General features: G+C 37.3%; 1 protein-coding gene across 1 annotated transcript; it reads left to right on the top strand.

The window, feature by feature from the left end:
• Window positions 1-32940: 32940 nt before the first annotated feature.
• On the top strand, window positions 32941-70653 carry TPM1 (tropomyosin 1). The gene is made up of 10 exons (XM_053717303.1): window positions 32941-33174; window positions 34996-35121; window positions 51037-51170; window positions 51983-52100; window positions 52257-52327; window positions 53642-53717; window positions 54837-54899; window positions 54994-55063; window positions 55788-55866; window positions 70406-70653. Exons 1-10 carry the CDS (start codon window positions 33061-33063, stop codon window positions 70407-70409), a joined length of 855 nt encoding a protein of 284 aa, XP_053573278.1. The 5' UTR covers window positions 32941-33060; the 3' UTR covers window positions 70410-70653.
• Window positions 70654-72089: the final 1436 nt, after the last annotated feature.

Raw genomic sequence — 72089 nt, 5'->3', positions numbered from 1 at the left:
AAAAGCGTCAGTACTCGACGGTACCGCAAAATATTTATCCAACCTACACATTTTCTCTGGTATTGCAACTGTGTTACAATCATTCAGAGCCGCTAACACCTCCCCTAGTAATACACGGAGGTTTTCCAGCTTAAATTTAAAATTTGAAATGTCTGAATCCAGTTTGTTTGGATCAGAACCGTCACCCGCAGAATGAAGCTCTCCGTCCTCATGTTCTGCAAATTGTGACACAGTGTCTGACATGGCCCTAATATTATCAGCGCACTCTGTTCTCACCCCAGAGTGATCACGCTTACCATGCAGGCGCTATTAGAATCACTGATGCTCTCTCCTGTTTGATTCTGGCAATCAATCGAGGAAGCATCGGGAAAGGTGGAAACACATAAGCCATCCCGAAGGTCCAAGGTGCTGTCAAAGCATCTATCAGAACCGCTCCCGGATCCCTGGATCTGGACCCGTAACGAGGAAGCTTGGCGTTCTGTCGAGACGCCATGAGATCTATCTCTGGTTTGCCCCAACGTCGAAGTATTTGGGCAAAGACCTCCGGATGAAGCTCCCACTCCCCCGGATGAAAAGTCTGACGACTTAGGAAATCCGCCTCCCAGTTCTCCACTCCCGGGATGTGGATTGCTGACAGGTGGCAAGAGTGAGACTCTGCCCAGCGAATTATCTTTGATACTTCCATCATTGCTAAGGAGCTTCTTGTCCCTCCCTGATGGTTGATGTAAGCTACAGTCGTGATGTTGTCCGACTGAAACCTGATGAACCCCCGAGTTGTTAACTGGGGCCAAGCCAGAAGGGCATTGAGAACTGCTCTCAATTCCAGAATGTTTATTGGCAGGAGACTCTCCTCCTGATTCCATTGTCCCTGAGCCTTCAGAGAATTCCAAACAGCGCCCCAACCTAGTAGGCTGGCGTCTGTTGTTACAATTGTCCAGTCTGGTCTGCTGAATGGCATCCCCCTGGACAGATGTGGCAGAGAAAGCCACCATAGAAGAGAATTTCTGGTCTCTTGATCCAGATTCAGAGTAGGGGACAAGTCTGAGTAATCCCCATTCCACTGACTTAGCATGCACAATTGCAGCGGTCTGAGATGTAAGCGGGCAAAGGGTACTATGTCCATTGCCGCTACCATTAAGCCGATCACCTCCATGCATTGAGCAACTGACGGGTGTTGAATGGAATGGAGGACACGGCATGCATTCTGCAGCTTTGATAACCTGTCTTCTGTCAGGTAAATCCTCATTTCTACCGAATCTATAAGAGTCCCCAAGAAGGGAACTCTTGTGAGTGGAAAGAGAGAACTCTTCTTTTCGTTCACCTTCCATCCATGCGACCTTAGAAATGCCAGTACTAACTCTGTATGAGACTTGGCAGTTTGAAAGCTTGAAGCTTGTATCAGAATGTCGTCTAGGTACGGAGCTACCGAAATTCCTCGCGGTCTTAGTACCGCCAGAAGAGCACCCAGAACCTTTGTGAAGATTCTTGGAGCCGTAGCCAATCCGAATGGAAGAGCTACAAACTGGTAATGCCTGTCTAGAAAGGCAAACCTTAGATACCGGTAATGATCTTTGTGAATCGGTATGTGAAGGTAAGCATCCTTTAAATCCACTGTGGTCATGTACTGACCCTTTTGGATCATGGGTAAAATTGTCCGAATAGTTTCCATTTTGAACGATGGAACTCTTAGGAATTTGTTTAGGATCTTTAAATCCAAGATTGGCCTGAAAGTTCCCTCTTTTTTGGGAACCACAAACAGATTTGAGTAAAACCCTTGTCCTTGTTCCGACCGCGGAACCGGATGGATCACTCCCATTAATAAAAGATCTTGTACGCAGCGTAGAAACGCCTCTTTCTTTATTTGGTTTGTTGACAACCTTGACAGATGAAATCTCACTCTTGGGGGAGAGGATTTGAAGTCCAGAAGGTATCCCTGAGATATGATCTCTAACGCCCAGGGATCCTGGACATCTCTTGCCCAAGCCTGGGCGAAGAGAGAAAGTCTGCCCCCCACTAGATCCGTTCCCGGATCGGGGGCCCTCAATTCATGCTGTCTTAGGGGCAGCAGCAGGTTTCCTGGCCTGCTTGCCCTTGTTCCAGGACTGGTTAGGTCTCCAGCCTTGTCTGTAGCGAGCAACAGCTCCTTCCTGTTTTGGTGCAGAGGAAGTTGATGCTGCTCCTGCTTTGAAATTACGAAAGGAACGAAAATTAGACTGTCTAGCCTTAGTTTGGCTCTGTCTTGAGGCAGGGCATGGCCTTTACCTCCTGTAATGTCAGCGATAATTTCTTTCAACCCGGGCCCGAATAAGGTCTGCCCTTTGAAAGGTATATTAAGCAATTTAGATTTAGAAGTAACGTCAGCTGACCAGGATTTTAGCCACAGTGCTCTGCGCGCCTGAATGGCGAATCCGGAATTCTTAGCCATAAGTTTAGTTAAATGTACTACGGCATCCGAAATAAATGAGTTAGCTAACTTAAGGGCTTTAAGCTTGTGTGTAATCTCATCTAATGGAGCTGATTCAAGTGTCTCTTCCAGAGACTCAAACCAAAATGCTGCTGCAGCCGTGACAGGCGCAATGCATGCAAGAGGTTGCAATATAAAACCTTGTTGAACAAACATTTTCTTAAGGTAACCCTCTAACTTTTTATCCATTGGATCTGAAAAGGCACAGCTATCCTCCACCGGGATAGTGGTACGCTTAGCTAAAGTAGAAACTGCTCCCTCCACCTTAGGGACCGTTTGCCATAAGTCCCGTGTGGTGGCGTCTATTGGAAACATCTTTCTAAATATAGGAGGGGGTGAGAACGGCACACCGGGTCTATCCCACTCCTTAGTAACAATTTCATTAAGTCTCTTAGGTATAGGAAAAGCGTCAGTACTCGACGGTACCGCAAAATATTTATCCAACCTACACATTTTCTCTGGTATTGCAACTGTGTTACAATCATTCAGAGCCGCTAACACCTCCCCTAGTAATACACGGAGGTTTTCCAGCTTAAATTTAAAATTTGAAATGTCTGAATCCAGTTTGTTTGGATCAGAACCGTCACCCACAGAATGAAGCTCTCCGTCCTCATGTTCTGCAAATTGTGACACAGTGTCTGACATGGCCCTAATATTATCAGCGCACTCTGTTCTCACCCCAGAGTGATCACGCTTACCTCTTAGTTCTGGTAATTTAACCAAAACTTCAGTCATAACAGTAGCCATATCCTGTAATGTGATTTGTAATGGCCGCCCAGATGTACTCTGCGCTACAATATCACGCACCTCCCGAGCGGGAGATGCAGGTACTGACACGTGAGGCGAGTTAGTCGGCATAACTCTCCCCTTGTTGTTTGGTGAAATATGTTCAATTTGTAGAGATTGACTTTTATTTAAAGTAGCATCAATGCAGTTAGTACATAAATTTCTATTGGGCTCCACTTTGGCTTTAGCACATATAGCACAGATATCTTCCTCTGAATCAGACATGTTTAACACACTAGCAAATAAACTAGCAACTTGGAAATACTTTTCAAGTTATTTACTATAATATGAAAACGTACTGTGCCTATAAGAAGCACAGAAAAAGTTATGACAGTTGAAAATTAATAAACTGAGAAGTTATAGCATCAAATCTTTGTAAAAACACAATTTTAGCAAAGGATTGCTCCCATTAGCAAAGGATAACTAACCCTGATAGCAGAAAAAAAAATACAGAAATAAACGTTTTTTATCACAGTCAACTACAATCTCACAGCTCTGCTGTGAGTGATTACCTCCCTCAAAATAAGTTTTGAAGACCCCTGAGTTCTGTAGAGATGAACCGGATCATGCAGGGAAGACAATAAACTTCTGACTGAATTTTTTGATGCGTAGCAAAAGCGCCAAAAAAAGGCCCCTCCCCCTCACACACAACAGTGAGAGAGATCAGTAAACTGTCTTAAATTAAATAAAACGACTGCCAAGTGGAAAAAAAATAGTGCCCAAAACATTTTTTCACCCAGTACCTCAGAAAATTAAACGATTTTACATGCCAGCAAAAAAACGTTTAACATTAAATAAATTAAGTGTTATTAAAAAGCCTGTTGCTAGTCCCTGCAAATTAGGCTAAAGTCTTATGCATACAGTATAATTCCAGTGAAGTGCCATTCCCCAGAATACTGAAGTGTAAAATATACATACATGACAGCCTGATACCAGTTGCTGCTACTGCATTTAAGGCTGAGTTTACATTATATCGGTATGGCAGAATTTTCTCATCAATTCCATTGTCAGAAAATAATAAGCTGCTACATACCTCTTTGCAGATTAATCTGCCCGCTGTCCCCTGGTCTGAAGTTTACCTCTCCTCAGATGGCCGAGAAACAGCAATATGATCTTAACTACGCCGGTTAAAATCATAGAAAAAAACTCAGGTAGATTCTTCTTCAAATTCTACCAGAGAAGGAATAACACACTCCGGTGCTATTATAAAATAACAAACTTTTGATTGAAGGTATGAAACTAAGTATAATCACCACAGTCCTCTCACACATCCTATCTATTCGTTGGGTGCAAGAGAATGACTGGAGGTGACATAGAGGGGAGGAGCTATATAGCAGCTCTGCTGGGTGAATCCTCTTGCACTTCCTGTTGGGGAGGAGTTAATATCCCAGAAGTAATGATGACCCGTGGACTGACCACACTTAACAGGAGAAAGACACCCCTGGTTTCTCCCATTCCTGTGAGATAATCTCCCTAGCACGGTCTGGCACAGCAAAAACCTCTGAAGTGGAAGGTTCATCAAAGAAACTATTAAGTTTACTAGATTTCTTAGGAGTGACAACGACAGGGGTATTGAAGTCATCTAAAGTAGCTAAAACCTCCTTTAACAACGCACAAAGGTGTTCAAGTTTAAATCTGAAGGATAACACCTCAGTCTCAGAAGAAGGAATTATACTGTCCGAATCTAAGATTTCACCCTCAGAAAGTCCAGATGTATCTTCCTCATCAGACTTATGAGAAGGGGCAACTTGGGAAGCAGAACTGAGGACAGGCACCTTACTTTCTGAATTTCTAGATTTTCTCTTGCGTTTTCCCTGTAATCTGGGAATGGCAGCTAATGTCGCAGATACCGCTGAAGATATCTGGGCAGCCATTTCTGCCTTTAAATAAACTCCACTAGGAGTTATAGAGGAACCGAAGGGCACTGCATGTGATGCCATTGAGGCTTGGGACGTAGCAGGAGAAAGCTGAGGTATTATTTTACCAGCATTATCCTGAGAGACATTAAGCTAAAAAATGTTACCTTTATTTTGCACGGTTTTCTTGACACATGAAGAACAAAATTGCATAGGAGTTTTGTGCATCTAAACATAATAAGCATGAATTCATGAGAGCAGGCTCTTGCTCCATATCAGACATGTTGTGAAACAGTAAATTAACTTGTACAGAAAAGTTTCAAAGGTTTTAATATTCAATTAAAATAAGCTAAGGAAAAAATACACTTTTAATTTTATCCCAAATTAGGATCTATCCCCAGCTAAAATTATGTGAGAAAAGTTAAGAAAAAACATTTAATAAACATCAAATAAACTTCTAAAATACTCCTCAGGCAACCGCACACCTCAATTACTGAGGTGCCTTACCGCTACCAATTAAGACCAGATCACCCAGAAATGGAGACAAACAACTTTGTCCACAGAAACGTTGAAGTAAAGCCGGTCATGTCACCGCAACTGCCGAGCTGAAATTACTGCTGCGACACAGATAGGCACTCTTTCCTGGTACACTGAGTAATAGAAATAACGAGTTTTTCAAACCTGACAGTTTAACATGTTGCATCATTTTTTTTTAAAGCAAAGGAGAAATGAATAAGCTGCGGAAATAGAAAATTCAGCCTTACTTTCTTTTTTTTTTTTTTTTTTGGTTTTATAAAGCTCTATTGTAAGAAAACAACATATATGTTACATGTCACTGTATCGCAGATGGTCATTAATACATAAGAATCATATGGAACTGAGTCAGGCAGACAATAATGACTAGGTCATCATTACTTTAAGTCTATACAGAAAAATGTCTTCTTAGTCCATGTTGCTGGGTCACATGTTCTGCTGAAACAGGTAGCAACATTCCAATAAAAATACATAACCAACAAAAAGTAAATAAACTAAGCAAATTAAACTTCTTACATAACATTGAAGTTTTTTTTCAAGACCTATCGGAATGATACATTACATGTAAGGCTCATCTCTGTTCAGTGCATGACATACATTGGATAATACTACAAGCCTTAAAGGGACAGTCAAGTCCAAAAAAAACTTTCATGATTTAAATAGGGTATGCAATTTTAAACAACTTCCCAATTTACTATTATCACCAATTTTGCTTTCTTCTCTTGGTATTCTTAGTTGAAAGCTAAAACTAGGCGGTTCATATGCTAATTTCTTAGACCTTGAAGACTGCCTCTAATCTGAATACATTTTGACTACTAGAGGGCATTAGTTCACATGTTTCATATTGATAACATTGAGCTCATGCACGTAAAGTGACCTAGGAGTGAGCACTGATTGGCTAAACTGCATGCATGTCTGTCAAAAGAACTGAAATAAGGGGGCAGTCAGCAGAAGCTTAGATACAAGATAATTACAGAGGTAAAACGTGTATTATTATAACTGTGTTGGTTATGCAAAACTGGGGAATGGGTAAGAAAGGGATTATCTTTCTTTTTAAACAACAAAAATTCTGGTGTGGACTGTCCCTTTAAATAATATTGTGGTTGAGGGGGTGAGGGACGCCTTAGGAAAATCAGTAGTAAACTCTTTAGTGGGTTACGTATTCATCCTTAATTTCAGTTCAAACTTGTATTGTTTTATCAAGTAAATATGTGTCAGAAAATAAAGCCTAATAAAAACAATTTACCCTTTCTTTTGAAAAAGAGTTTAAATATTAATCTCACACATGCTACAGTGCCTGCTTTATGATCCAGTGTAACCCATACAACAGGATAATCTATGTCCCAATAAAAAAGCAGTGTTTTTAATTTGTTAAGTGCATGGTCTCCCCAACTGGAAGAAAAAGCACTTACCTGCTCCGCTGTCCGGCATGTAGACAGTTACAAGGTATGAGAGGACACAGTTCCTCACAGAGACCTTTGAAAAAGAAAGAACAGAGTAGCCAACTATGGCTTTCTAAACAAGGGCAGCAATTGTTAGGAAAATGCAGTAAGTACCTCTTTATAAGTTCCTAACTGCCTTAAAGCCACCACTACCCGATTGCAAGGAATGACGTGGCATACGGCTATACCCCAAAACTTGCTTGTAGATTAAATCAAAAATTTTCTTCAGACACCTAAACTTCACCTCCTCCATGCACCAAAGGCAAAGAGAATGACTGGGGGTTGTGGGTAAGGGAGTGATACTTAGCAGTTTAACTGTGGTGCTCTTCGCCTCCTCCTGCTGGCCAGGAGTGATATTCCCAACAGTAATTACTCAAGCAGAGGTATACCCCAGCGCCACCTGAACCTTATATGCCTGAGGCAGTGATACCTAGCTATCACCTAGTTAAAGACAAATGTAAAGATTCTGGATCAAGCAAGAGAACAAGGGATATTGAGCAACAAAGAATATGACTACATCAATATAAAGCATCCCATTACACCGGTAATATACCATTTACAGAAGATCCATAAATTATTACAGAAACCACCAGGAAGACTGATTATTTCGGGTATCGGTTCTTTGAGCAGCAATCTTTCGGAATACATTGATCATAACCTTCAGAGATATGTAAAACAGCTACCTTCATATCTCAAGGATTCGACCCAGGTACTAAACCTCTTGGATGAGACCCCATGGGAAGATGGTTATATCTTAGCAACATGTAACGTGATGTCGCTATATACATGCATCCCCCATGAGGATGGGCTGGAAGCGGTCAGATTCTTTCTTGATAAAGACCTAGAAGTTCCTGATGACCAGAAAGAATTCATTTTAGATGGAATTCAGTATATATTGACTCTCAATTATTTCCACGACGAAGGAAATTATTACCAACAGATCTGCGGCACAGCAATGGGGACCAGGTTCACGCCTAGCTATGCGAATCTGTATATGGGCAAGTGGGAAAACATCTTCTGGGAGTCTTGCCCAGCAGGCGCGGACCTGGTCCTATATCGCCGTTATATAGATGATATCATTATCGTCTGGAAAGGTACCCAGGAAGATCTGGACTATACCATTGATGTCATGAATAGAAGCACAGACAACTTAAAATTCACCTATACATGGAGCACTACTGAACTTATTTTTCAAGATCTAAAAATTGAAGTTAGAGATGGCAAGATTGAGACATCTACACATTTTAAAGATGTAGATAACAACAATTACATACACAGTATGAGTTGTCACCACAAAAGCTGGAAAAACAACATCCCTAAGGGACAGCTATTAAGGATCAAGAAAAACTGTTCCACAGAAGAAAAATGGGAAGAGCAGGCTAAAATCATCAAAACCAAGTTCCTGGAGAGGGGATATGATGAAAATATGTTGGACCAGAAGATCCAAGAAGTTGACAATACCAAAAGAAAGGAACTTCTGAAGTACAGAGAAAAAGTGCACCCGACAGAAGATGATTGTTTCAATGTGGTCATGATCACAGAATACAGTGAAAATAAGGGTATCATTGAGAAAATATTTCAGAAACATTGGTCACTTCTGAAAGATGACCTAATAGGTGATAGACTGCCATCAAAACCAAAGTTTGTGTATCGAAAAACTAAGAACTTACGAAGCAAACTGGCTCCGAGCAGAGAGAAGAAGAAAAAGCAAGGCATCAAGGACACATTTGGAAAAGAAGTGAAAGGCTTCTTCCCCTGCCTGTCATGTAAAGCGTGTAAATGCAGCATAAAATCCACCACATTCTGCAGTTTTAACACCAAAGAAGAATATAAAGTGAATGAGCTGATCAGATGTCAAGACAGTGGAGTGATCTATATGTTACAGTGTTCGTGTGGCCTTCAATATGTGGGCCAGACGTCAAGAATCCTGAAAGATAGGATACGCGAACACCTATTACTGATTGAAAAGTTGAATATGGATACAGCCCTGTACAGACATTTTTCGATTAAACATAAGGGTAATATAAGAGAGCTAACCTTTATGGGCATCCAGAAGATCAGAAAGGATTGGAGAGGCGGCAATTATACAAAGAAACTACTTACTGCCGAATCTAAGTGGATTGTCAACCTAGATTGTCTCCACCCAAAGGGATTGAATAATAAGGAAGATCTATCCCATCTATACAATTTGATCTGATCATAATCATTCATAATTGTGAATCTCTCTCCTCCAAGTACTAGTCTTTATATGAAAGAAATTAAATGTTCCCACTATGCTGGACTTAATCAGAGGCCCAGTTGTATGTTTCCACCTAAAGATGGCCAGGCATTAATATGAAATACCATCATAAAGTTTGGATTGAATATGGGATTAAGATCCCATAAACTCTATAGAGTATTAGAGTGGAGTCCAGCCTTCTGCCTTAAGGTCTGTGAGCTATCACTCACCACCCCACTCCCCCTCTCCTTTTTAGGTTTTTTAGGGTTACTAATAGATCTTACAGCCCTATAGATCACAAGATCACATTCCAGCCAAAGAATATTAAGCCACCTTTAGCTATTCACTCCTCCTTTACATTCCAGCCAAAGAATATTAGGTATGACAATATATAGATTGTTTATATGAATTGATAGTAGGATACTATCTTTTAGTCTTGTTCCATGTTTATTTTAGTTAGATCCATCTCTAACATACAGTTCCTCATGGCAAGAGGAATCAAGCAATATACCACTCTCTAGTCCAAATTAGCTTAAAGCCAATTAATACTCTTGTATAGAGGTACCTCATTCTGAAGCTAATATAAGCATTATTTCATTACAAATATGCTTGGAAGTCCACTATCGACAAATCATTTTAGAACACATACTGTGCCTCCCTTTTCAACACCACATCCCATTATGTTGCACTATCAATTTATCTCTATAAACAATTAAATATTCCCAGTGGTCTGTTTTTTATATATACCATCTCATCTTCTAAGTCTCCAGTTTGTAAACTTTTTCTTGGGACTTTCGAGGCATTCATATTTGAATGCATCCAATCTTGGATTCTTAGAGCCAGGAGCAGCTCATAGTTATAGATACAGTATTATTATTTGTAACGATTTTGTACACTCGAAATTAACCCTGTGCAGATACAATTTGCAGGCACTACGATGTATCTTTGTCTTTTAGACAACACAATCATGCACCATCTGATAGAATTGTACAGGTTTATAAGTCAATTGTTATTTCAATGGAGGACCAGATCCGAATTGGTTGATCAGTTCAACCAATTCGGATCAGTATTCTTACCGTATACATGTTAAGCTCCAATAAGTCAATCAGGAGCATTGGTAAAGGTTTCATTCTATTACAATAAGCAGAGTGACGTCTGCAATCTATGTAAATAAGAAAACCCCTCTTCACGAGCATTTTAAAATAACTGTTCAATTCTCCCTTGACCGCAAGTGGATTAATATCTGCATCTCAAGTGAATAAGAATAACCCCGCTTATAGTGACGAGATTCTCCTCTTAAGACTAAAATCTCCTTTTACGATCAAAATACAAAATTATTAACATCCGCAATCTTAATACACTACCCCTAACTTCATGAGAGGCCAATATTGGGAATACTGGCAGCACTATTATTATTTTACAACACTGAGCTTGTTAAAATGCAATAAGCCAATTATGAGTATTGTTAATAGTATCATTCTAATTCAACAGGCAGATGAATGTCTGCATTCTATATAATAAGAACGCCTCTCTTCACGAGGATCTTGAATTAATTTGTTAACTCCCCATAAAGATCTAAAAAACCCTCCAGGGAGGCCTATTGTATCTGGGGTTAATTCACATACTAGCAATCTTTCTGCATATATAGATACATTCTTGCAAACATATGTTAAAAATACTAAATCGTACTTAAAAGACATGATTAGTATATTGAATGATTTAGAAAACATTAAATGGAATAAAGATTGGTTACTAGTAACTGGAGACGTAACATCTCTTTATACCATAATAGACAAGGAATTGGGTATTACTTCAGTACAAAATATCTTAAAAGAAGATACTACCCTTGACCCTAAACAATTATAGTTTATTCTAGATGGGATTAGGATTATACTTGAAACCAATTATTTTTGGTTTAATAGAGAATACTATCTTCAGATAAGTGGAACGGCGATGGGCACCAGATTTGCGCCCAGTTATGCCAATCTTTATATGGCTAATTGGGAAAATCTTCACATCTTCAACTCCCCCTGGGCGCAATATCTGGTGTCCTATCGTCGTTACATAGACGATCTGTTCCTGATTTGGTCAGGAACCGAGTGTCAATTAAATGAATTCAAAGAGTATCTGAAAAATAATGAGTTTAATATAGCATTAACATGGACTCATAGCAGGACTAGAGTAGAGTTTCTTGATTTAGAAATTTACATAGAGAATAATATGTTAAAAACGAAAAACTTTTTCAAAAGTATTGATGTAAACAACTACATTAGTCTAAACAGTTGTCATCAAAGACACTGGCTAAAGAATATACCAAAGGGACAATTTGTTCGTCTCAGACGTAACTGCAGGGATGAAGCTGTTTTCCAAACTCAAGCTAAAATATTAAAAGATAGATTCATAGAAAAAACTATTCTAATACCTTCCTTGAAGAAAAAATAGAGGAAGTTGCGAAACTAGATAGGAAGAATTTATTGCAGTACAAACATAAAAGTAATGGTATACCAATAATGGATAAGGATAAATCGGGAAGTAGACTAATTTTACAACACAGTACTCAAAGTAACGAAGTTAGAGAGATTATACAAAAGCACTGGGGTATTTTATTTAGAGACCCAAGTTTAACAGAGTTTATAGGAGATAGACCCAACATAATGTTTAGAAAGGTACCAAACTTAAAACTACAACTCTCACACAGGATAAAAAAGATAGAAGATATAAGTTCAAACAAAAATTGGTTACCCTCTCCCCAAGAGGGATTTAGAAGGTGCCAGTTCTGTAATGCCTGCAAGAGAATGAGAAAGGGACCTAGAGTATGTAATAAATTTTATTCTGCTGATGGTAGTAAAAACTATGATATTAATCAATTCATCACATGTAATAGCAAGAACGTAATATACTTGTTACGCTGTACGTGCAATTTAATTTATATAGGTCACACTTCTAGGCTTCTCAAAACCAGATTAAATATAGAAAAGGGTTTTCAAAAACATTCATTATCGGCACACTTTGATAAAAAACATAATAGAAGAATAGAGGACCTTGAATTCTTATGTATTAGGAAGGTAGAATATGGTTGGAGAGGAGGAGATGTACAGAACCAGTTGGGTCGCCTAGAGATGAAATGGATCCATATTATGGACAGTTTCATACCGAACGGCCTTAACAAGGATTTTGAGTTACATCATTTCTTATAAGCCAACTCACCCTCCAACAAATCCTCTTATGAACTAATAACACCCTCATTCATCTTAGGACATAAACGTAATAATATTAAATTGTAAAGAATTAGTAACAACTAGAAGAATATTTGGGTCTGAGATTATAATCTTTATCTATGCTCAATAATGCTATTAAATAGCATTATCTGTGTGTAGAAGATTATTTATATATATACTATGAATCTTAGTCTCTGATACTATCACTAAGAAGGCAGGACCCTATTTATACTAATCAATATGAATACAGATAAACCTGATTTAGATAAGATATTAGAATATTAGAAAGGAATGTGAATGTTCTTTACCGATTTGGTATATAATAATTGTAAATGCTATTTACCGATATGGTACATATTAGATCCGTTAGAAAAAACTATTTTAATAAATTGTGTTTAGGATGCTTATAAGTGAGTATTGTTTGTAAACTAAGATTGTCCTTAACTGATGCATATATATCGTCTAAAGTTTTCTCTTGAAACATTTTCATTTTCAGAAAGCCTGTTTTTTACCTTAAATAAAATTCTATGCCCACTTCCAAAATGGAGGACTTGATACCGGATATCCGGTTTAACGAACTTGAAGGATTCAAATAAGGTTTTTGGACATGCGCACACCATTCCTTGATAAAGCTCATTAGCGAAACGTACGTCGGATACATCGTTCCTTGGCGTCCTTCCAAGTATCTGCACACCAATAAGGAGAGCAACATATACTGGACTCTTAAGGGGGAGGTTGTGTGGTTCAGTTTCTGCACTCCTTACCACGGTCTCTGGTATTGCCAATCCTGTTGTATTTGGTGTTTTCAACAGCTCTTGTGACGCTTTTTATATTTGTATTTTAATAAATCCTTTTATTCAAACATCCTGTTCAAGTAACTGTTTACCAAACAGTATAAAAGTGGGTGTGCGCATTCACCTGAGCTTGGTTATAGCTCCATCCCATGTGAGTAATCATTTGCATACACACATTGTGCACTGAAACAAGGTTACAGAGTTATGCTATGTGGCATTTCTTTTCTTTCATATGAGGATCAAAAAGAAAAATAGAAGATTGAAGAATTTTAAGAAGAATCCATATATCCTTATATGAACTTTACACAATTGTCTAAGTTTTATCACATAATTGTGTCACTTTTTATCACTTCTTCTTTGTATTTTTATCACATTTATTTCACACCAAGCGGATTAAATTCTGTATCCTATGTAAATAAGAAAGTTTCCTTTTATGTAATGAAAATTTCTTTTACCTATGTAAATAAGAGTACTCCCCCTATTGACTAAAATTTCCTCTTAGGATCGTAGCTCTAAGCTAAGATACGGTCCTTTATTCAAGCAGCAGATACTAAATACATCTATTTTTTGTCCCAGCACTCTCTGGTCGAATATCTTCTTCTTTTTTGCTCTTTTTTGTTCTAAGATAACTCCGGAGGACAGCCTATTAATAAATACCCAAGCGCAATGTCAATACCTAGGCGCAACGTCACGACCAATTGAGGTTTTTGGTAAACGGACCAATAATGTAATCACAAACATAATGTAAACACAAGCGGCAAAAACCTTTTAATCATATAAACTTTTTAATCATGTATACAATATGGCAAGGCGATCATATTTGAACTTTTTAATCATGTATACAATATGGCAAGGCGATCATATTTGATCACTGACAAAGTATAAACAATATCGAAATTTAAAAGGTGATTATAACGCAGTCTTGGGTTCAAGCCGCAATAAAGTCCACCGGAAGTGACGTCAAGCAGTATCGCTTTCTATTAGTGAATGAAATGACCACCCCAAGTCACCCTAAAAAAACAATTATAATAAAAAAAACACATAACACTATAGATCAGATTGAAAATAACAATGATGAATCTGTATAGTGTGATTTGAAGCTTTTGCCGTAAAAAAAACCCCACCGGAAGTGACGTCACAGACATACGGAGGTTTACAAAATTACACTGAGCCAACAGGGAAGGTATCTATAGGTACTTTTGGGATATCGTATTATCTATATCACATAAGTTTACAAGTTACCATGCCCAATAACTGTATTAGATTATTTTTTTATTGTATAAACTTAACCCCAAACCGGAAACGGTTATCCTAGACAATTTCCGGTTACAAGCTTACAACCACTATATAAGGCCACCAATTCTTTTCAAATACCAGTCTTGATAAAGGCCCAGAGAGGCCCTGGTAAGCCTTATTTCAGTAGGAGGATATATTTGTGATATTTCTACACATTGTATTTTATTCTTTTTTCACAGGTTTCTGCAGCATATCTGTTCGTTGTTTTTTCCTTTTTGTATTTTTTCTTTCTTTTTTTCTTTGTATTGGGGCCAATTCCCCTATGGGCATCTGAGCACCAAGAGACAAGTATTATAACTACACTGAATACATCCAACAATATTGGACTATATAGTCCCACATTGAATACCTCACAGGATTGACACTTTATAACATTTTTTTGGATATTTTGCAAGGTCTTTTTTGGAACACTGTTGCAGTTTTTTGGAACACTGTTGCAGTTTTCACTATTACTTTTTCTAACGTTTTTTCAAGTAACATTCCACTCCTGTTATCACAGATTTGATTACACATTTGGAGGTCATTTGGACTGTGTTTGGATTATTTAGGACACCCATTTGAATCACTTTTTTGAGTTCACACTTTTGGCATTAAAATATATGGAATATACTGAAATTATTTTTATTGTATATATCTTATCCATTGTGCAAGCTTTTATCGTCCAGATTATCATTTATTTTATGATTTTATGTTAATACAGTGTGGATCCATGCATTTGTAATATTGTAATTTTATCATTGTGATTTTTCATGTATTAAAATACCATTTTATACCTTTACCTTAGCCTCCGTATTGCTGGCGCCTGGGCACACTCTTTACATTAGTAATTACTCAAGCCATGGACTCACCATATCTTAGGAAATAAATGATATTCTTTATATTATTTGTTTTTCTACCATATATGGCTAGTAGATGGTGATGAATTTCAAATAATATGATTATATACAGTAAATGGGTGCAATGTAGTTCTTGTTATTAACTGTGTAATGGTACTACACGCCTTTTAAAATATAAAAATGTAACTGAGATTGTGTGAAGCCACACCTACAAACCACGCCCTTGTCACTCCCATTTAAAAAGTGCCTAGGAATCAGCTGGGCAAAAGGTTGCAATCCTGGTTTAAATATATGGGAGCTAGACGTGATGGGCCTCATGTCCTATATATTAAAAAATGAGTTAAAAGAGCTAATGGGCAAAAGAACTTAATCACTGAGGGCAATGTTCTACCAATTCCCTTCTAAGGACGATGCCCAAGCAAATGCCATTCTCAGGGCAATCTTTTTTTAGAATAGTTTCTTTTTAGAATAGGGATTTTTTTAGGGGGAGTGGGGGGTTACTATGATTTTAGAATAGAGATTTTTTTTTTCTAATTGAGCTTCAATCACTTTAGGTCAATGCCCTACCAAATGCCCGTCTAAGGGCAATTGTTAGAAAAAGTTTTAGTGTTAGCATAGGGTTTTTTAATTTTGGAGTGGTCTTTTTTTTTTTAAGAGGACTTAAAGGAGTTTTAGGAGAGGCATAACTGTTTTTTCTATTAATATTTTTTTGGGGGGGAGGGGTTGTGTAATTTTAGTGTTTGCTATTTTTTGTATCTTAAGGGGTGTTAGGCTAGGGGTCGTAAGGGTTAGCTGTTAAGTAGGTAAGTAGTGTAGGCATAGTTTGCGTTGGGGGTTGTGGCGGTTTAGGGGTTATTAGGTTAGGTAGTTTCATGGGTTAGGGGGTTGTGGCGGTTTAGGGTTTAAGTAGTGTAGGTTTTATTGCGGTGGGCTATTGGCGGTTTAAGGGTTTATAGGTTAGGGGGTGGTTAGGTCTTTAGGTTATGACAGATTAGGGGTTAATAGTGTAGACTGGGCTGGGAGGGAGAGCGTGTAAGGAGTTAACAGTTTAGAGTAGCATTACATTTCTATACAATGTTCAAATAATATGCATTTTTCATGCATTTATTTTAGTTCTTTTGACAGTTTTTTTGTCTCAGTGAATGCACTGTCTGTATTGTGTAGGAACATTTCAAATACCCCTCCCGACCGCTAAAAGTGCCGACATGGGTGGACTTTTGCTGAAGCTGTGTTCCCTATTACTTCCAATGGGTGACACATCAGCACTACGCGGGTCCGCCCCTTTTATTCAAATATAAATCGACAGACAAACTGCAAGCCTAACGAACACAAGCAGGCAGTTTCTCGTTGGTCGGGCAATGTTTTGAATATTGGGGCCTTAGTAATAAGTTCATTCATAGCATGCACTTTCCTTTGAAACAGGCTATCCTAACTTCCACTGGAATTGCTGAGGGAGCTACTAGAGGCTATAGCCCCAAACTTGAGGCAGTTAAATAGTTTAATGACAATTATATAGAAAAAAATGAGAGAGTAGAAAATATTGCTTAAGTTTCTTCCCGGTGCTACCCTTATAATAATGTATTTCAAAAAACCAACAGAAAGATAAAACTTCATATATTACTGTCCTAAAAATAGCAAGGGTAATAAAAAAAAAAGTCAGAGAACACGGACTTTAGATAAATAATTCTTTTATTATCCCAAAACACATTCAAGTGAATCACCTGTCAGTGCTTAACTGTACCACCTAAAGTGAGAACATAAAAACTTAAAACAGATGGTATAAGAGAACGTTAGGACCTTTCCCTATTGCTAAGCATACATATGCAGGACTAAAACACACCTAATAAACATAAGAAATCTGTTCTATATTCGGTGGGATATTATACATATGCAATATTGTTCAATGGTCCTGTTTATGAACAATATTGCATATGTATAATATCCCACCTTGCTATTTTTAGGACAGTAATATATATCCTGAAGTTTTATCTTTCTTTTTTTTTTTTTTTTTAATATTTTATTTTTATTTTATTTTATAAAGGTGCAATGGTAAAGACAGTGACAAAATGCAAAACTTGAGGAAAACAGTTATATGACATCACAATTCAGACTGGATTTTCCAAATGTCTCTCCCATAGTGCCCCAGGCTAACAGTTTCTTCACATAAAGCTATGGCTTTTGGATGCCCACCGAGTCTGATAAGGTGGATAAGTAATGTAAGGGCAATCCCGAAATGGTTTGATGAGAGAGCATCTAGGGTTTAATTTTCGTCTGGGTGCATGTATAAAATGTCATTTGTCAAACATTTGTCAACTGTGTTCATATTTGCAAGATGAACATTTAAACAAGATTAAACTAAACTGTACTAGGACAAGAAAAGAAAATAAAGAAAAGGAAAAAAGAAAGATCATTATAGTTCCGTATTCTGTCATTTACTGTGTTATTCATATATTAGAGTATTGTATAGGTGTCACTCTACTAGTTAGAGTATTTGTATGTGGCTAGTTGGACTAAACGTCCAGTACGTGCATATCACCATGAGTGAAAGATTCCCACAAGAACTGCATGTCATGATATGTAGACATCTTTCCTAGTTTGAGATAGTATAATCTTTCCAACAGCAGATTTTTATCTTTCCAGTCTAATACAGTAGGTACTTGTGCACATTCTTGGAACTTGGAAGCAATTGGTTAGCTGCATTGAGCATGATTTGAAATAGATGCTTTCTTATTTTGCAGGTGATGGTGGGAGGTTGGCTAAGCATTACTATCTCTGGGCTGGGGGATATGTGTGTGTTTAAAGTTTTATTAATGCCCTTAAAGACCTTGGACTTAATCGCATTCCCACCATATATGTGAGATATGGCCCTTCTGGAGGCAGCCTCTCCAGCATATGTCCGAGGATTTTTTGTAGATATATTTTATTCTGGCTGGCGTCTGGCTTTAGCTTTAATGAACGCCCCTCTTATGGTGCTTTTGTGGGCCTCCCATAGGGTGGCTACATCAACATCCGGGGTGTTATTTAAGGAAAAGTAAGATTTTATGTGTTTTGAAAAGAGTTTTATCTGTACTGGGTCTAGTAGTAGTGATTTGTCTAATCTACATTGGAAAGCTTGGAGGGGGGCTGATGGCCACTTTATAGTGCATGCAACTAAAGAGTGGTCTGACCAGGACGTGTGTTTTATATATGATTGTTTGGTGTGAGATAGAAACAAATGGTCTACTAAAATATAATCTAGCCTGGAGTAATTTCGGTTGAGGTGTGAGAAGAATGTAAAATCTGTTTTTTGGGGGTTAAAATAATCGTGTAACAGCTTTTGCCAGATACTATTAAGGTTTGAAGTTTTAGTTCTAGTGCCTGGATTTGAGCAATCTACTGTAGAGTCTAATGGGAAATTTAAATCTCCTGACACGATTAGGGAGCCTTTAGTTTCTTTAATAATTAAATCCGTTATTGAGGTGATAAATTTATCCTGATGCGAGTTGAGGGCATATACATTCACTAGAGTCACTGGTTTGCCATATAGGAGGCCTTTTAAACATAAATACCTTCCATCTTTGTCTGAGATTATTTGTGTTTTAGTGAAAGGGATGGATTTGTGATTGTGAATTAGGATACTAACTCCATAATTTTTTTTATTTGGGTTGGTGCTGTGGAAGTGTTGAGGGTAGGGTGGGGAAAAATATTTGGGAATGTTTTTTGATTTGAAGTGGGTTTCTTGGAGCATTAATATATGACCCCCTCTTTTTTGGAGGTCTGATATGGCCATTCTCCTTTTGTTGGGGCAGTTTAGACCTTTGGTGTTTTGCGTAAAGATAATGAGGTCTTGTGGTGTGTGATTACCCATTAATATAAGTTGGTGTTAAGGGTACTGATATGACTAATGATATAGAACATACTCTGTGCTTGTGATATGAGTACAATTGACAATAAGTAAATTAAGAATAAGAGTAATGGAAAAAAGAAAAGAGAAACACAATAAGTAATACAATACTTAAGAAATACTTAGTGAACATATTCCTGTCTTATAGGAGATAATCTCCCAACTGAGTGAGAACAATAAAACAACTGTTAACAATTAACATTTAAAGCCTCAGGGTGTTGATGCTGAGGGTCTCATGATCTAAGACAACCTTAATACTAGTAAAATAGAAATAAATACCAGTCTGGAGGTTGTTGAAAGGGTAGGTTAGGCTGCAGCCAAGATTTACAACGTGGATTCGAAAGTTGCCCCATAAGGGGGGGGGGGTTACCATCATAAAGTGGCAGAGATAAGAATTAGAAAAAAATGCAAAATTTAATCAGCTGTCACCCCTTTTCTCCTGGTGGGTGGGACAAGATGGGTAAGGGTTTTTGTGCTTTCTTTTGAAGGATTTGACTCCATTCCCTTCTTTGTGGTAAAGGAGAATACTTTCTTAGTCTGGATTGACCTTCGATGAGGAGCAGTTTCCTCTGCTTGGGGAGTTGGGATGTCTAGTTCCTTGCAGATGGAAGGGATATCTTTGATGGATGAGCAGGTGAAGCGTCTACTTCTCCAGAGAATAACCAGGTGGAAAGGCAATCCCCACCTATAAGACATATTAATTTTCCTCAGGAGCATTGTAAGGGGCTTAAGATCTCTCCGTTTTAAGAGTGTTTTCTGAGAAAGATCTGCAAACATTTGTATCTCTGAATTTTCATATCTGATGGGTTGCTGCTCCCTAGCTAATCTCATCAGCTCTTCTTTCACTTGGAAGTTGGTGATGCGGACAATGACATCTTTTGGTAGTTGGCCAGCTTGTGGCTTAGGGTGCAGAGCTCTATGGGCCCTATCAATATCAATTTTTTGATGGAGTTTCTTCCTTTTGTAGGGCTCCAAAGAAATCCTGTAGATATTGTTCTAGGTCCAATGGTGGGATAGCTTCTGGGATTCCTCTCAGTCTAATGTTGTGGCGTCTACTGCGGTTTTCAGCATCGTCCATTTTGTCCTCAAGTTCAGATATATTTTCGCACCTTGTTGTTGAATGGTATTATAGCGATCAGCAATAGCTTCTGCGTGTATATCTTGGGTGTTTTCAAGAGATTCGACTCTGTGGCCTATTTCTGAAAATGTCTTTTTTGAGGTTGGATATTTCGTCCTTAATACACTGTTTGACTTGAGAGACTAGTGAGGAAAAGTCTTTTTTTGAAGGGATTGTATTGAAAAGAGCTGTAGGGATAGTGATATTTTCAAAGGCTTGATCACAGTCAGATTCAGAAGAGCTTTGATAAGAGACTTGATCTGGTGGATCTGCTTCACCAGGGTTGGTAACCTTAGATTCTAAGGTCTTGAAGAAGTTATTAACTGTATGAGTGGAAGCTTTCAGCTGTTTAGTGTTTCTGTTGGGTTTACTGCCCTTTTTTGGAGACATTGTTAGATTTGGATAGGTAATACAGGCTTCTCTAGCACCTATGTAGCTATATAATAAGATGTAGAGGCAGGAAAACCTCTAATTCGTGTGAGATCTCTCTGTTGTGTGATGGCGATATCAGCTGAGAGCAGATCTGCACTTTACTCCTATCCTTTGTTGCAAGAGGAAGGCTCAAATCTAGAGGATTATGTTTGCATTAGCGATAAAGGAGCCAAAAATATATATAACCTCTGGTAAACGTGTTAGAAGGGAGTCGTCTTGTCACGCCAGTTTTATACTTGTAGCGGGCTATCTGAGGCTTTAACCGGTGTACATCAACTATGCCTGCGTGTTAGTTATTTACTTTAACATTGATGGTTCAAGAGATTCTGCAGCCCATAACTTTTCCTCTTACCCACATGTGATTCCTTCTCTGCATCTGGAGGCTCGTTCCGTTGCGCTGCGGGGTAAATGCACAATTAACTGAAGTGTAGGCTGCGGCCTACTCCGGAGTACACCGTCTCTCTTAAATTTTCTGCGGGCCTGTTGTATAGCGATCTGATTAGCTGTGAGACTGTTTAATTGCTGATGCGCTCTGCAACAGGGCCGTCCTTTGGCATCGGATCGGTAAATCTAGCCTCCTTTCGATGGCGAGTTGGTGTAGGCCTGCGTGTGTGCTGCGTCTTGCTGAAGTAGCGGGTGTTGTGTTGAAAATTAGGGCAAAGCTCCCTTGCTCTGGTCAGGGATGCAGGTCTTCACATCTCTGTCTGTTTGGAACTTCAAAGTGCAGGGTGGCTAGTGCCAAGAGTGTTCTCACTCAGATAGGGCTCAGGTGCTCCGTTAGAAAGCAGCCATCTCCTAGGCCGGCTAGCTCCGCCCCCCCCCCCCGAAGTTTTATCCTTCTGTTGGGTTTTTTAAATAGTTTAATGACAAGTGTGCACTCTGACTTTAATTTTCTATTCCCCTAAGTAGCAGACTTGGGGCTAGATTACGAGTGGCGTGCTAACAGTAGTGCAAGAGCGATATGGATTATTTTTCTGCTTTTTGCATGCAACGGAAATAGATTACGTATTATGAGTTTGAATTAAATGCGTTTGCTTGAGCGCAGTAGAATTTAACACACGTCGGGTTACATCGACTTCAGAGCTCTGGTTAACTGTGCCACGCAAGACAAAAAAGTTGCACAAAACACATCAAAAATACATTTAACAGTACAGTTAAACTCATATTATTACTGATAAAAATTATTTTTGAAACTTTACATTAAAAAATTATAAGGGCTCCATGATATGAAGTCTCAGGTATTAGAAAAAATGTCTTTAACACAGAGATACATACATATACATGTCTAAATATGTATGTATATATATATATATATATATATATATATATATACTGTCCAATTTTTAATTAGCATGTGTATGGAAACTTCGTTATGTATGATAAGTAAACTTGTGATACTACTCAAACAAGAGTCCCACTGTTGCGGTTATCACAGTAAATAGTATAAAACAATCAAACTTCAAGTTAGTAGGTACGGAACGGGCTTACCAATCATACAGCAGTGTGATCTGTAGACTTAGTGTAGTTCGCGTGACCTCCAGGGGTATGAGCTGCACACTTGCCAAACATTCACTCGCAGCGTGTAACTCGGAAATCCTCAGTGAAGCTTGGAGCCTCGTTCCTGTGCCTGCAGTACGTCACTGTGGCACCGCTGATCCAATGAGCACCGGGGGTTTCTCCACACCCCCACAGTAGTAAATGAGACAACAATCAAAGCAAAAAAGCGGTCTCATCGGAAAGGAAGCCAGGAGAGAGGTGCATAATAAAAGTCCAAAATTTATTCCATATATTTAAAAATGTGAAAAGACACAGCAAACAGAAGACACAGCTGACGCGTTTCCTGCCTCAATGGCAGTTCATCAGAGCTGAAAACTAAGTGTCACTAACAGCTGTTAAATACACACAGAAAGCAGCACATTTAGCCAATCAATAGGCACTTAAAATTTAACCCATTCATTGCTTACAACATAATGCATACATTGACTACAATCCATTAATGTGAATAACAGTATTACATAACAACCTAAGTGAAAACTTATGTTAAAATAGAAATATTCGTACTTCAAAGTTAGCATGTTGGCAACCTAGCAAAAGTGAATAAGAACTTTTCAGAGTTACTAATCTATTGGAACATATATCCGTAAGAGAGCAAATTATATCAGCCATAGTGAAACATTCATGTATAACTATTTTTAATCAATATATAAGTCAAATGCTATTCTGATAAAAAAATTATTACATTCATATTATCACCTAGCTGGTATAAGAGCAACAATTTCTAATATAGATATCTTAAGTACAAGATGGTAAATTAAACCAGCAGTATATTAATTTACAATGTTACAGACCAACTATACAGTTCTATCTAGATAATTACAACACTATATATCCTCAGTTATTGTCAATAAAAAGCTTTACATCACTGATTTTGTTGATACCAATGGGAGAACCTGTTTTTAGTGTGTAGATCCAGAATATTTCTTTCCTGCTTAAGGCTTGGTATCTATCTCCACCTCTTAATCCTAGTGTGACATATTCTATGCCCTGAAAAGAAAAAAAAGGCAGGATTACTTCCATGTAGCGCAAAGTGTTTGGCTACTGGTGTCTTGGGAACTTCAGCCTCTAAGGATAAGAGATGTTCCCTTATCCTGTCTTTTAAAAATCTTGAGGTGAGCCCTACATATTGAAATTTACAGCAAAGACAGGTAATCAAATAGACCACATATGTAGAATTACAGTCTATTCTGTCTCTGATCTTATAAGATTTACCTGTATTTGTTGAAATAAAAGTATCACCCATATTAACATATTTACAGCTCTTACGGGGCTTTCCTCCACACTTAAAAAATCCAGCCTTCTTGGATAACCAATTTTTATTATTAACTTTATTGAATTGATCTTGTTTAGAACCAACATTTTTCATAACTTGTTCTCCAATTGTTTCAGATCTTTTTGAGACACTAAGTTATCTACTAGTTACACTTAGTAACTAGTAGAGATAGATTGTAAATCTATATCACTTTCTAAAATCGGTAGTCTTCTCTTAATGATATCACAGATCTCATTAAATTGTTTACTGAATTTAGTTACAAAATTGATACCCTTTCTCTCTGTATTTGTTCCTCTCTTGTTATCCTTAAGTAAATTCTCCCTATTAAAGTGTGAAACTTGTTCTGATATCTCTTTAAGGCTAGTAGGATTGTATCCGCCCTCTCTATTAATCTTGATGTTAAATCATTAGCATGTTTCCAGTATTTATCAATAGTGGTACAATTACGTCTAAGCCTAATATATTGCCCTTTTGGTATTCCCTTTTTAAGGTGAGTAGGGTGGGATGAGTCAGCTTTTCTGTATACTTCAGTAGTTATTGTGTTGTTAGAGTGACTAATCAATACATCTAAATAGGGTAGTTCTTTTTCTGAGTATTCTAGGGTGAATTTTAAATTACCATCATTATTATTCAGGTAAAATAGAAATTCCTCTAAGTTTGACTTGGAGCCATCCCAAATTAACAAAATATCATCAATGTATCTAGTGTACATCTTAATGTTATTTTTATATGGATTATCAACATTGAATATGGTCTCCATTTCAAAATTAGCAAGGTACAAGTTTGCATACGAGGGGGCAAATTTTGCCCCCATCCCAGTACCTCTTAATTGAATAAAAAATTCACCACTGAAAACAAAGTAATTATGATTTAACAAAAAGGCAATTGCTTCTAAAATAAAGGTAATTAAGTTGGCATCATAATCTGAGTATTTCTCCAGCATTTTCTTAACTGCATTGATCCCCAACTCATGCGGGATACAGGAGTACAAAGAAATGGCATCAACAGTTACAAATTTGTAACTATCATTCCATACTAGATTCTCTACCAATCTCAATAAATGTTTGGTGTCCCTAAGGAAACCAGGCAAAGATTGTACAACCGGTTGTAACTGTGCATCAACCCATAATCCTAGTTTTTCTCCCAGGGAGCCAATTGCTGAAATAATTGGTCTCCCTGGGGGATTATCCAAGGACTTATGTACTTTTGGTAAGATTTTTTTATCAGAATAGCATTTGACTTATATATTGATTAAAAATAGTTATACATGAATGTTTCACTATGGCTGATATAATTTGCTCTCTTACGGATATATGTTCCAATAGATTAGTAACTCTGAAATGTTCTTATTCACTTTTGCTAGGTTGCCAACATGCTAACTTTGAAGTACTAATATTTCTATTTTAACATAAGTTTTCACTTAGGTTGTTATGTAATACTGTTATTCACATTAATGGATTGTAGTCAATGTATGCATTATGTTGTAAGCAATGAATGGGTTAAATTTTAAGTGCCTATTGATTGGCTAAATGTGCTGCTTTCTGTGTGTATTTAACAGCTGTTAGTGACGCTTAGTTTTCAGCTCTGATGAACTGCCATTGAGGCAGGAAACGCGTCAGCTGTGTCTTCTGTTTGCTGTGTCTTTTCACAGTTTTAAATATATGGAATAAATTTTGGACTTTTATTATGCACCTCTCTCCTGGCTTCCTTTCCGATGAGACCGCTTTTTTGCTTTGATTGTTGTATATATATATATATATATGTTTATATGTGTGTAAATATGTATTTTTATGTATATATATATATATATATATATATGTATATATATATATATATATATATACTTACAAACATATATACACATATAAACACATAAATACATATGTATACACATATATATATATATATATATATATACTTTGGAACCATTTGCAGTCAAGTAACTGAAAACATGTGAAATCATATTTATGCAAGAGTCATATTTAACAAAGTGTTTAACTGTGTATTTACTGTAAATATTTCACATTCCAATGTTCTTCACAAAGGGGAATATGTTCTTAGTATTTTTAAATAAAACTTCTAGGGAAGTTAACGCACAAGTGGGAGCGCTGAATAAATTGCCACTTGTAATGTAGCCCTTTATTGGGTTGTGGTTTCAGTTAGCAGAAACGGATATTTCATATAGAAAATCAAAGATAATGGAACAATTTCCCATACATTTTAAACTCTGCAGCTGGTATAACAAGTCATTGGAAACCTATCAAGGGGAAACCAATTTTACAGAACACTTCCCCTTTAATTGTTGTAACTGAATTTTTATAAGCTTGAATAAAGTTAATCTTTTTTGGGAGGCTCAACTCTTTTTTATTTCCATTAATTTTAGCTTGAACGCCTATCTTTACTTTAGTAAATGGGACATAGGTGTTAATGAAATTAGAGAAGATGCTGTGTTAAAGGGACAGTCAACACCATAATTTTTGTTGTTTAAAAAGAAAGATAATCCCTTTATTACCCATTCCCCAGTTTTGCATAACCAACACTGTTATAGAAATACACTTTTTACCTCTGTAATTATTTTGTATCTAAGCCTCTGCAAACTGCCCCCTTATTTCAGTTATTTTGACAGACTTGCATGTTAGCCAATCAGTGCTCACTTCAGAGTAACTTCACGTACATGAGCTCAATGTTATCTATATGAAACACATGAACTAATACTCTCTAGTGGTCAAAATGCATTCAAATTAGAGGCAGTTTTCAAGGTCTAAGAAATTAGCATATGAACCTCCTAGGTTTATCTTTCAACTAAGAATACCAAGAGAACAAAGCAAAATTGGTGATAAAAGTAAATTGGAAAGTTGTTTAAAATTACATTCCCCATTTAAATCATGAAAGTTTTTTTGGACTTGACTGTCCCTTTAATGAATCCATCGTAGTATTTAAAGAGTTCCCATTTACAGATAATGGTTATAGTAAAAAACAAACAAACAAAAAAAACCTACCTTAAAGGAATACAAAACAGTCTGTTTCATTGTTGTATTATACTTAAATAGTACTAAAACCTGTGTACACAGGCCATTTTTTGCAGTACAGCAGTCCCACCCCTTGCTCTCTCCCCCCTCTCTTTTGCTCTCTCGCTCCCCTCTCTTTTGCTTTCTCTCCCCCCTCTCTTTTGCGCTCTCCCCCCCCTCTCCTTTGCCCTCTCTCTCCCATCTTTTGCTCTCTCTCTCCCCTCTTTTGCTCTCTCCCCCCTTTCTTTTGATCTCTCTGCCCCCTCTTTTGTTCTCTCCCCCCTGTTTGGCTCTGTGTCCCCCCTCTTTGGCTCTCTCTCCCCCCTCTTTGGCTCTCTCTCCTCTTTGGTTCTCTTTCCTCTTTTGCTCTTTCCTCTTTGGCTCTCTTTCCTCTTTTGCTCTCCCCTCTTTGGCTCTCTCTCCCCCTCTTTGGCTCTCTCCCCTCTTTGGCTCTCTCTCCCCCCTCTTTTGCTCTCTCCTCTTTGGCTCTCTTTCCTCTTTTGCTCTCTCTCTTCCCCCTCTTTGGCTCTCCCCCCCCCTTTGGCTCTCTCCCCCCCCCTCTATTTGGCTCTCTCTGCCCCCTCTTTTGTTCTCTCCCCCCTCTTTGGCTCTCTCACCCTTCTTAGGCTCTCTCTCCCCCCTCTTTGGCTCTCTCTCCCCCCTCTTTGGCTCTCTTCCCTATTTTGCTCTCTCTCCTCTTTGGCTCTCTTTCCTCTTTTGCTCCCTCCTCTTTGACTCTCTTTCCTCTTTTGCTCTCCCCTCTTTGACTCTCTCTCCCCCCTCTTTGGCTCTCTCCCCTCTTTGGCTCTCTCTCCCCCCCCTCTTTGGCTCTCTCCCCTCTTTTGCTCTCTCCTCTTTGGCTCTCTTTCCTCTTTTGCTCCCCCCCCCTTTGGCTCTCCCCCCCTCTATTTGGCTCTCTCCCCCCCCCCTCTATTTGGCTCTCCCCCCCCCCTCTTTGGCCCTTCTCCACCCCTCTCTTGCTCCCTCTCTGGCTCTGTCTTTCAAACCCTTTGCCTCTCTGGCCACGCCCCCATCGCGGCACCCCGCCCGGCCACGCCCCATCGCGGCGACACCGCCGGCCCTGCCCCTTATCGCACCAGGCCATGCCCCCATCACGACACTCCGCTTCAGCCTTGCTCTGTGCTGAGTGCTTAGTGTCAGGATCCAAACGGCCAGGTATGTTTGTCACGTGCAGTCTCTACTGCGCATGACTGCATCTGACAAACATACTTGGCCATTTATTATATAGGATAGAAATAATTGCAATATGTATTCATTATTTTAAAAGGATTTTAATTTTAATTTTTCTCTTAATTTGTGCAGTGTCCATTACTTCCTGTCAGAGCCCTACAAGGGTCTGGGGTATAGTAAATGCAAAAGAAACAAAGAGTCACAATTCCCCCTGCTCAGAAGAGGACTGAATGCAACTTAAGTTGCCAACATGTCAGCTCTCTTTTTTTCCCTGAAGGCAGAGGCTACAGTTGGAAATTTTAAGTGCTAATTTTGCAAAATGAAAAATAAATTGTTTGCTGTTTTAATACAATGCTTATTTTTATGTTTACTTTGATTTAGCATATTTGTTTTTACTAAAGGAGCACTGTTTCGTATCCCGTTAAATCTTTTCCCATACTGCCAAAGCATGTTCCTTGTTGGCTGTGGATTGACTGAAAGCGCCAGAAGCCAATCTTGAGCTAATGTGAAATTAATGTGCAAAAGCAAGCATTTGAAGGGCAGTAGAAAATGTTTAGAATATTTTTTCTGGCCACTTTGAAATGGCTGCCAAGCTCCACCCACTGATGACATCATGATCTGGGCTGCATATGCCGTCCATTCACAACAGGTTTACTAGTTAGATTCAACAGACTGTTAATGCTATTCAGCAGAGTGCCTAGATGCAGCCCAGATCATGATGTCATCAGTGGGCGGAGTTCAGCAGCTATTTCAAAGTGGTCAGAAACAATATTCATTTTAAAATAACATTATATATTATTGCGCATTTAGTTCTAAATGTACAATGCAGAATATCCATGGTAACATTTTACTTTTTAAACTATTCCTTTCTGAGGTAAAACTGTTTTGCAAAAATGTTGCCTAATATATTTATTTTTGGTTAATTTCACTTTGTCCTCTTACCTGTCATACAGTCATAGTTAGAAATGTAAGCAGAATAAACCCCATATCTAACATGTAATGCACACATTCCTTATTATTCTTAGTTCATTTACTTGGAAACATAACATGTTAAACACCTACCATAAAGGAATAATTTATATGTGCATTTAACTGCTGAAAATCTATGTCTGAAACCTATACAACTTTGTACCAAAAGTTACATCAATGCAACTTTATCATTTCTATAAATGAGAATATGTAAAGTCTGGTGTTTTATAGGAAAATGCTGTGTGACATTTTATTTGTATAGGACAAGCCTGGGGATAATGAAAGAAAGACAGAATGCAGAAATACAAAGACATCATGGGAAAATGCGGGAGAAATGAGAGTGCATGAAAGCAAGGGGAAATTATCAATGAAAAAAGCCATCAGTTGAAAAGAAAATATGATTAGAGGGGAAGTGAATGGTGATTGTGATTATGAAAACATGGTTAATAGGAAAGGGGCTTAATTAAAGAATGCAAGAAACTGGAAATTAAATTAAAAAAAAAGTCAGATGTAAAGAAAATGTAAAAGTCACAAAATTAAAAGAGAGATGGAAAATATTGAAATAAATAAAGGAGTAATAAAAGGAGAAGATGGTTGTACCAAAGGGATTAACAGCTGCAGTCATAAAAAAAGGAGAGACAGAAATAGATGTACAAAAAAAGAGAAAATGGTAAGTTGAGAAAAAGAGAGGATGTGGAGATCTGAGTAGATAATTGTAAGTAACAGGGAAAAGAAAGAAAGAAAGAAAGAAAGAAAGAAAGAAAGAAAGAAAGAAAGAAAGAAAGAAAGAAAGAAAGAAAGAAAGAAAGAAAGAAAGAAAGGCTCACCCCACAATTGAAATGAGCCAAAGAAACAGAAGTTCTAGTTGAATTGCAGTTTTAGTGTGCTTGTACATAGTATGGTTCTTTGGACCAGTTTTACATTTCATCTGTGGCTATAAAATGGACTTTTTTAGGGTCTATGTGAAGGGATATATGTTCTATGGGAGCTGTTTGAAGTGCTGGTTTCCCCCCATAAGTTTTAAAGCCCTGCAAATAAAGTGTAACCAACCTACCTACTCTTATAAAGATGGATATTAGAATGGAGAGGGGCAATGCAAATCACAGAAAACACAAATATATGAAAAATAGAAAACACTTGTGGTAAAAATACAGAAAATGGAGAAAACCTTAAAACTGTTAAACTGTTAAAATGCAAAGAATTGAAACGTGTAATATATAATTTATAAGTGAATGGGGTGCAAAGAATGGATGAAGGGAACAGTGTAGAAAAAGGCAGGGAGGTGTAAATAATGGGGTTGTAGAAACATCTGAGACAAATGGAGGTATAAGAAATTCACATTAGGACTGAAAAAATAACTGGCAATTGTGGGAAAAGGGGAAAGGAAGAAAAGTGATAAAAACAGACAATAGTGAGTCCTTCCTCGGCATCTTGAGACACATAAGTTACAGAAAAGCAAAAACAGACGCCAGACAAAGCAGAACGTGTGAAATAAAACAAAATCAGAATGAGAGAGGTTTGAGGAATGGAATATAAAGCAGAACATGCAAAATATAGCAGCATTAAATCCCAGATCCGCCTCTGATTCAGGAAAGTTTAGTCCCTTGGTCTTGAGGTCTGGGGACCCTGATCACAGACAGCACAAAACATAAACGCAAGTCCTGAGGAAGAAATAATGTTCTCTACTGTCGTCTACTCTAGTCTAATGGAGTTGTAAAATAAAGCCTGGGAGCAGGACTTGGTCATATTCAGCTTTTTATACAGTAACATATTCTAGTAAGGAGGGGGTGGGTCAACCAAAAGGTAGCTGAGCAGTGCTGAATAACTATATTTTCTACGCCTTGTGTTAGCAGTGTTTTTTTTCTCACAGAAATTATTCATATATAGATAGTAAAAGGTGCCTGCGCTTTGCATTCAGTGTTGTCACAAGTTTAAAGGGACAGTACACTTTAAAATATGTATTTTCAATTACTTGTTACACCAGCTGCATAGTATAAAATGTATATGAATTAGCTGGTTTAGTGCTTTTAAACCACAGCCTATTACAATGGGTTGAAATTGCAGGTAATACATCTCATTATGAAATTACTTTCTGTATATGTGTCTGTAAACCAAAGCTCAATACTTAGAGATAACAATGGGAAATTAATCATGCACCCCATTGGGAGTGTAATTTATTTCACTGGCTGTGTTTACATAGGCATTTCAATAGCATAGACCCCAGTATAGAAAGTTTCATTATAGGTGGGGATACCACAGGCCGAAATAGGGGTAAAGGAGCTACTTGTAAACAATGTAATACATTCTAGCAAGTAAAATGGATCATTGGGAACAATTTCAAGGGGAGAACAAATTTGGGTAAACTGTCCCTTTACTCTCACAAACTAATTCACACCGTGGAAATTTGAATGAACAGCCTGGCAGCAGTCTCAGCGAACGTGTGTGTGTAATAAACAACACTTATATTATTTATATACGTTAGCATTTATCCCCTTTAGATATGATGAAATAACAATAGCAACATAAGTCCACGCCTCTGAATCACGTATCTTAAATCATTGCTGAGCAAGGTGTATAGCTAAGGTATGTTAGCCAATTACGCAATAATTAAGCCATTAATTAATATTTCAGTGGCTATTTTAGACCCTCCTCTCCTGGGCTCATAATGTAACATATGTTGTAACGTGTTTGGGGAGGGGATACAGAGCGGAGCAGGTGCAATTGGTGTTCTCTAAAAATATACAGCAAGCAAGAAGCAGCTGGGCATAGTCAGTTAACTCGTTGTGCCCCAAAATAGTGGCTATGATAACTCTTTCACTGCCACGGGAAGTAAATTATTGCACACAGTTAAAAATGTCTAGGGACATATTGAGGATCTGTTTATATATATATATATATAATGTATATTTATTTAGTGGCATGTACAGTTATTAATATAGTTATTAAGTGTCATGTACAGTTATTAATTACTTATGTGTGATTGCACTAATGGAAACATTAATATGATCTGCAATTAATTACAAACTGGTGTCTTTATCAGTGACACGCTATGCCACACAACTGGGCCTAGTTCTAGTTCAGCTGCCAGATAAGAGCATTACCTTGAAAATAATTATAGAATCATGGAAGCCAAAGTGTTAATGACCTTAGTACCATAATTCTAAAGTGGCTTCCTTGCAGGATTTAGATAAGTTTCTGTTAATCAGAAGTTCCAATACGTATACAGGTTCCCATAATATTCACTGGTCTGATTGATAATGGGTATTACAATTAAGATGCACTATAGGGCACATTCACACATAACGGTGTATAGATCAAGATCAGGAATCATTGGAACTTACTTTGGGTCTATGGGTCAGGTTAACTACTAAATTTAAGTTATGTGGGTAATTAGAAATGTAGTGATTGCACAAACTTGCACACAATTAGCAGACACAGATAGCAAAACCTAACAGTAACAATACGACCCGTGATGAGAGAATCCAAGTTGGTTGTTTTTTATTGTATCACTTTCTGTGATTTACACATGCTAACATATAATAGTTGTAATAGCACGAACTATTTGTAAAACCTGTAAATAAAGCTATGTGTAAAGAAGGGGGAGCATTACCATTGTGGGTGCCAAGATTTACGAAAAGCTTCCAAATAAGATAGCAGCTGTACCGGGGTTTGTGAATAAGACGTGAAGTACTGTGCCATAAACTCATTATTAATTCCCAGTCTCCTTTCAGGAGGAAATTATTACTCCTATGATTTATCCTAAGACGTCCCCTGCAGGAGGGACCACCCCTTTCAGCTACATGCCTAGAGGTTTAGAAATAGGAACACACTGCAACCACTGCATCCCCCCATTCCACCCCACCTTCTCTTATGCCTCTGCCCATCACACCCCTTATATAGTCAAATGCAGTCAAATGGTCGGCTACAGCAAATAGAAGGAGCCATCCTTAAAAAAAGCCAGCGCTATGACAGAAAGGCAAGGCTCCCAAAAAAGTATTGGATGTCTTCAGGAATTTCTGTGCCCCCTCCCTCTCCCTTCCCTGGTACATATTTCTGAGGGAGGAACAGCTGAAAGTTTGCACTCCAGCCCAGGGCTCAGTCTAAGAAGGAGCTGTACCTCTCTCTGCATCCTCTGTCCTCTGTCTTGCTTTCTGTGTGACCGTAGTCCCCCACACAACCATCAGCCATGGACGCCATCAAGAAGAAGATGCAAATGCTCAAGCTGGACAAGGAGAATGCCTTGGACAGAGCAGAACAAGCTGAAGCCGATAAGAAGGGAGCAGAGGACAAAAGCAAACAGGTCTGCTGGGAATATCCCTTTTTCAAGAACCAATAGCCCTATATAATTTTGTTTACATCCCATTTCTCCAGTGGATAAGTTCAAATACAACCATTGTCTATTCTTTAAATGTAAAGGAAAGCAGTCAGTTTAAAACTACTTTACTACACATTGAAGCTGCAGTGATTTGGTCATCCAGCAGTCAACTTCCCACTACTTATAGATGATGTATGGGCAGAAATACTCCCCTGAATGTGAGCCTGCTAAAAGGTTTGCTATAACACCCCCTTGTTTTTTTCATGGGATGAGTCAATCAGTTTATGGTTAATTTTGCCAAAACTTGAGCTTTGGGGAAAATTCAATATGATATCAGGTGGTTTAATTTACAGGTTTCACTGTAAAGAAGACATATATTGAATCATAACCCCGTCAAAAGTTTTATTCTTAATTGGGAAGGGTAATACATAACTGTGTTACCTAAGTAACCCGATGCCAGTGTAAAAATAGGCAAACAAGTCATTAAGGAATTACCCTTGAAGAATGAAAATAGATAAGTGATAATCATTAGTTGTGTTTTTATTTTATTTTAGAATTTTAAGAGAATTCTGTGATATCTTTCTGGAGAAATGGGATAAATCTTTTGTTTGGGGGGTGTAAATGCTGACATCTTCTTAGAGCCTGTAAATGGAATTTAACTGCTTTAATGGGTCACTGAACCCAAAAAAAATTATTTTATGATTCAGATAGAGCATGCAATTGTAAGCAACTTTCTAATTTACTCCTATTATCAAATTTTCTTCATTTTCTTGCTATCTTTATTTGAAATGCAAAAATGTAAGTTTAGATGCCGGACCATTTTTGGTGAACAACCTGGGTTGTCCTTGCTGATTGGTGGATAAATTCATCCACCAATAAAAAAGTGCTATCCAGAGTCCTTAACCAAAAAAAAGATTAGATGCCTTCTTTTTCAAATAAAGATAGCAAGAGAATGAAGAAAAATTGATAATAGGAGTAAAGTATAAAGTTGCTTAAAATTGCATGCTCTATCTGAATCACAAAAGAAAAAAATTGTGTTCAGTGTCCCTTTAAGGGCAGGAAGATGCTCAACCTTAGAATGTTACACTAATGATTCTAAAAAAATGCTAACAATGGTTTTCAGAGAGCTCAGCATAACTAAATCATTAAATTGCTGTCCCTTCTGGCTATGTAATGATTCACACCTAATGTGATGGGAGTAGTACAATGAACACAGTAGCAGTTTTCTACCTGCACATCATCACTCCCAAAAGATAAAGATACAACTGTACAAAAATAAGTACATATATATGAGTCCAATTTTCTATTGCATATGTAAGTCTTACTACCTTGACAGTAACATCAGCAATCTTCACTTGATTATATTAAGAAATCTGTTACTATCATGTAGTAAAGTTTACAACCGCTATAGTATACCATAATGTTTTAACCATATAGTCCTATACACACACATGTATAAATATATATTGTTCTTTTAATTATTATGAACCCTCTTAGTTAGAGGAAGAGATTGCTCAATTGGAAAAGCAATTGCGGGTCACAGAGGATTTGAGAGATAAGATTGTGGATGACCTTCATCAGGCAGAAGAGAACCTTCTGGTTGCAGAGGAGAAAGCCGCTAAGGTATATCACTGCATACAAGTAAATTAACTGCCTTCTCTCTCTCTCTCTTTCTCTCTCTCTCTACCCTTGTGGTTCCTGTCCTGTCTCTGTGCACCTCTGTTGCCTGCTGTCACACCTTCTTGTCCCCACTGCCCTCGTACGTCCAACCACCACCCCTTTGCTCCCTGACCTACCCTACCCCAGCTGGAGGATGAACTTGTAGCACTGCAGAAGAAACTAAAAGGTACTGAAGATGAGCTGGACAAATATTCAGAAGCCCTGAAAGATGCCCAGGAGAAGTTGGAACTTGCAGAGAAGAAAGCCACAGATGTAAGTTTTGGCCCCCTCAGTGCCCTTCCCCTTTTTTATTTTGCCCACTTAAGCTCTGCACTGCTCCATGTAAACTGTTCTGCATAATGCACTGCATGTTACACTGAACATATCTGGTCAATTTCATTAAAGACATACATAATATCATATATTTTCATTTGGATACATTATTTAATTTAAATAGCCATTACCTACAGGGCGTTGCCACATTGTCATTACAGTCAATTTTTGTCAGGGTTATTTAACTCCTCTTTTGCCAGAGCATGCCTGTAGTGTTTACAGGCCTCACTAGCAATAAAAGAGTGAAACTATGAAATCACAACACAACCACACAATCATGTTAAGAAGCATATATTTTTATATCAAATAGATTAATTAGATCTATATGTTGGTTTTCTACCCAAGTCTTATAGGAACTGGATTTAAAGTTGAGAAAATATATTTAAAAACTAGAAATATTGTCTGACATTGTAATGGTTAGCATATTTGCCTTTTCAATTTCTTCACCAAAAATGTTAGCTGGTAGTTTAAATTTCAGCTCTATTCTTATTTATCCCTTTGGACCTGTGAACAAATAAGATTTTTTTATAAAGAATAATATAATTCTGAATGGTAGCTCAGTGCTATACCCCAAGTTTATTATCACAGATTTACTCTCTCAGAATAATAAAAAATATTATTGGCATTAATAAATATTGAGATAAAATATCTCTTAGTGTTTTTACACCATTTTTTTATTTATAAAGTTTACATAGATCCAAACATTTTTAGAATCATATGAAAAGAAAAGAACTGTGTTGTTATGTATTGAATTGAAAAAGTAATAAGCCATTTAGCCCCCAAGGAAATACATAGAATCATATAGTAATATATTGTCATACAGAATATATTGTCATTACAGCTAAATTCATTTTGCAATTTTAAAGGCAGTTTTGTGAGACACATTTGTGCAATTTTTGCCAGGTAACAGGAGAAGCAAACCATTATAGGCCTAAGAGGACATATCACATATATTTTAGGAAAATAAATAAGAAACTACAATGCTAATGCTCAGCTGAAGAAGTTTTGGTCACTGAGGTCACTCATGCCTTAAGTCTTTTTAGGTGACACAAGCAGGTTAAATTTTGCTATGACCTCTTCCATTCTTACATACTCCTGCCAAGGAGAAATCTAGTCCTTACAGTTTAGGAAGGAGGAAGATGATACTTGCTGGTGATGCAGAGTGCAGAGATAGGAACTCTTTTGGTTTATATATAACTCAGAGCTTTATATGGTATACATTCAAGACTCCTGTCTCAGCTGTCGCACCCCTGTCAAGCATTAAATACATTCTTTCTGGGGTGGACAGTAGATCTTAAACAATCCCTTAAATTATATATGCCTTGTAAACCTTTTATGTGTATTTAAACCTTAAATCCAAATAATTTATTATTCCCTTCAAATTAGTTAAATCTAAATTAATTGACAATAATTCACATAAAGTTTACTCAGAGTTAAATAAATTATAAAGTTGAGGCAAAACAATATCACAATTAGACTGCATGTATTATACTTCTGTCTGTAATCACAGCATACATGTAATTAGCAATTATTCATTAACATTAACAAAGTGAGGGAATTATAAACTAACTATTTGTGTACTGTAGAAATCAAATAGCTCTATGGAAAAAGGACAAGCTAAATAATGTTCTATAAGGTTAGAAATACTTTAATTACAAAAGAACAGAGGTGTTTAAGAGGTGGCTTATAGAGAAAAAAATGAATGTTCATGAAATAAGAGTGTAATGTGAACAGAGTATAAGGGAGAAAGCCATAGAGTATGATACAATGGAAACATTCTGCATTGTGGGGTGAAATGGGATGTGTATGGATTCCAGACAGATATTCCTTATAAGGAAAAGTATGTTGACTATTTAGAAATAGCTCTCATGTAGAATCCAGACTGAGAGAGTAGATTTCATTCTGAAGTTTTAACTGGGAACAGTTACTAATGTTTGTTTAATGAGTGATACTTGTGGGGACTTGCCTTAATTAATTAGTTAAATTATATGATAGCCAAGGGATAGTACTAACTAAGCGTTTAAATAAAATATTCCACAGTTCTCTGCCAACACCTTGCAGTCATAAGAAATACCTAGGAGGAAATGTGTAATAATTAGTGGCTGTTCTTGACACTGATGCAAGCACCATAGTAAGATAAACTAATGAAAACACCCTTTTTTATGAATTATTTTAATAGGACTGATTAGAAATATGTATATATTATTTTTTTCTTTATTTTTTTTTTTGGGGGGGGGGGGCGTATCTACATGGTTTCTGCACTTATATTTACCTACCTTTATAGGTTGTACACGCCATAGTTTTAATCTGTGTTTTAATTTTAAGATAAAAGTTACACTTTTTTATTACTACTGTAGTGTGTGTAACTGTATATATATATATATATATATATATATATATATATATATATATATATATATATATATATATATACACACACACACTACAGTATATATATTTATATATATATATATACACACACACACTACAGTATATATATATATATATATATATATATATAAATAAATATATATATATATATATATATATATACACACACACACACTACAGTATATATATATATATATATATATATATATATATATATATATATATATATATACACACACACACACACTACAGTATATATATATATATATATATACACACACACACTACAGTATATATATATATATACACACACACACACACTACAGTATATATATTTATATATATATATATATACACACACACACTACAGTATATATATATATATATATATATATATATATATATATATATATAAATATATATATATATATATATACATACACACACACACTACAGTATACACACACGACTGGAAAGTCCAGGATAAGTAACATTTTCAGTGAATGAATTCTCACCGAGTGAACCAGTAACTTTTTCTTTCCTGGCAGCTATATCAGAGTGATATTTTTCCACCTGTGTGTGTGCATATATATGTATATATATATATATATATATATATATATATATATATATATATATATATATATATATATATAATTTATTTTTGTTTTAATGTATCAAGCACTACTCTGAAATGTTACTTTTGTATAGAAGGTTATCTTCAAAATACTAGATGGCCAGTGTACATAGGGTTGTTTTCCTAGACACTTATGAGTTACACATGCTGCAGGGTGTGCAGGGAGGAACATGAATAGTGCTGTCCAGGGTCCCTTTGTTTGTACTGTCCATCAGCACAATGCATGTTTCCCTCTGCACACCCTGCAGCATGTGTAACTCATGTGTCCAGGAAAACATGGCCGAGGTGCAACCCTAATTTCAGCCCTGGAAAGCACACAAATAGTGACACTAAACTGCACTATTCATGTTCCTCTCAGCACATCCTGCAGCATTTATAACTCATGAGTGTCCAGAAAAACATGGCTGAGGTGGCAACCCAACCAGTACATGCAGCTAATCAGGTTATTATATTTTTATTGCACCCAAATACATTATATGGTTTTACAGTGAGCCTAGCTTATGTTTCAGTGCCACTAAATTTACCCTCAGAAATTAAGAGAGACGAATGCAAATAACTGATCAATTAGTCAACCTTAATTAATAATTGACTCTATAAACAAATAATAATGTCATAAATCATAATGTAATACTTCACATAGGGTAAAATTATTAGGTAGCTTGTGTATATAAATATACAAAAATATATAAACCAATGTCCAAAATTAAGGGCCTGGACCAAAAGGTTTCAGTTAAGCCCAAGAGACTCATTGGTTTGCATTTAGAAATGCATGCTTTCTTATCATCCCACCTTAAATGATTAACTATGTAATAACTCTTATAGCAGCCCTGTGTTATTATATGGCCCTATTCAGACCTCAAAGGCTACAAGCATCTCTCTCTTCCTCTGGTCCAGGAAAGGCTTTCTGATTTTTATTGCCAGAAAATGTGTGTGCTCTTTGTACTACACAAAACACTTGCTGTGATATGCCCTTAATAAAAGGGACACTGAACCCAAATGTTTTTATTTCATGATTCAGAAAGAGCATGCAATTTTAAGACACTTTCTAGTTTACTCCTATTATCAAATTTTCTTCATTCTCTTGGTATCTTTATTTGAAATGCAAGAATGTAAGTTTAGAGGCCGGCCCATTTATGGTGAACAACCTGGTTTGTTCTTGCTGATTGGTGGATAAATTCATCCACCAATAAAAAAGTGCTGTTCAGAGTTCTAAACAAAAAAAAAGCTTAGCTGCCTTCTTTTTCAAATAAAGATAGCAAGAGAATGAAGAAAAATTGATAATAGGAGTAAATTAGAAAGTTGCTTAAAACTGCATGCTCTATCTGAATCATGAAAGAAAAATTTTAGGTTCATTGTCCCTTTAATACATTTTACACTTGGGAGAATTGTCCCAAAGGCAATATTATGGCTGCCAAAATATTGCAGCTGCTTCACTGTCATGGCAACAATATGGCTGTGGGAATGTTGTCTGTGTACATTGGAGGAGACATTGCAACCACAGAGGGTCAAACTCCTGTTACACCCTTGGATGCCAGAGATTGCTGCAACTCATTAAAAGGGTTAATTCGCAAATCTAACACGAATTAACTACCTCAACCTAACTTCAATTGTGATCATCTGCCTTAATATACCTGTAGACAGTTAAATCTTAGCACACACAGATATCTTGCAATCTTAAAATTGTTGCCAAGATCTGACACACATACAATGTAAACATTGTCCTGTGCATCTAATATAAGGTTTAAAGGGACATGAAACACATTTGTCTTTCATGATTCAGATAGCGCATACAGTTTTAAACAACTTTCCAATTTACTTCTATTAACTAATTTGCTTAGTTCTCTTAGCATCCTATGTTAAAAAAAAGCATACTTAGGTAGGCTCAGGAGCTGGGAGCTTGCTGCAGATTGGTTGCAGCACATATATTCAGCTTGTCATTGGCTTACTCTGTTCAGCTACCTCCCAGTAGTGTATTGCTGCTCTTTTAAAGGTACATTACACACTAAATACATTTTATAAGCATAGTATTGAGGTTATTCCTGTAGTCGTGAAAACCACCATGTTGTAATCTGGCTTTCACTACATTCCAGTGCCAATGTGTTTGAACATGTGCAGTAACTCTCCTTCAAATACTTGTAGTGTAACCTAGGTTCTAATATGGCCCCCATGATTAGAGGGAGGTGCATGCAATGTATTAAAAGTTTCATGTCCATTTAAAAGTTATTAGTGATACATTTTGCCCATCACTCTTGTAGGAGACCAACTAGACATATGTTTTATAGACAGAGATGAGCATGGGAATGTATGGAAAAAAGTGTATGAATGCACACTATTTCCACTAAATACATTAATACTCCCTGCGCTCCATTGTGATCAAAAGGACAGTGAAGTCAAAATCACATTTTCAGGATTCAGATACAGCATGCATTAACAAAATTGAATTTACTTCTACTATCAAATGTGCTTTATTCTTTTGTTATCTTTTGTTAAAGAGAAACCCTAGGTGGGCTCAGTCGCAGAACCTGGTGCAATGAAGTGCCAAAGACATTTGCACTCTCCTGAGTTCTTGTAAACCTACCTGTCTTTTCTCTTCACAAGATACAGAAAACAAGATTGATAATAAATGTATAGGTTTTTGTTTTTTTCATTTCACACTTTATCTTATTTCTGAAAGTTTAATGTTGACATTACTGTCCCTTTAATTATAAAAACCTTACTATTTATTAGACATTACTAAACTGTGACTAGCTTCTTGTTCTACTAACCCCAAAATATGTTTTCTGGCCTTGTAAAATCAACAACAGATGTATCAAACTAATTATTTCCTAAATATAGTTTAGTAATATGTTAGAATAAAACAGTACAATTATGCAGCTATTTTTAACATGCAATATGAATACAATTGTATATAATAAAGATCTGTGGTCATATAAAGTATAATATATGAAGTTGAAAAATCAGTTCCATAAAAGAAACAAGGAATCTTTGGTAAATGTGACCAGCCATATTAAAGGAATAGTCTAGTCAAAATTAAAAACTTTCATGATTCAGATAAAGCATGCAATTTTAAGCACCTTTCTAATTTACTCTTATTATCAAATTTTCTTTGTTCTCTTGGTAGGGTTGCCACCTCAGCCATGTTTTCCTGGACACTTATGAGTTACACATGCTGCAGAGTGTGCAGGGAGGAACATGTATTGTGTTTCTGGACAGCACTAGTCATATGCACTATGCATATTCCTCCCTGCACACCCTGCAGCATGTGTAACTTATAAGTGTTCTGTATTTTAAGGGACAGGTGGCAATCCTATCTCTTGGTATCTATATTTAAAAAAGCAAGAATGTAAGCTTAGGAACCAACCCATTTGTGATTCAGCACCTAGGTAGCACTTGTTGATTGGTACTAGAAAATGGGTTTAACAATGGCACTATTCAAGACAATCCCCACTTAGTTTTATGTTCTTAATGTGATGTGAGGTAAATCTGATGTAATGCCTTACTCTCCATACTCTGTATCTCTGTTAGTAGGTTGGTGCTTGTGCATAAAATTAATATTCACTAGGAAATTGCGGAACTAGAATTGTTCCACAAGACAGTATGCACGTTTAGCACTCTGATGCCCAGACTCAGAAGGCGGTGCTTCACAAGAATCAAATAAAATATAATTTTTATTATTCAAAGTTAAAATTTTATTCAACAAAAATATTCACAAAAACACTCTAATGTTAAAATCAACAATGAGAGGTAGAACCTATATGGTAGGTAATGTCATACTGTTTATCCGTTTCAAGCCTTGATGAAGTATAATTCCTAGTATCACAAATTGGTGTTTTAGATAATATCTAATACCTAGTATGCGGTTAATTCAGCTAAACGGTGGAAGTGTTAATATCTAGCTTAAAAAGGTGTATTGAGGTAAAAATAAATAGGTTGTAAGTATTCCTCTCAGAGTCCTTGAGGCATATGTGCCTGTAGAGTTCTACAATACTACTAATGGACTCAGGTTGAATACTCTACAGTCCTAGTATTACTGTTGATTGGTGTCTAAACGTAGCCACCAATCAGCAAGAGCTACCCAGGGTGCTGAACCAAAAATGAGCCAGCTCCTAAGCTTACATTCCAGCTTTTTCAAATAAAGATACCAAAAGAACAAAGAAACATTAATAATAGCAGTAAATTAGAAAGTTGCTTAAAATTGCATGCTCTATCTGAATCATGAAAGTTTAAGTTTGACTAGACTATCCCTTTAATATAAGCAAGTTAAATATTCTAACCACTAAGTTGTTGAAAGTTATCTAATTTAACCATATTCCTGTGAAAAAAAGGAAAATATCAGCCTACCTATTTCATAAATTTTCTTTTCACTTGAGGAAAGTGGTAAAATATCCACAGATGAGTAAATCTATATAAGGAAAAGTGAAATTACACCATAGTCACTACTATTGAATTCCCGGTCATATGTATCATAAAGAAGGCATATAAATAATGTTACAAAGTTTATAATAGCATCTAACCTTTTCAAATCAGGGTTGTTTGAGTATGAGACAGCACTATGTGTTTAAAAATGAAGGTAGACAGACGAGTGTGTGGCTGGGGAATTGGTGATGCCGTTAAAATCATTGGAGGGCCACTGTGGCCCCCAGGCCCCTGGTTGGACAAACCTCTTTTAGAAAAGTTCTAGGTGGCTATTTAAAGGTAAAGAAGAATGCTCCAGAGAACCATGGGGAAAACACAAAAATCGTTGTGCATTCAGCGACTCATATCCCAGCAGATAATTGTACAGACCTGTGCCAGGCAACCAATTTCCCTCCAAGGACCCTAACCCTCAAATGTGTACAATTGTGCGTGTGTGAGGGGGAGGGGTGAAAAAGTAACAGTAGTTCCAAGTCTCCATAGGTAAAAGGAGAATGTTCTCTCGATATAAAGAATGTTTTGTCGCCCTCCATGGGGCCACAATCCAACGCTACTGTCGCTTACCACTAGTGTAGGTAGAATGTTAAACAAGTAGCAGCAACAGGGTTAACTGTCAGATCAACATTTACTAAACACAACTATATTAATCCGTAGCGGCAATGAGAGTTCGTGTTCTGTTAAAAGTAACCTATTATATTATTGGATTAGCATGAACTGAAGGGCGAAGGGTTGAATAACAATACAGCCAGTATACCAGTGGTACGTTATAGTGCGCCTGCCTGGCAGCACACGGGTTAAATTCCAACTCATTTTTATTGAAAACTGCAGTTGTTTTTGTTTTTTACTTTACTATTCATTTTCTAATGCGTATACATAAATGGGCAATGTTGTATTTAAAAAAAATCTAACTACGAATAAGAAGAGTTTAAATCTGATTTGAGGGTTAATTTGTAGACGAAGTAGTTAATTCAGTATCTTAAGCAGCCAGCAGGCGGCCGTATGCCCAAGCTACCTGACTGAGGAATCTTATATATTGTCATCTGTTTAAGGTGTGGCCATCGTAGCCGGGGTTGTAAGGCAGCCGGTCAGCCCTTCATAGCCGAAAGCAGAAGTGCAGTCCGTTGACTCGTTTGCCAAGTGCTAAAGTTGGCGTTTTTTTAGTTAGACGACCGAAGCAGTCTTTTAATTATAGGGTTAATTGAAGGGGTAGGAGCCTATGTAAGGAGGAGACTTCCTGTGTGCGTACTGAGCAAGTCACAGTGAGAACAGACTGAGAGCCCTGATTGTATAGGGCTAAAAGGAAAGCAAAAAGGATTAATTTAGTTCCCACCGCAAGATACTGGACTGGTGTGTTTGTATAGAATGGCCGGAATGAGTTCTTTAGATGCTGTGAGGAGAAAAATCAAAAGCCTTCAGGATCAAGCAGATGCAGCAGAAGAGAGGGCAGAAAAGCTGCAGAGGGAACGGGACACGGAGAGGAAGCTGAGAGAGGCAGTAAGAATCCACCTACTAACAGTGTTCAGCAAGTTTTGCTCCCTAACTGCTGCTTGACTGTCTTTGTGTACCTGTGCGCCTGACTGGTCCTGTGTAGTTGCCCTCTACTAACAACCTGACTGGTCGTCTTCTTTTACTTCCGCCTGTCGAAACCCTGCCTGGTTCTGTTATATGCCTGCTCACCACAAACCTTATCCTGACCCCATAGCCTGTCCCATTTAATTAAGTAAAGATAGCTTGTCCTAATGCTGGTGTTTCTGCCCATATTAAAACCCTATAAAACATTTGTTTTGCCCCTTTACCTACTTTTTTTATGTTATTGGTGTTCTATTCCAGGTGACATGATCTTACCAGTCTTTCGTGCCCTTCATCCTTTCCACCACTCTGAGTTGATCTGTGTATATGCCATTGCATAGCCACACTTTTCTTGCTATGTTGTTGCCACTATAACTTGTCTGGCTATTAGCCTTTCCCTTTGCTACCAACCTATCTACTCCTGTCTTGCGCCTGCCCAGGAGTCCCCAACCTGACAAATCTTACTGTCAGGTTGGGGGCACATGGCCAGGCGGCGGCGCACAACAGGACCCCTCAGGTTAGAGACTTGTGGGAATGAGAACAAGTCCTGTTGTGCCCCTGCCCACTCTCACACCCCCCTCCTGAATAGGGTTGTGTCCCTGCCCACATGCCCCCCTCACCTGACTTGTGTGTGTGTGGTCTAGATTTTGGGTAGCACCCTTGCTTTTTTCAGCTATGTCAGCTTGCTGGGGTGTCTGTACATTTTTACAGATTGTTAAACCATAGGTTATATTTATACTTTATTAGTAGAACAGTTCCCTGTATTTGAGAATAGCTACATTTTCTTGGAATATAAGCTTTTACAAACTGTTTAAAACCCCTGCAGTGGTGTGCAAGCCATTTGGGTTGTTTAAAGGATCAGCTTAGTATTTTGAAACACTGCAATCTAATCATTTTCGAATCCATATTGGCTGTGGAATTGTTTCAGTTAAGAGACTTAGAAGGGTGACTTGTATCCAGGCAGCAGGGCCAGGGTGTAAAGGGCTGTGTCTGTAGAAGGGAATTCCAGGCATGCAGTGGGGCTCATCTGGCTAAGGGGAGGTAACTTTAAGTTTGTTCTTGTCTAACCTGGGAGATCTAAAGTAGATTTTCTCCTTGCATACACATTCACCATATGTGCAAACATACACACACCCCCCCCCCCTTTTTTATTTTCTGCCAGAAACACCAGGTAAGCAGAAACATATTGCTGCATGAATTTTCACAATCAATTAACCACAATGAGCAGATAGGGAAGAGAACTAGGTGTTTATGGCCTACACTCCACTTTGTCACTAGATTTAGATGATTGCACTGGTCCCTTTAAGGAATAGAGGTAACTATTCTGCATTGTGGCTCTTAAAAATTTGTCCCCCTGGGGCTGTGCAATACAGGAAACGTGTACTATTTTGTAGCTTCTTTCATTAACAATGTTGGGAACCACAGAAATTCAGAGTTTATTTATTTTAACTGTGTGTGTGTGTGTGTGTGTGTATATATATATGTGTGTGTGTGTGTGTGTATATATATATATATATATATATATATATATATATATATATATATATATATATATATATATATATATATATATATATATATATATATATATATATATATATATATATATATATATACATACATCTCTGTCCTCATTGTTCTTTGAAGCCAAAGTCCATAGGCACGTGGAAACTGGCCTGAGAAACAAATCCTATTTTTTTTTCCATCATTTAAAATTTAACCCCAATTAGCAGCTCATTGGTATCCTTCATTAAACACTAGAAACAATGTATGCCTTATGATTGATGCAGTGAGCAGCAAACTGTGTATAAATACATAATGCGTAACAATAAATCAAGCATACAGTTTCTAGTAAAAGTTCTACCTGCTTTTCTGCGGCATATGCACATATCCTGTGAAGGCCATGCACAAGTATTCAAACACCCTGCCTGCTCAGAGTGCTGATGGTGGTGCGTTGCTTCTCAAAACATAATTTGTGCCATACAAGCAACTGCTGAATTTCTAAAAAGGTGTAGTGTTTGAATAATTGTACATGGGTCCTCACAGCATATGTGCGTATGCCAATGAAAAACAGTAATGACTTTTAATAAAAGCATTTTGTTAATGAAAGTATATTGCAAACATGTTTATTTCAAATTGAAATGCACCCATGCACATTTGTTTTTTGACCTTTCTATCTCTGTAAGATGTCAATTGAAGGTTAGAACTTCTTATTAAAGCTTTTTTGGTTACTCTACAGTCACCAAAAGCAGATTAAAGGGACGTGAAAAGCAACATTTTCCCTTTCATGATTTACAGCGTACAGTTTTAAACAACTTCCCAATTTTACTTCGATTATCAGTTTTGCTTTATTCTCTTGGTATCCTTTGCTGAAGAAGCAGCAGTGTACTACTGGGAGCCAACTGAACACATTGTGTGAGCCAGTGATACATATATGTGCAGTCGCCAATCAGCAGCTAGTTTCCAGTAGTGCATTTCTTCTCAGGGGCCTACCTTGGTATACCTTTCAACAAAGGATGCCAAGAGAATGAAGCAAGTTAATAACTGGAAAGTTGTTTAAAATGCATAAAATTTATTTTTAAATTTACTGTCCCTTTAAATAACCTATGCAATTAAAGGCTGTGCTACTACATTTATATGTTTAGACCAAGCCACCTTTATGAATGTTCCATAAACCCTAAGAATATCTGGAAATTAAGTTTAAAAATGGGACCTGTTTGTAAATTTTTGTGCATATACACTGTGTGACTGGGAGTTGCCTCTTAACAACAGGTTTTTGAACTTTCCTTTCCTTATAAGGCCACAAGTCCAGCCTTGTAGTACACTGTGCTATATAGATGTGTCCTTCCCTCCAGAGGCCACAAATTCTCCTGTGACATAACAGGAAGTACATTAACACTGTAGTGCCACTATGCTTTAATCAAGAAGTTCCTATCAGACCACATTCCTACGCTGACAATGCTGTCAGTGGCTTTCTAGTCCTATAGAAATTTAGAAAGTGAAATTACACACATTATGTGACCAGGGAGAAACAAAATCCTGTAATGTCATATCTAGCTATTGCTAACTCTTGAAATAATCTGGCAGTTAAATTGTTAATACAACCTCCTATTTATATATAAAAAAAAACAGCTGTAGAAGCTGCATGCAAATATTTTGCCTACAAACCGTCTGGTCTGTTTATGTGTAAAGATCTTTTGTGTGCTTCTGTTTAACCATTAAGCTGCTTGGATATTTCCAAATACTATTTTAAAGGACTATTGGTCTAGATGTGCACGCAACCTACCTAGGTATGCTTATCAGCAGAGAATACCTTGAAAATAAGGGTACATTGGATAATAGAATTCATTTTTTTTGCTTTATTTGAATTCTGAAATAAAAAAGTTTGTATTTTCAGAAGATGGGTAGGTTAGAACAGGCAAATTGTAATCTCCCCCCCCCCCCCCACACACACACACACGCACACACACTTGACATTTAATTGTCCCTACAATGAGTTAGCCTATTTGTGGCACTGGATCATGAGATTATTAAAATGGTGGTAATCTTTGTTTAGGTAAAAAATATATTGTTTCTGATTCCTTTTATTTTATGGCCAACCTCTAGCTTTTTCCTGCTGTTAAAAAAAAAAAAAATAATAATACAAAAATGATTTATTTATTTTTTATTGACATTTTGGTGCAATATAACAGCAAGTTATAGGCTAGAAGATGTAAAATCGCACAGCTTATATTGCTTACATTAAGGACCCTTACCTGGTCTGCACCACTGAGTGACTATTGTTGTAAATGACCGGGAGGCTGTGATTGCTACAAATTTGGCCAGTGATATTGCATATATCAGGATTACATTTAAAATTGAATAGATTTTATGAATAATTTAACTTTTTAAATTATGAAAAGGGTTAACTATGCATACATAGCGATGCAGGGCGTATTTTCCCACTCTGCAAACACTTTCCCACTCTTGCATCCCCATTCACAATATATTTAAGTACATTCATTTTTGTGCACCTACCCAAAATCCTTTGCAACAACTTAACCACTCTAACGAGTGACTAAGACAGGTCAAGTGACATTCCACTAAGTCTTTCTCTAACACAGAGAAATCTGTTCAGTCTGTATGCTCTACTTGTCATGTTTTGCACTATTTGGTAGAGGTCACACGAGAACTAATAAGACTATAGGTGATGATAAAAAAAAAAGGTGTTAAAACCATGTCAATTGCACACTCAATCCATGACTTTGTGCTCATGCAGCCCACACTGTATTGTTAAGAAATATATCCCTGCTATTTTGCAGGTAAATATGATGTGTATATTTAATATGAACACTTGTTGAAGCAATGTCTGACAGTGTATACACTGCATTACACAATAGTGAGCTAATGCCTGTATGATGATACTTTATTTATATGACCACATGCATAAATTACATATTTCCTCTTTAAAAACTTCTTTGTGAAACTTAAAGGGACACTGAACCCAAATTTGTTCTTTCGTTATTCAGATAGAGCATGAAATTTTAAGCAACTATCTAATTTACTCCTATTGTCAAATTTTTCTTCATTCTCTTGGTATCTTTATTTGAAATTCAAAAATGTAAGTTTAGATGCCGGCCCATTTTTGGTGAACAACCTGGGTTGTCCTTGCTGATTGGTGGATACATCCATCCACCAATAAAAAAAAAGTGCTGTCCAGAGTTCTGAATAAAAGAAAACTTAGATGCCTTCTGTTTCAAATAAAGATAGCAAGAGAACGAAGAAAAATTGATAATAGGAGTAAATTAGAAAGTTGCTTAAAATGGCATGCTCTATCTGAATCGCGAAAGAAAAAATTTGGGTTCAGTGTCCCTTTAAGTGACTTTGCAGTTTTAAACAGAATAAACATGTAAATGTTTAACATCTTTGTGAAACTTACATGGGATATTACACTTTTGGTAATGAAGCAATCTGTTTCATACCTTGTTCCTAGCAATGGAAGCTTCAGGTTAGTACAAGAACCCACTCGCAAAAAAGAGGAAGTTAAACTGTACATCTTTATATTGCTTGAGAGAGAAGTGTAACCATTCTAGATATTTATAATCTATATTTTCTGTCTCTGAAGACACTTCCTGTTGGAAAATGAATCACCCTATTGGCCCAACTAATAGTAATACTATTCCATGACTTATCAACCTTTCGCTCTACAAATGTTACACCCCTGTGTGCATAAACTGTAAGATAACCTATCTGACAGCTCATTTTAAATAGTACATATTGGAATGCCATAGTACGCCTAGCCACAAATAATCTTTAAAGGGGGAAGTGTCAAAGATTTTGAACTTTTTACTTGTATCTCACATATGTATGTGATGCACTATACTAACTACATGCTAAACTGCTTTAAATAGAGTAAATGCAGATTACCAAATTTTAGGGGAAAGTTTGTCTAATACATTTTTTTTAAGAGTAAGTAGTAAACACCTTTAACACCTATTTTTTTTATTTATGATTATTATTATTATGATTATTATTATTAAACCTATTTGTCAAAAATCATAATTTTGAAATTTAATTTCATATTAAGTTATTCTTAATGGCGTAGATTGATGTGTTTTTTTTTTTTGTTTGTTTTTTATAGTTTTGTAACCATTTATTCCACTATATATTGGCAACATCTGCAATACAAACTGTTCAGCAACGATTGGCTGAAAGAAGGCCTGTTAGCCAGAAACCCTGCTCGGAAACCATCTCCACAATTTTTTTTTTTTTTTTAAATTAATATTCTTTATAGAACTACTTGATACACCTACAATTTCAGCAATCTTGTACTGCAACATGTTTTTTTTTTTTGCCTTCAATAGGCCGACCGCTTGAATGACTTTCTTTAATTAAAAGTCACTGTTTACCCATCTGTAAAAACATATACATTGTTAATTTACAAAATATTTTAGTAATATTACAACATCAAATTTCACATAAATATGTATTGCAGATTTTGCCAATATAACATGGCATAAGAAATAGTTACACAAATAAATCAATCTACACTAAGAATAAATAGGAAATTAATATCAAAATTAAAAATTTTGACCAATGGGTCTAATAATTTAGCAAGGTACTGTATAAACACACTACTTTGCAAAAGATATGCATTTACATCTGTCCTGTCCTTAAATGGTCAGGCTTTCCTAGGGAGATCCCTTGACCAGCGTTTTGGGATATGAAACCCAAATTTTTTTTTCTTTCATGATTCAGATAGAGCATGCAACTTTTTAATTTACTTCGTTCTCTTGGTATCTTTATTTGAAAAAGCAGGAATGTACGCTTTTTTCCCCAGCATATGGGTAGTGCTTGCTGATTGCTGCATTATTGCTTTTTTCAAATAAAGATACCAAGAGAACGAAGAAAAATAGGAGTACATTAGAAAGTTGCTTAAAATTGCATCCTCTGAATCATCAAAGAGAAAAAAAATGGGTTTCATATCCCTTTTTTAAGTATTTTTATTTTATTCCTCTACTGCATTTAGGACCAATAAAATGAGCTCCTTCACTGCTTTAGGCAATAATTATATGTAAGATGTTTCAAGGTCAAATAAGCTATAGAAAACATTCATATAAAATGACATTTATAAGCTATTAATAAGAGATAAAAATATAGAATATAAACCTTAGCGTTATGGGAGTCGCGTTACTCCATGTGTTAATATTAATGTTTGGTAGCAATATAGGTTGTGATTTCAGGAGCAGCTATATTATGCTAAAAAAGACCATGGTGCATTACCAGGCTATGAAAGGTTAGTGGTTTTTGTTTTTATACTTGTGTTAGACTCACCTTTATTTATTTATTTATCTATCACCTCATAGGCTGAGGGTGATGTAGCCTCATTGAACAGGCGCATCCAGCTGGTAGAGGAGGAGTTGGATCGTGCTCAGGAGCGTTTGGCAACAGCCCTTCAGAAACTGGAGGAGGCTGAGAAGGCTGCAGATGAAAGTGAGAGGTTGGTAATCTGCAGGAGTAGTCAAATCTATTTAAAATGTAGGTACCAGTAAGAATATTTAAGAGCCAGACCATGGGAGCCAGGATTAAATATCTAGGAGCCAGTGGCTACTGGGTTTGTTGAGTTCTGTCTTAAAGGGACAGTCAACACCAGCATTTATGCTTAAAAAGATAGATAATCCCTTTAACCATTCCCCAGTTTTGCACAACCAACACTGTTATATTAAGCATCTTCTGACAGCCCCCTGATCACATGACATTTTATTTATTAGCCAATTAGTGCAGTGTCTGCCACAAGCCATGGGCGTGATCACAATGTTACCTATATGGTTTACATGCACTAGCTCTCCCCTGTTGTGAAAAGCAAATAAGAAAGCATGTGATAAGAGGCGGCCTTCAAGGGCTTAGAAATTATCATATGAGCCTTCCTAGTTTTAGCTTTCAACTAAGATTACCAAGAGAACAAAGCAAAATTGGTGCTAAAAGTAAATTGGAAAGTTGTTTAAAATTACATTTTTTTTTTGGACTAGACTGTCCCTTTAGGAATGAACATTTCTGGTAGACATTATACAGTTGATTTTATTAAAGTAAAATTTAAAGGGATGGATAGGCTGAGAGGGGGGGATAGAATAGAGCCCAATAAGGGAAGGAGTGAGAGATTAAATTGCCACATCACCAAAGTCCAGGGAGCCCATGACTGTAGTTAGCCCACCAGGATACTCTGGTACATGGGAATAGTATGCACTATTTGTGTATAGCATTTTATGTAGTGGTCATAGCTGACCATGCCCAATTTGTGTTCCTGTTTTATAGAGGAATGAAGGTCATTGAAAACAGAGCCCTGAAGGATGAAGAGAAGATGGAATTGCAAGAAATCCAGTTAAAGGAAGCCAAGCACATTGCTGAAGAGGCTGACCGCAAATATGAAGAGGTGAGAAGTATTCTGATTATGTAACCGCACACTGAACTAGGTTTTGTTAGCCCCCCTCATACGTATGATGCACTTGTGGGTCCACTACTTCCATTTCACTGCTGCCCTAAATATCTCATGGTATCGTTTTAGTATTAATTCTTTCTTTTTAAATAGGTTGCACGTAAGCTGGTGATCATTGAGGGTGATCTGGAGCGTGCAGAGGAACGCGCTGAGCTCTCAGAAAGGTAGGAGTAGCCAGTCCTTCACAGACTGGACACCAATGCATGTTCTGGCTGACCACTATTTGTAACACTAACTGCAAACCTTTCCCTTTAACTCATTTATTACAATTTACCCAATGGCTTTTGCACACTGATGACTCTTCAAAAAAAGATGGGTTTTACCTACTTTGAAAAAAAATCCCCATTTAAAAAAAGTCTTACTAGAACAGTCATGTTAAACAATATAATTGCAACTATAATTTCAATAAAAAATAAGTGAGAGAAGGAAACAAAAACGCAATAAGCCATATAAGTTCTAATGCTGGGATAGTAACATTGTCCCTTTTTATTAAAAAAAGACACTTTTTTTATTTTAATAAAGAAATAATTATACCTGGACCAGAATAAAAAGTAGTTTTTTGTTTTTAAGGACTGAAATTCTACATTTTATTTTTTTTTTTTAAATATTTAAAACCTAACATAGTAATTTCAAACCTTGTTGTGTTTTTTTTGTAGATCTTGTAATTCCATTTTTTATATTACAACAAATATCAGTGCAGAGTTGCTTAATATTTGCTTGATAACCCTGCTGCTTGGACCCTAACACTATAGGGGTACATATTATTATGCTTCACAGCATATAGATGTCCCCTTCCATGAATAACCATGTATTTTTCTTTGCATGCTCCACATAATGTGAATGGCTTGTTTCGCTTTTACTTAAAACACTCATTAACAGCCGCTGTCGGCAGCTGGATGAAGAGCTGAGCATAAAGGATCAAACACTCAGAACATTAGTGGCCGCAGAAGAGAAGGTATTGCCACTTGACCGTACACTCCTCTTCTCTCTGGTTACTGGGCTTCAGTATCCTACACGGCTCAATCTAAAGCAGTGCTTTTGCTACACTTTCCTCTGGCTCCAGTGGTCTTCCTAACCTTTATTTTTATTTACTTTTTTTTTATTATTGCATAGGTACCTTCTTTTTTTATGAAGCCAACATAAAAAGCTGAAACAAACTTTTTTTTTTTCTTTTCTAGAAACGCATTAGTACAAACGTACCACTTTTTAAAGGCTCTAAAAAAAATTGCAATGTCTAATCTAAGTTGCAAATTTGTGGATAGACTGCATTAATCTGTATGCAATTTGCTACTACTCTTCATTTTGGTAATCTGACAAAACATGGCTGTAAATACAGATGTGTAATTGGCTTTTTATTTTGGCTTTTCTTTCCTCTGTTCCAATTCGGTTTTTCATTTTCTCTTTCCTGTCAATGTTTTGTTTTCTTCACTTGTCCCCACTCCTCCTGCCTTTGCCTCCTCCCCATCCCATCCATGTAGCAAATGTGCCGAGCTTGAGGAAGAATTGAAAACTGTTACCAACAACTTGAAATCTCTGGAGGCCCAGGCAGAAAAGGTAGGATGAGAAAATCCACTGATGCGCAGCTGTGAGTTGACTTTTTTTTGAACACCGAGCACTCCTGCTGAAAATAAACTGCTTTATCCCACAGATGAGAAGTAAAACTAATTTCTAGCGAATTCCCATAGAGTAGCCACAAACTTCCCTAGATAAAATGGCATTCTATAATACTGGTCTGTTACAGTTTGGTTTGGAAAAAGTTAAAATTTCATTCCCTGCCCATACATTTGCTTCAGACATGCCCCCTTGTCATTTGTTTAATCATTTGCATCTGCAACATATCTGACTAATCTTCAGATGTTGGAAGGGTCTCTAACCGTGACTTCCCGTGCTCTGTATCCTGACCAGCCCCTGTAAAGACCAAAGAAGTTAAAATCTACATTTTTATACAGTGTGCCAATGACTAGCTATATTTATCAACCCCCCCCCCCATCTTAATAAAAGTACTTATAAAATATACACCCCTTCAGGTCCATTATTTTTCCTACATAAACGTGAATTGTGATTTATTTAAACTTTTCCAAACCATTATAAGATTGACTTTTTTTTTCTGTTTTACTCCCCTAGTAAAGTACATTGTGCAATTCTTTTTCTTTCCATTACTATAATAAACCTGCTCCATATATGTCCCTGGGGCTTACAGTGTTGCTTCTATAGGAGTGACGTTTTATTCTCTGTGGTAGAGGGTTTGTTTTCTATTCTTTTCTCTCAGTTTCCAACATATTAAATACCTTTTTAGATCCTTTATGGTGTTTTTTTTTTTTCTCTCTCATACTTATGTATGTTCAGGCATTTAGTGTGTAAATTATAAAAGCATGATTTCAGTGTTTTTTGGAATTTTTATTATATTGGGATGAGAACTATAGCATTCAAGTTTTATTTTAAACGAGTACAGATACAAATGTTGTTTTTCTTCTTGTATTGCTATGTGATCTTTCCATTTGTACACAGGCCTGCTACCTTAACATATTAAATTAATCAGCATCACTGGGTTACAGTTCAATAGTTGGTTATTAGAGGTTCCTTTTGAACATATTTCCATTTTGTCTCATCTGAATATATAGCAATAACTACCTGTTGAGTGGGGCTAACTGGATTGTAATGTTCTGCTTACAGTATTCCCAGAAGGAAGACAAATATGAAGAGGAAATTAAGGTCCTTACAGACAAACTAAAGGAGGTCAGTATGTTCACACTTCTGTGTACAGTAATTTAGAGTGGCCAGTTTTTGTTTTCTCTTTGTCTAAATACTCCTATTTTCCTCTGTACTGCAGGCTGAAACACGTGCTGAATTTGCAGAAAGAACAGTAGCCAAATTAGAAAAAACCATTGATGACTTAGAAGGTATGACTATTTTTTTTTTTTTTTTTTTTTTTTTAAATATATAATTATCCAACTTTGACTTCCTTGCCACTCAAGTGGTTTTCATTTGATTTTTGTATCAAGCAAAACATTCAATATAATTTCCTTTTGTAATATCAATGAACAGATTGTCTAACATCTTTGACTAGCCTTCAATACCTTTAGGTAGTACAAATTACTTTGAACTCCAGAATGCTGTATGGACACTATTGCATGTTTTTGGGACTGTAACAATGATACAAAACATCAGCTTATGGGTAAAAGAAAATTTGGAGTAGTATTTTTAGTATAAGGATTATATTCTGTTTTTCATTTTCACGTCCTGTAAAATGGCCTCATTTTTTTTCCATACTTCATTTTCACAAGCTGAAATATTCTGTCTTTCACTCGCTAATCCTTTTTTTTTTCTCTTTTTTTCTTCTTTTATTTTTTTTTATATTTGTTTATACATTTTCTGGCTGGGCTCTCCACTGCTTCACCACGCTGTTTGCTTCACCCTGTTCCTGGATCGTGGCTTCCCAATTCTGTTCTTTTCGCCATTGATATTTTCCCTTTTTGTCATTGTTACTGTTTATTTCTTACCTATTTTCCCCTGCTCTCCTCTTGTCTTCCAACCCCCCCACCATCCTATTCCCTTTCTCCTCTGTTCAATCCTTGTGTCCTGCCTCATTGCTACCTTCTGCTGTCCCACATTCAATCTGAGCAGATGAGCTCTATGCTCAGAAACTGAAGTACAAAGCCATCAGTGAAGAACTGGATCACGCTCTCAATGACATGACTTCAATGTAATTTTCCTATCTTTTGTGTCCGCTTGTGTTCGTTCCTTTCCACTCTTAATAAAACTCACATCCTACCCTCACCTTCAATTTTTATTTGCTCACTTGTTTTGGCTTTCTTTTTTCACTGCTTTTTTACCTCTGTTTATGCTACTGGCAAAATGTTCAATTCTAAACATATCACAAAAAACTTTCACTGAAAAATAAGTTACTTATACTTCTTGTTAATGAATCAGTTTAAAAAAAAACAACAAACAAAAAAACAAACTTTAACATCAATCTCTTTTTATTATTTAAATGCCAGCACTAAACAGATGTAAATTCTGCTTTGTCTTTACCTTTTTCTATATATAATGTTTTTGCTTCACTTTGCACTAAACTAAAAACTGCTGATTTTATATTATGTAATTACCCTGGCACCAATGGCTTCTTCCAGCATACTTTATTAAATATGTAAAGTTCTAAATATAACAGTTATTACAGAGACCAAGTAATTAGTAACATTAGTTTGTGTAAATTTAAAGGGATGTGTAAAAAAAAAAAAAAAAAAAAAAAAAAAAAAAAAAATTCTAACAGAATTTGAATGACACTGTTGAAATAGTATTTTATTTATATTAGGAAAATAAAATATTTCTAAACTATCAGAGCTTTTGTTAGAACTTTTTTTTTTTTTTTTTTCTTGTGCCCACAACCAGCCTCTGATGTACTGGTTGGCTGCATGAGTTGTTTTAATACCACCCACCCCACTCGCGCAGCATGGGGCCTACAAGTGTATCCACAGTGGGTGTCTTGCTTTAGAGGTTCTAATGAAAGCTCTGATAAGAATTTAAAGGGATATTTAAAGAACCTTGCAACATTCAGGCTGTGAAAAATAAAATAATGTTCACTGATGGTGGCGTGTGTACAATACATGGAACTTTTTTTTTTTTTAGCTTGTATGTAAGGTTTTTTTTTTTAGAACAGTATATTGAGGTTATACAAGCCTGGCATGCTGTTAACTAGAATGTCCCATTAATCACATAAGGCACATCCCTAACTAGTGATGAAGTATATATGATGAAACAAAACAATAAGCTTGTGATACACATGTCCCCTGTCCATCATGACAATTACTTCCATGCTAACTTACAGCAATATCCAGTGCTTTATATTTAAATTTAAACTTTTGAGTGTGCCAATATGTAAGAGTTCTAATCTCACACTCATTCGTTTTGTTTTTTTATTGGTCACAGCCGATGCTGCATGCAGTGCAGTATAAAATTTACTATGAAAAGATTAGAGTTAACAAAGTTCTCATTTAATACTATTCAGAGAGCAAAAAAATAATCAATTTTTATTATCAAAATTGCCTCTTTCTGTTGATACCCTCTGTTAAAATCTAACCCCTTTCCATAAAGGTATACAGAGGTAGGTCATGTTCATAACACTATCTCTACTAGTTTTAAGCATTCGGGCGCTAACAAATGCGGAACAAGGTGGCCACAAGCCATTCGGCTCTATTCAGACCCGGGTTTATTCTTGTGAAATTACAACACACAGATTGTGCAGATCTCGGTGTATTCCACCAGGTTAAAGACGGCTCCAAAAGAGCAAAATGCTGCTTGTGGTTGCCGCCTTAAGCATTCCTTAGCACCAGTAGTGCACAAATGTAAATATCTTCTAATCGCTACAATTTATTAACAGCTGCCATATTGTCCTGAGCCTCATGCACTGATAAAACATAGCAATGTTTGTATCGAGAGGTAAATCTTGATAACGGATTTCACTTCTACCTAACTCATTTAAATTTAATTTGGACTTCCATGCTCCCTTTAACTGTACTTCTATCATCTATAGCGTTTATACCAAACTCCTTTTTTGTTGAGCTATAACAGCTCTTGATTTTCGTACATCAGCAAACTGCAGATCTAAACATCTGTGCCCAAGCAAGATTGTCCTGCAGTCTTTGCCTGTTAGTTATTTCTTTGGCCTGAGAATGAGAAACAACCAATTTATAACCTTTCATTAGTTCTCATCTTTCTTATCCAACTCCATGTCAAGAGCCAAAATCTTGGAAAGTTGATGTGGTAGCTGTGATATATCAATTGCCGTATGCAATATTAGCCCAATTTTAAAATGCTTTTTCTGAGCTTGAGCACAGTGGGACAGTCACAGTGGTTATACCACTAACCCCCTTGATCCTTGACTGTTGAAGCAATGTTGTACTAATTTAGTATCTTAATGCACAATCCTTTAGATCAGCACAAATTTGCTTTTTTTGTGAAAAGCAATTTAATGCAAATAGTTCAATGAACATCATAAAACCAACATTTATTTTTTTTATATTCTGGACAAAATAACTTTTCTTTATATAAAAAAAAATAAAAAATGCTTGTGATCTATGTGTAATTCTAACTAACATACATTTTGCTTGAAGAGGCAAATATTCCCTAGCATTTTGGTTGAAGCCATTGGTGCAAATTGAATTAGGTTTTGCCTACTCAGTTAATCGCCACAAACCCTGATTTATGAAAAGATAAAACTAATGACTTACCTCCTAATTCAACACCTGCCTTTGCTATATCATCAATAATATGAAGAACTTGCTGTCAAAGCCGACCAATTTATTGCTGAGCCTAAAATTGTAGTTCAAATTTTAAAAATATGGGCATGAAAAGAGGAATGTCACTTTCAGAACTGGAATCAATCTGAAACTGTCAGACTGCCATATTTTAACTACCTTTTTAAAGGGGCAGGTTATTAACTACTTATAGTTTTAATTCTACATCTAGAACAGCAGGTTATAAGAAAGCGACCTTATAACCGATTGGCGTGTACCTAGTAAAACTGGTCCAATAGTGGACCATTTCCTTTATATAAAAAATTAGGACACTAAGCAGCCTTTAGGTACAGTCTTGTCTGTATTAGTGAAACACTTCTAGTGGAAGACAACCAGTAAGGTTTAAAAAAGACATATATACAACTCCAAAGCAGGGCCCTTTTCTAGCAATTAGGGGGTTATCACAGATGTTTGTGCTTGTCTGGCTTACCATTGGTATTATGAGTTGAAAGTAAGCGCAATCACTTGAGCGCTATCGCTAGAATGATTACAGCGACATCAGAGCCCTGATTAACTGTTTTGCACGACAAAAAAGTTGCACAAAACACATTAAAAGTACATTAATTTTTATTAGATAGCGTTATAACTTTTGTGCTATGTAAATAAATGTATGTATTTTTTAAAATATGGGCTCAGATAGGAGATCTCAGGTGTTACAGCCCTTTCACTCCCCCCCCCCTTTATTTTTATTTTTTCCTACATACGTATATGTAATATTGCATTGAGCTCTTTGCAGTTAAAGGGACATTATACACATTTTTGCTTTGCATAAATGTTTTATAGATCTATTTATATCGCTCATAGCTTTTTTTTTAAAAAAAAATGTATAGTTTTGCTTATTTTTAAGTAACGTTGCTCTGATTTTCAGACTCCTAACCAAGCCCCAAAGTTTTAGGAGAATACCAACAGATACCTACTCAAGCTTGCTTTTGCTTGTGTAAATGGTCTTTTCATATGCAAAGGAAGGGGGAGGGGGGAGCGTCTTATTTCCCACTTGCAGTGGGCTTTCAGCTACCTTTTCAACAGAGCTAAACTGAGAGCTTCTAAGTAAGTTTTTAAACAGTTTTATACTGATTTTTATATCAGTATCTGCATCTTATTCTTTATAGTAGTGTCTTACATGCAGTTATGAGAATTGGTGTATACTGTCCCTTTAAGTAGATTAAAAATGAATATTGCATAAATATGCTTTTTCAAGGTTTTAACTGTATTTACTGTAAATATTTCATTGAAAAGTTCTACACATAGCATAATGTTTTATGTATTTTATAATATATATATATATATATATATATATATATATATATATATATATATAAATTTTCATCAGATATATGGATATGTGTAGTAATATTTATGAATACATAGAACATGTTATGTGAAGAACATCGGAATGTGAAATATTCATATTTTCATATCGGGTTAGTGCACATGAGAATATGCGATCAGGTTTGCGCAAGAGTGGGGTGTTAGTTTTTTTTTTATTTTTTTATTATTTTTCTCCATTGACTTCTAATCGGGAATACATGAACGTGCATGCAATATTTTAAGTTCGGATTTTCACGCTCATCAGTTGGCGTGCAATCAAAAACAGTTTACTTTCAACTCCTAATACGAGCGTAACCTGAACCGGGCAAAAAGCTTACTTCTAGCGCACTTGTAATCTGGCCCTAAAACTTTTTTAACATTTAGGCCATTAATATGTCACGCACACTGGGGATAGTAAGGAATAACACTATAGAGTTAAAGTGAATGTAAACTTGAGCTTATTAGCTCGTCATACGATAGAAGTTAAAAAATGAATGAGACTTTCATTCACGAAATGTTTAGTATATACTTCAGAAATGGTCTGATGAAGGGGAGCTGTCCCCGAAACGTCACATAAATAAAAGCTTCTATTGCTTATCCTTAAGCCCAACAAGTGCTGTCTTCTATTACCTTGTATCTCTACCTGCATTCAGCACCCTGGCAACTGGACACCTGTTTGTGCGACTGCACCAGTCTCTGTGAATATCTTCAGAGAGATATTTAACATGAAATGCTATAAGGATAAGAGACGGTCCTCCGCCGCCATATGCAGCAATTGATTGACAGATGACTCATCTACAATTAACTATTATATTGGATGATAAGTGTGTATATACTAAACATTTCATGAATGAAAGTCTCATTCATTTTTTTAACTTCTATCATATGACGAGCTAATAAGCTCAAGTTTACATTCACTTTAATGCAGGTGCTGTATTGAAGAAAATTAATTGTAGATTCTGGAGGCTATAATGGGGCCGGCTCCAAAGCAGTGTTTATCAATTCTAGCCCCAAGGACCCATAACAGGCCAATTTTAAGTATTTGCGTATCTGAGAACGATTGAGACGGTTATAATTGAGCTAATGAACAACCTTCAATAAATATTTTAAATCTGGCAGGAAAAAGGGAGTTGCAGTAGATGTGTCAAACGTAATCCTGAGGTCGCCTGCTGCTCACCACTAGCCTAGGCAAATGGTTTCATGTATCTATAAGGGGTCTACAATGGTTCCATCTGGGCAGTGCCATTAAAACAATTTAGATGACATGAAGCATTATAGAAATTTACTTTTCTGTCTGCATGTCTAGCAGCAGAAGGCAGCCTATAATTATAGGAGTTGACTAGCTGCTCTATCTATGTAGATATATATAGCTTTGCCATTGCTTTTTGTAATTAGAGGGCCGCGAATTATCGGGTATTTGTATAGCGCCAACAGATTCAGCAGCGCTAATTGCAGCTGTGCACCACATTTCTATTCCCAGCAGTAAAGGGGTTAATTAGGTAGCTTAAAAGGTTACTTTTTAGCTTTAGTGTAGATATTACCTTCCCTACCTGATTCCTTTCTCAACCCTCACTGATCACCCCCATCTTAGGTACTGGCAGACAGTCTTCCAGTATAAAATTATTATTCATAATATTTTTTTTTTTCTCTAGCGTAGGGTCCTCCCTCCCCCCCCCCCCTCCCGCCGGAACTAGCAGAATATCGTTAGATGTGACACACTGTCACAGTCTGTAACAATGAGGCATCTGCCCATATATGGAACCGGAGCACCGATCTTGCTCCGGGTCCATATGCGGCAGATGCCTGGAGCTTCAAGAACTCAAGCTCTCGGCTGTAACTTAGAGACACTAAACCCAAAATGTTTCTTTCAGGATTCAGGTAGAGAATACAATTTTAAACAACATTCCAATTTAATTCTATTATCTAATTTGCGTCATTCTTTAGATATCCTTTTGTAGAAGAAAGTGATGCACATAGGTGAGCCAATCACATGAGGCATCTATGTGCAGCCACCAATCAGCAGCTACTAAGCCTATCTAGATATTCTTTTCAGCAAAAGATATCTAGAGAATAAAGCACATTGGATAATAGAAGTAAATTAGAAATTTTTTTTTGAAATTGCATGTTCTTTCTATATCATGAGAAAAATTAAGTTTTATGTCCCTTTAACCCCTTAGTGACCGGACCACTTCAATTTTCTTACCCTTAAGGACCAGGTCTTTTTTTTTTTTTTTACATTTCTGCGGTGTTTGTGTTTAGCTGTAATCTTCTTCTTACTCATTTACTGTACCCTCACATATTATTATATACAGTTTTTCTCGCAATTAAATTGACTTTCTAAAGATGCAATTATTTTCATCATGTCTTTTCATATTTTTATAAAAAAAAATTTATAGTAAATTATAAACAATTAAAACACTTTTTTCTAAATTTGACCCCCAAATTCTGTTACACATCTACAACCACCAAAAAACACCCATGCTAAATAGTTTCTAAATTTTGTCCTGAGTTTAGAAATACCCAATGTTTACATGTTCTTTGCTTTTTTTTGCAAGTTATAGCGCAATAAGTACAAGTAGCACTTTGCCATTTCCAAAGCGCTTTTTTTTTTTTCTTCTTCAAAATTAGCGATAGTTACATTGTAACACTGATATCTGTCAGGAATCCCTGATTAACCCTTCACGTGTGTGTATGTAATTTTTTTTTTTTTTTTTTTTTTTTTTTTAAAGTAGACAACTAAAGTATTGATCTAGGCCCATTTTGGTATATTTCACCGCCAAAAGCGATCAAATAAAAAAAAAGTTCCCTATTTCACAAACTGAATTTTTTTTTACAAATAGCTTGTGCAATTATGGCACAAATGGTTAATGCTTCTCTGGTATACCCTTTGGTCAGAAATAGCAGATATATATGGCTTTGGCATTACATTTTGATAATTTAGAAGGCTGCTAAATGCCACTGCACACCACACTTGTATTATGCCCAGCGTTTAAGAGGTTAATTTTAGCTTTTGTGTAGAGATCAGCCTCGCACCTGACCCTCCCCCACCTCACAATTGTCACCACCATCTTAAGTACTGGCAGAAAGCCTGCCTGTACTAAAATAAAAGGTGCTTTTTCTTCTGAAAAGGGAAGAGTCCACAGCTGCATTCATTACTTTTGGGAAATACAGAACCTGGCCACCAGGAGGAGGCAAAGACACCCCAGCCAAAGGCTTAAATACCTCCCCCACTTCCCTCATCCCCCAGTCATTCTTTGCCTTTTATCACAGGGAGGTTGGCAGAGAAGTGTCAGAAGTTCAAGAGTGTCTCTCATAGAGGGTAGTACTCTTCACAATGGGACTGGAGTTTTTAGTAATCCTGTCAGCCTCTCAGTGAGAGCATGGATGAAAGTTAGAGTCCGGAAATGCAGGGAGAGTTTTCCTGCGAGCCCATCCCGACTCATATTAACAGCTCCTTGGTAATCAGCGTTGACGAGTTTCGCTGCCTATCTGTCTTCATTCAAGTCCATGTCGGAAGCGAGGCTACTATCTGTCACACTTGAAGGGCCGTGTTCCTGTTCCACGGTGAAACTGTTTCATTTTATTTCGATATGTAATGTTAACGAAACAAGGTAGGGTCCAAGTGGGACTCCTTTTTATCTTAATAAGGAATCATGGGTTAATATCTCCTGAAGGGGGTTATATGGTTATATCTGCAAATATGTAGCTATACTTAGGCTCACGGCCTTCTTTTAATGACTACATCTTTCCAGCCATTGGGGGTGTTAAAGGGTGCCAGTTGTTGGTTTTTTTTTTTTTTTTTTTTTGTAATTTTTGTAACCTAAGATTATGGAGGGTTATGAGTGCCAATCTAGGTTGGCTGTTCGGGGTTCTCGCCTGGGATACTGATCTGTTTTTGCAGAAATCATGGTTCTTCAGGTCCCCGGGGAACCATTATTCCATTCTTGGAGTGGGAGGTGTGTGTGTGTGTGACCCATGTGGTCTGGTGTGCCGAGTGATTAATAATTTTGCATTTTCACTCGAGGGTTCTTCCGGACGCTGACTCTTTAGCCTATTAAGCATTTAATTGCGGTGGCGGAGTTTCCTTCCTCTCCTCCTTGGGTGGATCATATGGTCGGGATGCGCGGGCATAACTTTCTCTGCTCAGAGTTGGGTTACTCGGAGTTGGTGTGCAGGGGTTCGCTGCCTTCTGTGGGGAGCTACGAAGCTCCAGCTGTTGCCTGCTTAAAGAAGATTTTGGAAGATATATTCTTCAAGGATCTCTGGCTGTTGTCTCTTCCATTACCCTTGTTCTGACCATGGTCTCGACGTTCGGGTGTACTTCTGTCCTTGTTGCAACTCTAGCCTTGGGGCTTGTCGGTGAAGGGGCGAGGTCGGTTACGGAGAGCCGCCCTTCTGGGGTCAGGTAGTTGACTATTTATCCTCGATGCTCAGTTGGGGGCTTCATGGGCGGTGCCTTAAAGGGACACTGAACCCAAAAAATTTTCTTTCGTGATTCAGAGCATGAAATTTTAAGCATCTTTCTAACTTACTCCTATTATCAACTTTTCTTCATTCTCTTCTCTTGGTATCTTTATTTGAAATGCAAGATTGTAAGTTTAGATGCTGGCCCATTTTTGGTGAACAACCTGGGTTCTTGCTGATTGGATAAATTCATTCACCAATAAAAAAGTGCTGTCCAGAGTTCTGAACCCAAAAAAAGATAGATGCTTAGATGCCTTTTTCAAATAAAGATAGCAAGGAGTAAATTAGTTGCCTAAAATTGCATGCCCTATCTGAATCACGAAAAAAAACATTTGGGTTCAGTGTCCCTTTTTAAGTTCGGATGGCGAGCAGGATATAGGGTTCTCATTTGCCTTCGGGTGTTGGTTGCTCCCTTGCCTGTGTGTGTAGCAAGTATTAACGCTTGCTTTCTGTGCGATCCAGGTGCCCTGGGAGCTGAATCTTAGACCATTAAGGAAGTCCTTTGTGACTCTTCGGTTTGAGGCTATTGCTATATCACCAAGTCTACGGACCTTAGAGGTGCGTTCCTCCTTGGAGGCAGCTTAGGGTTCCTCTGGAAGTTGGATCTTCGTTTCATTCCTTTTTCGAGGACCCTGACCCAGGTCCGTATCTCTCCTTGGATGGGTGTGGACAATTTGATCTCACACTAGATGTTTGTGGTCTTGTGGGCCTCTCTCCATAGAGGCTGGGGCGCTGTGAGAGATGTCTCATTTTAGGTCCTTCTGACGGTTCCCTACTGGTCTTCTGGCGCATTTACGCTGTTCCTGTATACTCCAGGTACCCTCACCTGGGTTGGTGATATGGCCGAGGGGTCTCGCCTCCATGGTAGGGTAGGTTTCCGTTGTTTATTCCTTCTCTTCCAGGGTGAGGGTAGGGCTCTCTGGGTTCAGTTACCTTAGTATTGGGAGCGACCTGTGGGTCTTGCCTTGTAAGGGTCTTTTCCCTTCTTCCGTTCCAGAATCCTGGAAGAGGAATTTGCAATGTGACTGGTTCCTGCAGCGGGAGGATGAGGGTTTGATCCCTATGGGGCTCCTGTTATATGTTGGATTCTGATATATGGATGCTGTGGGTCTGAAGGCCTTCTTCCATTGGGATGTGCTCCTTGTTTTTAGAGATGACGGCCATGTAGGGGGTTTCATACCCGAGCACAATTTCTGTCCTGACTCAGGGTAGTATACCGGTTGTTGTAACAGTCGGCGATCTAACTGGGGGCTTTGTTTCTACGTTGACCCTTCCTTCCTCTTACGAAAGTCTGGTATTCTTGTCTTTGGTCTTTACTAGCCTTTGGGCTGGGACCATTATCCTAGAGGGAAGATTGGGGGTCGGTTACTCTATGCAGCGTTGACTGTTTTCCTTAGAGTCGATTCTCTCCTTTGTGGTAGGTCTTGGATGTCCTCCTCTTTTCTTCTGGGAGGTGGCACTCCTTGGAGCCTGATATTCAGAGGGCTGTGAACCCTTGGAAGGTTTGCAGTTGAACCCAACTACAGCTATTGCACTTTGAGGGTGTAACCAGCTATGGCTAATTGCACTTTGACTGGGTGTTTGCAAGCTTTGAAACGCCTTCGGTATTTGGGTTTAGTAACGGTGAGTCCGCTTTCTACCTGGAAGCTGGCCGTTGGGAGTTCCTGTTCAGACGGTGGGTGTTCTCTTTACTAGCTGCTGGGATAATTATCCTATTTCTGCTGTCTAGCTTGCAGATATAGATCTGATATGAGGCATCGGGGAACTCCTGGTTTTCCTGGAATACCTTTTTGGGTATGGGTCAGGGTTATGAGGGTGTTCCTCAAGTCCTTTTTTGGGACGTTTCCCTGGGTGGATCTCTTTTTCTTCAGTCCTTGTATTTCTAGGGAGTATGTCTCCCTGGGCGTTGCTATTGTATGACAACCATGGGTTGTTCTATGTTCTGCAGAGTGGAATGATCCTTTGGATTTTTCTTGAGATTTGGTTCGCCTTTTTGGGGGCAGATAGCTATCCTTGTCTTGGCACCTTCATAAAAGTCGTGATCCGCGGGGCTGACTCTTCGGAGGTTGTTGGGCTTGACGGACTCTCTGGAACTGAGTGGTTTAGTTTGGCTTTGCCTGCGGTGTAACTAATGTGTAGTTTAACGGGGCTTTCCGGTTTTCACCCATGCCGTCTATAATTTTTAGGGTGTCGAGTACTCAGGCTGTGGTGCTTTTCAAAGGGGCCGCCTTTTGTATCCACCCGTTGTTTACATTCAGTGTCCTCTAGCTTGGGTATTCTTTTCCCAAAAGTAATGAATGCAGCTGTGGACTCTTCCCTTTTAAGAAGAAAAACCTTAATTATGCTCACCTGATTTCATTGTCTTCTTAAGGGAAGAGTCCACAGCTCCCATCTGTGTTTTTATCTATGAGGCGGCTGTAATTTTTTTTGTTCTTCTGGCACCTTTTTTTACCCTGATGTTTCTCCTACTGTTCCTTGTTCCCTTGGCAGAATGACTGGGGGATGAGGGAAGTGGGGGAGGCATTTAAGCCTTTGGCTGGGGTGTGTTTGCCTCCTCCTGGTGGCCAGGTTCTGTATCTCCCCAAAGTAATGAATGCAGCTGTGGACTCTTCCCTTCAGAAGAAAATGAGATTATCAATTAAGCATTTTTTAAAAAAAAAAAACTAATATTATTCTGCAGTGTTGGATCCCCTTCTACCTGTACACTGCCATCTTAGGTACTGTATCTTGGGTAGCTGTCTGCTAATAACCAGTTTTTAATATAAATACCCAATTTTTCTGTAATGTAGCTGCCCACCCTCAATACCCTACCCCCTCCCTAGATCCCTTTCCCAACACTGGTTATGCCTTCATTTCCCCCCTCCCTCTCCCTCCTTCCCATAGACTGTCACTATAGTATTCCTGCACACTCGGGTACAGGATCCGGAACTCCCTCCAGCAATGGGCCGCTTCCCTGCTATGGCTCCCACCCACCAACAATCGGCACCATTGCTGGCCGATGCAGAGAGGGCCACAGAGTGGCTCTTTCTGCATCGGTGGGTAAAAAAAGGATATTGCAGGATGCTTCAATATCGAGGCATCACTGCAATACCCTTGAAACGATCACGTCCTTGGTCATTAAGGGCCGGTTTTTGTAGGACGTGCCTGGCACGTCCTGTCGTTAAGGGGTTAAAAGCCGAGACTGCTATACACACACACACGACTTGCAGTACGATAGGCAAAGTACTGCGAGGTGTGTGTATACACACGTCTGTTTGGCTGAAAGGGTTAATGAATATCTCTGGAACCAGGAATTTAACCCCTTAATGATAACTGACGTACCGGGTACGTCATGCAAAAACTAACAGTTAATGACAATGGACGTACCTGGTACGTCAGTTGTCTAACAGAGTGCTGGAATCGATCGCAATCGCTTCAAGCAGCTCTGAGGGTATTGCAGTGATGCCTCAATATGAAGGCATCCTGCAATACCCCTTTACAAGCCACCGATGCAGAGAGAGCCACTCTGTGGCCCTCTCTGCACCGGTAGCGATGGTGCCTTGTCCGGGTGAGAGGGAGCCTGCGCGTGCACGCGCATTAGCCACACTGACACCAATGAGAGCAGAAAGGCAGAGTAAGGTTAAAAAAAATAAAAAATAAAATATAAATGGATCTGGGAGGGGGGTGGGGGTATTGTGGGGGGGGCTGCTACACTACAGAAAGAGTTAAGTTAAAAATAAAATAAAAAAAATACTTTGTTTTTTTGGGGCCAAACTGGGTACTGGCAGACAGCTGCCAGTACCCAAGATGGCGGTAATTAGGTAGTGGAGAGGGTTAGAGAGCTGGAGGGGGGATCAGGGAGGTTGGGGCTAAGGCAGTGGTCCATCACAGCTAAAATATTTTATTATTTTTATTTAAAAAAAAAAAAAAAAAACTCTTAGTACTGGCAGACTTTCTGCCAGTACTTAAGATGGCGGTAAAAATTGTGGGGTGGGGGGAGGGAAGAGAGCTGTTTGGGACGGATCAGGGGGTGGGATGTGTCAGGTGGGAGGCTGATCTCTAAAATTAACCCTGCAAGCTCCCTACAAGCTACCTAATTTAACCCCTTCACTGCTGGGCATAATTCACGTGTGGTGCGCAGCATCATTTAGCGGCCTAATTACCAAAAAGCAACGCCAAAGCCATATAAGTCTATTTCTGAACAAAGGGGATCCTAGAGAAGCTTTTACAACAATTTCTGCCATAATAGCACAAGCTGTTTGTAAATTATTTCAGTGAGAAACCTAAAATTGTGAAAAATGTAAAGGGTTGTGTGTTTTTTTTTGGGGGTTTTTTTGCTCGCATTTGGCGGTGAAATGGTGGCATAAAATATACCAAAATGGGCCTAGATCAATACTTGGGGTTGTCTACTACACTAAAGCTAAAATTAACCCTACAAGCTCCCTAATTAACCCCTTCACTCCTGGGCATAAAACACGTGTGGTGCTTAGCGGCCTTCTAATTACCAAAAGCAACCCCAAAGCCATATAAGTCTGTTATTTCTGAAAAAAGGGGATCCCATAGAAGCATTTACAGCCGTTTGTGCCATAATTGCAGAAGCTGTTTGTAAATAATTTCAGTGGGAAACCTAAAGTTTGTGACAAAATTTGTGAAAAAGTGAACTTTTTTTTTAAATTTTTTTTTATCGCATTTGGCGGTGAAATGGTGGCATGAAATATACCAAAATGGGCCTAGATCAATACTTTGTTTTTAGAAGACAACCCAAATATATACATGTCAAGGGATATTCAGGTATTCCTGACAGATATCAATGTTCCAATGTAACTAGCGCTAATTTTGAAAACAAGTGGTTTGAAAATAGCAAAGTGCTACTTGTATTTATTGCCCCAGAAATTGCAAAAAAAGCAAAGAACGTGTAAACATTGGGTATTTCTAAACTCAGGACAAAATTTAGAAACTATTTAGCATGGTTGTTTTTTGGTGGTTGTAGATGTGTAACAGATTTTGGGGGTCAAAGTTGGAAAAAAACCACACACTTTTTCTATTTTTTCCTCATATTTTATCTTTTTTTTTTTTTTTTTTTTAGTAAATTATAAGATATGATGAAAATAATTGTATCTTTAGAAAGTCCATTTAATGGTGAGATAAACGGTATATAATATGTGTGGGTACAGTAAATGAGTAAGAGGAAAATTACAGCTAAACACAAACACTGCAGAAATGTAAAAATAGCCATTGTCATTAAGGGTAAGAAAATTGAAAAATGGTCCGGTCATTAAGGGGTTAAATACAATTTCAAGCTTGATTCAATGTGGCATAACTAGTTATAGTTAAACTGGAGCACAGGTGAAATAATCGGCTAATCGGTATCTGTTGGGTAATAGCAGGTTAGTAACCATGGTTGATTATTTCACCTGTGCCTGGCCTGTTAGGGGTACTTTAGGACTGCCGTTGAGAAACACTGGTATAGGTCTTTATCTCAAATATTAAAAAAAAAAAGACACCACCTTTGCTCTTCTCTCCAGCCTCTTGGTACCACTTCATAAATTATTATTTTTTCTATTTATATATTTAGTTCCATTTTCCCCTTCTGTGTATTTTCCATTTTACATATCTCCACTATATTCATACACAAAACTATTTGATAGCCTGTTTACTTGGAAATTCAGCAGAATGAATAACTCCAATACTGAATAGCTCTAATTTAAATCTCGGCTCCTCACAAAGGTAGTTGTGGGTACTACAACCAGAGAAACAGCATGGGGGTGTACAGTACTGATCCATATAGCCCTAAATGCCCTTCTGTAAAATGGGACCTTTATTAGTTTTGATGCCTGTGAAGCCATTGCCATTACAACCCCTTTCTGCAGAATAAGCATTTAAAAATAAAATTAATACAAGATTTCTAGAAACATTTTTAGCAGTATTCGGTGTAGATTTATTTATTTTTGTTCCCATTTTAATGGGATACCAAAAAAAGTTTACCCTGTTCAGTGCAATGTACTGCAGTCTCTTGACAGCAAATTGTATAGGATGTCCCACAACAGACCATAGGCTCTAATCCTACTAACCAAGAAATCTAAACAAGTGTTTGTAAAGATGTCTGCGCTTCTTGTGCTGTCGGCTTTTAAATATTAAAATAAAAATTTGATTTAAACTTATTTTTTTTTTTTATATTTTTTTTTCCTCTCTGTGCAGATAAAATGTTTTTCTTCACACGGCCATCTTTCTACCTGGGCTGGATACTCCTCTTTGAGCTGTCCTATTCTAGCCTCTTCTGGGAACTCTTAAATCTGTCCTTCTGCATAAAACCAAAAGTCACCTTTCTGCTGTACAGACACTCTGTAAAATAAAAGACCCACTGTGTATTTTCTCTCATACTTTTCTGCTTTATTTATTGAATGCCTTTAAATAATGTTTAATAAAACTGCAAATCTATACTCTTACTTGTAGGGCATTCCTGTGTGTGCTACCTGCGCCTAAAACTATGTTCTAGGCTTTTTTTTATTTTTAGTTCTTCTGCCTCTTGCTAGCTTGACTCTTTGAGTACCCCTTGGATTAAGAGCTACATATTTCTTACAGTATACTCAATTGTTAATAAACCGAATACTTTTGCAATTTTGTTTATTTTAAGAACATTTTTCTTAAAAAAAAAATAATAATAAATAAATAAAAAAACTTGTTGGAACCCCTTTACGAAAAAGGGGAATGTTAAGTCAAGGATGGAGTAGTTTTGTACTTGTAGTATTTACTACTTTTCTATTGCATGACTCACATTTTTATACCAGCTTACTAAATGTGTGAGCTGTCATAAATGTTCCTAGTTTAATGTGGAAAACAATATCTTAATGGATACAAATTATCATTGAAGAAATTGATAACTAAAAATAAAAAAACACATCTTAAGTTCCTTTCTGTTTGTTTAAACCAAGTAAGATCAATTATGGCCTTAAAGGGACAGTAAAGTCAAAATTAAACTTTCATGATTCGGCTAGTGCATGCAATTTTAAACAACTTTTTCCAATTTACTTCTGTCATCATTTTGCTTTGTTCTTTTGGTATCTATCGTTAAGGAGTAAAACTAGGTAGTCGCTCAAGAGTGTGCACGTGTCTTTAGTACTCTGGCAGCAGTGTTTTGCAACATTGTATAAAGACACGTGCACACTCCTGAGCGCTTATGAGCCTACGTAGCTTAATTCTTCAGAAAGATACCTAGAGAACAAAGCAAATTTGATAACAGAAGTAAATTGGAAAGTTGTTTAAAATTGAATGCTCTAGCTTAATCATGAAAGTTTAATTTTGAATTTACTGTCCCTTTAAGGAGACCAGAAACCCATATTTATTTATTTCCCCCCCCCCCCCATGATTCAGACAGATCATACAATTTAAAAAAAAAAAAGTTTCTAATTTACTTCTATTTCTTTCCTAAGATATGGTGAGTCCACAGTTTCATCATTTACTGTTGTGGAATATCACTCCTGGCCAGCAGGAGGAGGCAAAGAGCACCAGAGCCAAGCTGTTAAAGGGGCTCTAAACCCAAACATTTTCTTTCATGATTCAGATAGAGAATACAAATTTAAACAATATTTCAATTTACTTCTATTATTTTGCTTCATTTTTAATATATCCTTAGTTGAAGAAAAAGCAATCCACATGGGTGAGCCAATCACACAAGGCTTCTATGTGCAGGAACCAATTAGCAGTTACTGAGCCTATCTAGATATGCTTTTCAGCAAAGAATATCAAGAGAATAAAACAAATTATATAATAGAAGTAAATTAGAAAGTTGTTTAAAGTTGTATGCTCTTTTTAAATCGTGAAAGAAAAAATTTGGGTTTTATGTCCCTTTTTTAAAGGACCAGTCAACACATTAGATTTACAT

Source organism: Bombina bombina, chromosome 6, assembly GCF_027579735.1.
Source record: "Bombina bombina isolate aBomBom1 chromosome 6, aBomBom1.pri, whole genome shotgun sequence".
Classification (NCBI taxonomy): Eukaryota; Metazoa; Chordata; class Amphibia; order Anura; family Bombinatoridae; genus Bombina; species Bombina bombina.
This window is presented reverse-complemented; position numbering and strand designations above follow the sequence as displayed.

Excerpts from the sequence above, each read along its gene's own strand:
- TPM1 (XM_053717303.1), top strand. The coding sequence starts at position 33,061 with ATGGACGCCATCAAGAAGAAGATGCAAATGCTCAAGCTGGACAAGGAG. Across the intron at positions 51,171-51,982 it reads GCTGCAGATGAAAGTGAGAG|AGGAATGAAGGTCATTGAAA; the intron begins GTTGGTAATCTG and ends CCTGTTTTATAG. Across the intron at positions 52,328-53,641 it reads CGCGCTGAGCTCTCAGAAAG|CAAATGTGCCGAGCTTGAGG; the intron begins GTAGGAGTAGCC and ends CCATCCATGTAG.